Source organism: Magnolia sinica, chromosome 3 (assembly GCF_029962835.1).
Source record: "Magnolia sinica isolate HGM2019 chromosome 3, MsV1, whole genome shotgun sequence".
NCBI classification, from domain to species: domain Eukaryota; kingdom Viridiplantae; phylum Streptophyta; class Magnoliopsida; order Magnoliales; family Magnoliaceae; genus Magnolia; species Magnolia sinica.
Window position 1 is genome coordinate 2,662,878 of NC_080575.1, and position 57,893 is coordinate 2,720,770.

At 40.1% G+C, this 57,893-nt stretch overlaps 2 protein-coding genes across 6 annotated transcripts in view; both read right to left on the minus strand.

Moving 5' to 3' along the window:
• LOC131239281 (uncharacterized) overlaps positions 1-5,650 on the minus strand; it is an 18,005-nt gene extending 12,355 nt beyond the window's left edge. The window contains exons 1-12 of one of the 2 annotated variants that reach the window (XM_058236903.1): positions 5,300-5,647; positions 3,253-3,347; positions 2,672-2,785; positions 2,413-2,517; positions 2,213-2,284; positions 1,844-1,956; positions 1,247-1,381; positions 1,071-1,139; positions 671-758; positions 507-578; positions 318-418; positions 77-194 (exon numbers count right to left, since the gene is read on the minus strand). In XM_058236903.1, coding sequence (XP_058092886.1) covers positions 77-194; positions 318-418; positions 507-578; positions 671-758; positions 1,071-1,139; positions 1,247-1,381; positions 1,844-1,956; positions 2,213-2,284; positions 2,413-2,517; positions 2,672-2,785; positions 3,253-3,347; positions 5,300-5,399 — 1,182 coding nt within the window. In that variant the 5' untranslated portion in view covers positions 5,400-5,647. Of the gene's footprint in view, positions 1-76; positions 195-317; positions 419-506; positions 579-670; positions 759-1,070; positions 1,140-1,246; positions 1,382-1,843; positions 1,957-2,212; positions 2,285-2,412; positions 2,518-2,671; positions 2,786-3,252; positions 3,348-5,299 lie in introns of both variants that reach the window. The other variant, XM_058236904.1, reaches the window with a different exon arrangement.
• Positions 5,651-9,292: 3,642 nt separating this feature from the next.
• On the minus strand, positions 9,293-32,906 carry LOC131239282 (uncharacterized). 4 transcript variants are annotated; one of them, XM_058236906.1, is made up of 10 exons: positions 32,709-32,906; positions 25,994-26,382; positions 25,730-25,866; positions 21,300-21,413; positions 21,135-21,218; positions 16,727-16,900; positions 14,363-14,507; positions 13,881-14,041; positions 13,500-13,629; positions 9,293-10,990 (listed from the first exon to the last, which is right to left on the minus strand). In XM_058236906.1, exons 2-10 carry the CDS (start codon positions 26,312-26,314, stop codon positions 9,653-9,655), a joined length of 2,604 nt encoding a protein of 867 aa, XP_058092889.1. In that variant the 5' UTR covers positions 26,315-26,382; positions 32,709-32,906; the 3' UTR covers positions 9,293-9,652. The 4 variants fall into 4 exon arrangements, with proteins under 4 accessions (XP_058092889.1, XP_058092888.1, XP_058092890.1 ...); XM_058236905.1 differs by having other exon boundaries at positions 25,994-26,406; XM_058236908.1 differs by lacking the exon at positions 32,709-32,906 and having other exon boundaries at positions 9,832-9,984; positions 10,161-10,990; positions 25,994-26,969.
• Between the last annotated feature and the right edge of the window lie 24,987 nt (positions 32,907-57,893).

The window sequence follows — 57,893 nt, forward strand, 5'->3', positions numbered from 1 at the left end:
TGGCTACACTATGCCTATCATCAGGTACAGGATCATACGATTCCTCAGCAATGCATCTTTAAAGGTTGGTACCTACTTCTTGTTGAATCATGTCGTCGCACAAGTGAAGCAGGGTGCCTCTGCCACTATCCAACTGTTTGTCATACATTGACTGTGTGATTAAGTTCTGGTATGTTGACATATTTTGCTGAAACCTACATCGCAGTGAATGTAACTTGACACAAGTTAGAAATCGAACATCTCGATGTAAAATCTGGTGCGTTACATTGGATTAAGGATCATAAAATCCTCAGCATAAGATGTATTGTAAAACTTACGTGAAGTAGATTTTTGCACAATAACCAATCAGTCCAGAAAAGATGGCTATAAGAACCCAAACATCAGCTTTAGGCATTTCAAGTGAACCAACTAGGGCAACCTGAAAAGAAATGATGGTTGTGCTAGATTTGAATGGAAACAGATGGAGGGAAAATTCATCGAACTACAAAAATATCAAAAAGACTCACCAGCCCAAGCACAGCAGAAACAAGTAACTTAACCCAGTCCATCGGAGTTAAACTTGGATTTTTCTTTTCTGGCTATAAGAAAGTTAGTAAACAGTCCAACATCAGCCACTGAATCAAAAATAAAATACACTTTTAAACCAAAACCTATGGCTGAAATAACTCACCAGAACTAGTTCCATATCAGCCATAGGGATGTTTTTGAAATGCTTTACATATATCCCTCGCTCCATGTTGGTCTTGGTGCTGGCCCGCCTGAAAAGTTAACCAACCTTATCAGCCATCAATGACAAATATGCTACAAAGTCCTTACATGCTCGTCATTACAAGCAAGTGGATTGGCAGGGCAGCTCTCGAAAGAGAAAATAAGGAAACCACCTAGGATGCAACTACGCAACATGACAATTGTTAATTGACTCTGATTCAATATCAGAAATTGAAAGACCGATTTCTGAATCGAATTCTATTCGAGTCAAAGCTTTTGAATATTGATCCCAGTGGAAATGTTCTACCTCCATTCTAGAACCACAATGCCTTGTCAAAGATACCGAATGGAAGAGCAATTACCTGTAGACAACGAGAATCCGATCAAAAGTTGGCTCTTGTATTGTAATCCTGCCGAACAGATTCCGTGTGCTGGAGAGACAGAATGTGAATGTTATGGAAGGTCAATTATCATTGTGAATGCAAGTGTCAACACATCATCATATGTTCAGAAGTGAATTCTACACATCTGACAGTACCTTAGTACCATGTTTTCAATTCGAATTCGTTCGACAAATAGATCTTCTTGCTCTGTGTCATCGACTGTCTCATCAGTTTTCTTTGGATCTTTTGGGATCCTCGTGCTTCTCTTCCTCGACAGGATCCGCTGCAGTCTGAGAGTATCATAGATTCATAACCAACATGCATAGACCAATCTTTCAGAGAAGAAAGTGCATTGACAGCAAGAGGGAGAGATAGTTCTGACACATTAGGGAGGAATTATAGAGAATGACCATCAGCAAACATACAATTTCCTGACATGCAGATTTGATGTAAGACACCATGGTTCGATGATACAAACCTTTGAGTTGACGGGCCTTGTCTGGGATGGGGAATGCTTCGAGAATCATTCAGATTGGATCAATAGGTTAATGAAAAGACAATAATCATCTAATTCAACGGATTCAGTTGGGATCTTCCAACCTGGGAGTTTTACAAGGAGCCCTCTGCCCACAATTGTACCCATCAAATCAATGGCCTAGATCACTGACCATGGGGCCCACATATCCGGAATCATGAGTGTTTGCAGATAGCAGGACCAATAATTCCTCTTCAGTAGGAAAAGAGTATCTTACCTAGTTACTCCAAGAAACCATGACCAGATGCGTGCAATGATCATATCCAATTTTTCCATGAAAAAGAAATCAGTTGTACGGTCAATTCCGATCCCCCGACGGAAAATTATGTACTTCACATGCATAACATGTATCCAAATTAGTCTGAGGTTATTTAGAAGAGGAGAAAATAAAAAAAAAAAAAAATTTAATTAAAAAATTAAAATTAAATTTTTATTTTTTATTTAAAAAAAAAAAAAAAGAACATGAAAGAGTTATAGCTGAATACCCAAGTCACAAAATGATATAGTGGTATTAAAAAAATGCTGAAACATTATTCAACATATGCAAAAGCAAATCAAAACTATGCCACATGGTAGATAACAGTACCTTATCATGAAATTCTGGGAGATTATCCTGAGGATGCTGTTCAAAAAACCTTTTCAAAAGTTTCTTGTCAAGCTGCATTTCTCCACATTAAAGTGAGGTTTATAAATAGAAGAAGAGCATAAAAATAGAAACTAAAGAAGGAAATTCTAGAACTCAAATAAAAGCATGCAGCGATATGGAAATAGAATGTGATTTGGAACCTTTGATTCATCTACTTTGATGGGAAGATTTAGGAGGTATTGGCCAGACTGTGCAACGTCAATCTCTTCATCAGTCACTATCTTATAATTACTCTTTTCCATTACCTACACGAATGGAAAACGAAAAAAGAAAAAAAGATAGAAGCAAAACCAAAGCTCAATACAGGGAATCATTCTCCAATAAATAGTATGGCAAACATTTAAATAATAAAAATGAAAATAAAAAACATTGGCTGAGAGGATGCAACAGCCAAATGACCTGAAACAAGTACACCAGGAAATTCTGTTCAAGAACATCAATCTCTTCAGAAGATAACTTCTGTTGCTCCAATCTTTCCGCTCCATAAATGGGATCGAAGAGCGAGTAAAGTTGCTACAGAAACAAGGAAGATGTCAAATGTAAATCCAAGAAGAAAAAATCTAGATTCATACATGATAATTCTAAGAAAAACTATATAGTGATGATGCATCTGGATGGAGATTGTGTCCTGACATGCCAAACCGTACATATTGGGCCCATGTTTTGTTGCTTGAAACCGTTGATCTGGACAGGGGATTCATCAAAAATCTTCCAGACGGATTCCTATCCATCCAATCTCATTTCAAGGTCGTCGATGTACATTTTCCTCAACTGTCTGGCAGTAGGCTGCAAATCAAAGAGTTAAGATTTTCCAACTCAAGGGATTTGACATGCCCCCCAAATTCGCCTAACAAATCAACAATCTGGATCATTAATCATGGGCCCAACTTGCACGGGCAGTGTATCAGGAACAATTCATGTTCTGATCCATCAAGACCCAACCTTATCTCTAAGTGAAGGAAACCAGGACATTAACATACCATCAGATCCTCGAATTGTAGAAAATACCAAGCACGAACAGTATACTCAACTCTCTTGCAGAGCTTCAAAAACTCATTCCGGTCGGAACTATGTTCTACAAGAACATCAAAAACTTAATACAAAAGACAAAATAGAAAACATGAATGTTAAGAGAACCTGTGAATACTAGCCAATTCAAAACCAGGTGGAACTTTCAAATTTTGAAAAACTATTTCTAATGCAAGAAACTCGTGCCAAGAAACACCATTGTTATTGAAAGCAAAAATATGTAGTGTGAAATGTATGAACTTAGTCAACCTAAATGTGCTTGTGGAGAAGACAAATTCATAATCCAAATTCAAGTTGGATGTTGATGATTCAGTCCAATGCAATTTTGGGACTATGAACCACCCGCATGGATGCCAACCAGATCATTAGTCTGGTCACCCTAGATATGTACCAGGTGTATAGAGACATGCTATAGGGAGCCTATTCTACAACACGGCTAACCAGCTCTCATATCTTTTCCCCTACAAAAATCAAGCCAAACCCATATCTAGAAATCAATTTAATTGAAGGGAAGGAAGCAACGGTGGAATACATTATGCAGGCCATTCTTTTTTCTTTACAAGGAATGGGTGTTAATTCAGCCAGATTTTGCGGGGCAAACTTGTTTGGCAATTTCAAGGGATTGGTAATAAGTTGTTTTCGTGTGATTCTTTGTCTTTATCTTTCAAAATCAGTGGGGTGATGAGAGGATCATCTGTCCCAAGGTTTCCTGGGATGTATGTTTTTGGGTGCTTAATGAAATTTGTCATTTCAAAAAGAAGCGGAACAAAGAAAGAAATTCAATTTCTAAAAAAGCAAACTCAGGAATGGACATTATCCAAAAACATCAAAATATCTCTACACCAAAAAGACAGAAGACCCAAAAACAACCTGCAAAACCCTTACTACTTCAAAAGCTGAAAACCAAGACAACCCATTCAAATTCAACAAAATCATGAACACACCCATGCAAGAAGCATCAAAATGAGGAAGTGTATGATTCCCCTTCAACTGAAATGCATGGTAACCTCAGGTCTTGAGCGCCTACAACTGGGCCCATGGCAGTGATCCAGACCATTGATCTGATGGGCCCCACTCTGTATGGACCATACCCCAAAAATTTTCCAGATTGGAAGGTTCTAACACTGAGATCATTGGAAACTAAGAAAAGAATAGAGTAGCATCTACATTCATTGGAAAAGAGGCCAGATATGGGATGCCTAAGAATGATTTTTTATTTTATTTTTTGGTCTGGGAGCAGTCCATCCACTGCCCTCCTGATCAGATCAACGGACTGTATGACCAAAAAGTTAGCCCAATTTACAGGATGCCGGGGCCGTATGTGTATTCCTGGGACCAAGATCATATAATTCCTCGAAAGAGAAGTGCATTTGAGAATGTGATGAAATGAAGCTCCATATAAATATGACTCAATGAGGTATGCCAAAATCACACAGAAAACTGAATTAACCAGAATTCAAGAAAATCACGAACAACCACATTATAAAAAACAAAAAAAAAAAGGCAACGAAAAATTTTATTTCGAAAAGCATGCAAAACGCCAAATTGAAACACACCAATACAATCCTAAATCACTCCCAAAAGCATTCAAATTCAAAAAAGTCACAAAACACAAACATAGAAAACAACAAAAAAGGAATTCAAAAAGAAATGCAAAATACCAAAATCGAACACAACAACACAATGCGAAATCACTTATAGAAACGGAAAACTAAAAGGAAACAATTTCAAATACAACAAATCACAAACACCCTAACAAGAGATTGCAAAAGGAAATGCAAAATACCAAAATCAAACACAACACCACAATTCCAAATCACTTTGAGAGACGGAAAACCGAAGAGACCTAATTCAAATCCAGCAAAATAAAAAAAAACACCCACATAAGAAAACACATCAAGAACGACAAAACCAATAATAAAAAAAAAAAAAACTCATCTAGACCTACAAAAATAAAAATAAAAAAAATAAAAAAAATGAAGCTCTATAGACACATACCGATCAGATAAGCCAGTTTCATGATAAGCCTGGGTTTCAATATCGAAACAACGGATTCTCTCTCCAGACGTATGACATCCTTGCTCTTTGCACCAACCATCGCTGCGAAAGAAGAGAAGAACGAGCACTATCGTTCGAGACGTGAGCAGGCGAGAGAGAGATTTGAAGATGTCAAAAGCTCAATGTCCAGAAATGAGAAGGGAAGGGATTTTCCGTTACTTCGATTTCATGCTTACAAAGCAAGAAAATTCCCGAAAAATCAGCATCTCTCCATCTTCTCTTTTCCTTTTTCTTTTCTGTAACCGCCGCGCTCTCTTCTTCTTTTTTTAATTTGTACTCTCTCTTGAAATTTTGAAGAAATGCTGTTAATTGTTCTCGCCCGCACGTGCCAACCTGGCATACGTGTGCAATATCCGGTCTTCCGCCAGGTGGGCCCCTCAGACTAGAGTGATGGGCGGTCTACGCAGAGTTTCGAGGGAGATGCTGGCAAGCGTCCTCCTCTACTTAAACCGTGGCTTCAGAACCCAGCTAGAGACGGACGGTCTTGTCAGGGCCTTTATAGGCCTTCATGACGTGTGTTTCATCCACACCGTCCGTTCATTTTGATAGATCATTTTTCCGGAGGAATATATAAGGCTCAAGTGGACCGCGCCATAGGAAGCAGTGTGGGGATTGAAGTTCCACCATTTAACATGTCTTGAGGGCCACGGAATTTTTGGATTGACCTTGTATTTAATGTTTTCCCCTCACCTACGTCCGTGTGACTCGATGGACAGGCTGGATGGCTAAAAAACATCACGGTGCGGCGCAGGAAGATTTCAACGGTAGCCGTCAGACCCCTATCTGATTAACGGCAAAGACCTCACACGTGTGATCGTTGGCACACGTGCCAGGTCTTGTGGGTCCAAATGCACATATCCCACTTGATGTTTTCCCGTTGACCGTTGTAGAGAAAGGAAGTTGGATTGCAAGTATAATGATTAATCTGGTCCCTCCAATTGATGGGCCATCTCATGGATGGATCACTCCTTAAATATTCTAGTTATCGGGTGTGCGTGACTATTGAAACTTAGCCATTGATCTAAAGCTTCTTCGACCATCCAGAAACTGGCATTTGCTCTAACGGTAATCAGCATCCAATTGGTACGATTTCCGAATGTAAGAGGTGTCCCGCTATTGGACGGTCCAGATCCATCATTGTAAGAAAGCATCAAAGGAAATAATCTAGGAGCAGGCCATATCATAACTACATACTAATGAAATAATAACGTGCGATTTTATTAATTTATCGTACATGCGTTATCTATCACCAAATAAATATTTTGGTCCATTAATTTAGCGCCCGGCCTATTTTTTCGGATTCCTCGCTGTATGGATTAAGGAAAAGTCATTTTCCTTGAAACGTTTTTATATTTTCCTCTCAAATGCTTCTTTTATTTCCTTACTTGGATTAAAAAATACTATCTTACGAGAAACAGAAAGAATGTGTTTTTTTTTGAGGAAATTACTTCTCCATCTCATAAAGTGACCCCACACGGTTGTCTTATGTGCCAGTACTCAAGAGTCTGACATGGCTGGAACCTCGAAGCAGCATGTGGGTTGGGACCGTGACTATAGGGCCCCCCTCCATGTATGCATTGTATATCCACATTATCCATCTATTTTGATAGCTTATTTTATGGTATGATCTAAAAATGAAGCTAGTACAGATTTTGGGTGAACCACACTTAGAGGTTATTGGCTATTAAAAATCTTTTATAGGTCAAAAAAAAACTTTGGGTTAAGTTAATATTTTTATTTTTTAACTTTCATTCGTGTGTGTGTGTGTGTGTGTGTGTGTGACATTATCGATAGGTTGGATGGTTTTTGGGTCAATTCCGCTACACATGAGGCTATGCGTGTGGTTAAGGGCTTGCATTCGGATAATGATGTGCAGACATGCCCAAGTCTACTCGGCTCAAAAGTTGGATTGAATCCTAGCGTTTCCCATAAACGAGATGGAAGGATTAGAGACTGAACCGAGATATTGTTATCCCCTCAATCAATGGCTTGCGTTCTGTTCAAACGATTTGTGAAAGGGCATAGGTTAGCCCTTCTGAATAGATTCTTTTTATTTTGTGATAATATACATGGGTTTATGGACTTCATATTTGTCCTTTCAGTGGTATTCACTACAATAGTTCAACAGTAAATGAATGGAGAAAGAAGAGGCCTGACTTGGTTTTAAATTGGGCTAATTAAGTAGGGTTGGGCTCGTGCCAAATCAGGTCGGGTTGTGGGTTGGAGTTGGGCCAAGTCAGGTCAGGTAAAAAGTGTACCCCATTTAGATTAACAGGTTATACTTGGGTTTAGGCAACTTGACTCAACCCACCCATATATTGAATCAATGGGGGGCCTGAGACCCTTGCAATGCTTCATTAACCAATTCCTGAAAGCGTAGAGATTAAAGTTAATATATGCATCTGTTAGCGGGTTTGGGCACAAAGGGCCATTTGGATCATAAGTTGTTTAAGATAAGTTACTTGTTTCATAAATAACTTATCTTAATTTCTATTTATTAAAGAAATAAGTTTTTTTGATAAACAACCTATGCATCGGCTTTTCTCTCTTCTGTCTTTTATGATCTCTCTTCAGTAACTTAACAAAAGGAGAGAAGCTATAAAAAAAAAATAATAATAACTGAAATGGTTAAGTATTTTTGAGTGAAAAAGTTACTTATAACTAATCATAAATCAAACTTATCTAATGCTGTAAGTAGAAAAAGTAAATTATTTGGTGGTATCTAAACGGGCCCCAAACGACCGGGTCCGGGGACTAAGTAATGGGTAGTGGGGATGGCAAGATTTCCTGACCAGTTCATTAAATGGGTTGAGATGGGCAGACCCGACCCTAACCGAAATCGACTGACTGCCAGGCCCATCCAAGACATCCCAGCCATTTATCGGGTGGGATCCACCTTGTAGATGATCCACTATTTTAGCCATGTTCAGCTATAACATTGGCCACACGTGTGCAAACGGAACTGGCCAGCTTCGTTAGACCGACTGATTTCACATACGTGAGGCCCATCGGATAGCAAATATGAGTTTGGGCCTGTGATACACGCGTCACCCACCTGGTACATGGCCCGCACATGTGAAATCATGCTGCATTGGCACGTGTGGCTGCTTGTAGACGGGCGTATAGGTTTAATCAGGTCATTCATCTGGCAGAGATCACAAACCAACAATCTGATGCCGTTCATAAAAGTGGGCAAAACTAGATGAACGGTCTAGATCCCGTCGATGCTATGCACGCTGAAGCAACCGTATAATATGTGGTTCGAATGAGCAGATAAGAATGCCGACATTGCATGTTAGGCAAAACAAAAGCCATGCAATTATTTCCACGTATGTAATCAAATGCAATTATTTCCAATTATGTAATCAAATCATGAAATATCAAAAAGGTGGCTCAATGGAAGCTTCCTCCGTTGCCGACATTATCACGGAAGTGGATTGCATGGGACCCGGGCACAGATATTCCTGTGCTGGGGGCTGTGTGGGCCACAGATGTTAATCCCATCCGTCCATCTGTTTTGCATGACCACAGGAATCTAAAAATCAGGCAGATTCAAAACTCACGTGGGCCATACCACACGAAACAGTGGGATTGAACGCCTGGGGGTGATATTTGTGCCGACAGTTTATCTGAGTAGTAATAACCCTGTGAAAGGTTTGGATGTCATATAAACATCTTGGTCAGCTCCTGGAAGGCTTCAACGGTGGACGTTTCCGTTCCCACTATTTCATTTGGTGTGGCCCACCTGAGTTTTGGATCTGGCTGATTTTTAAACTCCTGGCCTATTGTGGTTTTTCAAAACAGATGTAGTGGCCTTGTCACGGACATCTGTAGGCCCCACAGGAATATGAGAGAGAGAGAGAGAGAGACAGAGAGAGGGATTCATGTCTGGAATGACGAAGCTTTTATTGAGTAATGAGAGAGAGAGATTCATGTCTGGAATGACGAAGCTTTTATTGAGTTAAAGGCATTGATGTCTTCTAGCCTCCAAAAATATTGGAAAAATCTACCCAGAGAGAGAGAGACTAAAGCAAAAATAACTTACCTACCTGCCGAAAAAGGGATGTATTGGAACCCTCCCGTACATGCCAAAAACCTTCCCCTTGGATATATATACATTTACCTCAGTACCTCAGATGGTTATATATAGATACATATGCACAACTAAAAAAACCATTGCTTTCATTGCTGGATATCACCATCCCCATCAGCTCTCTTCTCTCTCCCAAGATGGCTTATGAGATCTCACCCAAGATGATCAAACCTGCCTCAAATGTGAGACACTAATCAGGCTTACTGATTCCAAGACCTCAAAAATGGTGTCCCAATCGGATCATGTAGGCTGGAATTTGGGTGCGTTAAATTCATCATCCATGACGTGTTGTTCGCTTTCAGGGCCGCAGTAGCAGCAGCTGCAGCAGCTTCACGCACATTCAAATAGCCTAGTTGTTGAGAGGAGTATGCGAAAATATCACTGTTGCCTGAAATGCCCCCACCCACGAAGTTTGTAGCAGGAATCAATTGCCCTGAGCTCATGGAAGCATACAGAGAAGGGGACTGTAAGTTGTTACCCTGAGAGAGGACACTGAGAGCATCTGTATTTCTTCTATCTCCAACGCACTGACCTGCAGGGAGAGAAACGTCTAGGTCAGACCAGCCATTACAAGCATGGTTCCCCTGAGAAAACCAGCCGGGACCTGACACTCTGCCATTTGCAGAGGTTCGGAAAGGCACTTCACGGATGGAATCAGCATCCCAGTCCTGCACATCCATGGGCAAGAAGGGTTCTTGGGTCTGGTACCTTCCATTGGAATACATGTTCTTCTGCGTAGCCTGATGCATGTACAGCTCTTTCTCTCTGATCCGTTGCTGCTCAAACAGCCGCTGCTGTTGATCCTGGAACTGCCGGGGAAAATGGTTGTTATCAGGTGGGCCATCATCCATCATCAGGAAGTGTAATCCAGGTTGTTTCAGGCTGTTCATACTCCCGCACGTGTAAGACTGCAACAAACCTTGCCCACTGAAAGACTCTGGAATTAGCTCATTGCAGTCTCGGTCTGTGTAACTGGAGAACAAAGGCGCCCCTTTGTCGATATGCAGAGATGGACCAATCTCTGATGATGGTCTAGGTAATGAAGTTTCTCCAGCTTCTTGTTTAAGCATTTCAGTTTCCAAATCAACCAGGCAGGATGTGTATTCTTCAACTTTCTGCCGCTTCCCGAGTGGTGACTCCCCAGCAGATGTGTATTTGTGGCTCATTGTAGTAGCATGGTAAAAAGAATCCGGCAGACTGCCTGCCTGCCAGACTTCTTTAGCAGCGTCATCGGGAGCTTCTGGTTCGCCATCATCCTCTAGAGGATTCCGGTTTTCTTGGAACTGCGAAAGAATCAGAGCACCTTTCTGTTTCGGGATCTCTTGGTCACAATTTTCTGAATCCAGAAACATGGACCCAACTTCATGATGACCGTTGAGAGGACTTAGATGCTGAGGTGGACTATGATGGGTGGAGGGAGCAACAGAGTCGCCATTCTCTTCATGATTCTGCACATCAATGGCAGGACGGTTTTCCATCCCTCCATCATATCCATGCTCTTGAAATGAGGATGCTTCTGGCTTCTCTTTCTCCTTTCCCTGACCATGAATGCAATCAAATGTCCAAGTTAACACCTTATGGTAGGTCATGACAAACATTCAACTGTTTGATTGATAGAAGAATGCTAAGTGAACTCATGCAGGTACACTTTTTTTTTTGCACACGCCTGTCACGCTTAAAAAATCCGAGCCACTCATCATGGTCACACTGAGTAGATTCCTTGGCCAAAAAAATCAGGCTAGTCTGCTGATTAGGTGGCCCAGAATGTACAGAAGAAATGGGCAGTTGATAAACTATCCACATTCACTGTACACGTGGACTTCCTAACGAGTTGAAAAGCCTGATTTTTGGGCCTCTACATCTCCATGGTGGCCCAAACTTGATGTCCTGGATCTTGAACATGTGTGCCATGGTGACACTTGTGGTGTGAAGCCCTCAGTCCATTTTGTCAAATACACTAGGCATTCATCTTCACTGATAGCATACAACACCAAGACCACTACAAAACCAATATTGTTTGGGAAAAAGCGCGCAGATGATGACATGGTACCCTATTTTCTTATAGCATTCAGCAATTTATGGAAAAAGAAAAATCAAGAATCAGATGAGGAATTTAGCAGATGAGAGTAATGACTCTCAAAATTCTAATGATATGCTGCCTTGTTTGGGATTAAGGGGATGAAATTGTGAATATAGTAAATCTACCAACTTGTCAAATTCATGGTTGGATTTGGATTTGGCAAATTCCAAATTCAGATGTTTGGGAATCAAGCTACAAATCCATGGATTTGGGGAGCATTTATTTCAAAGAAATTACTTTTTTTGCTTTTATAAGAGTCTCTTATAGTCTTTACTTCTTCTTCTTCTTTTCGAATCCATGGATTGATGGAGGTGCAACAAAAAACAATGCTCTCCTGTTTGTGAATTTGGTAAATCTACCAATTTGTCAAATTCATGGTTGGATTTTGGATTTGGCAAATTCAAAATTCGGATGTTTGGGAATCGAGCTACAAATCCATGGATTTGGGGAGCATTTATTGCAAAGAAATTACTTTTTTTTGCTTTTATAAGAGTCTCGTTCTGAGGATCTGTCAAGTCTTTACTTTTTCTTCTTCTTCTTCTTCTTCTTTTCAAATCCATGGATTGATGGAGGAGCAACAAAAAACAAACAGGAGAGATTTGAAATATGTGGATTTCACAAATCCCTCACCACAAACAGCCCCCCCTTATAGGAAAGTTGTTGAAGAGAAGTTTTATAAAATCAGCCAAAATGGTGATTGATTCACTGATCTATTCGTAAGACTGGCCAGATTTTATGACAAGCAAAAAATCGAAGTTGCTTTTCCTCCCCAGATTTCTTTTTCAAACTTAGGGTGAACTGTCTGTGAGCTATTTCACTAATTTTGAGAATACACCTCCCTGCAATCACTCAAAACAAGGAAAAAGAAAGAAAGAAAGAAGGAAAAGAAAAGAAAACACCGTCCTTGTACTTCCCTCCACCCCTAGATCTTTCCTTCTCATGTTCAATTATTACTAGTACTAACCCACCTCGAGCATAGTGAAATTTCGTCACTCCTATGGCACATGCCTTTGTTTTATTCTAAACAAGAGCTTTTTATAGCGCTCGTACACTACATAGCATATGCAGGTAGCGTAAGCTACAAAGCATGTAGCGTGTAGCACAGGTAGGGTACGCTACCTAAAATCTCCTTTTTCTTTTTAGTTCATCACTTATTTTCAAATGGCAGTGACTCATCCCCATCACACGTGGCACTACATTATATCAATCCGGACCATCCAAATTGAAGTCCATATCATGGATACGGCATTTAGATCAATTCGGACCATCCAAATTATGGTCCATATCATGAATTTGTGATGTTTCAATAAATAAATAAAGAGGTCACACTAAGAGATGTCTAAAGGCAAAGAGACAGATTTTGCATGGAAACATGTGGTTGGCGATCCAAATTTGCAGTCAAGAACTCATAGGAATTATGCATTTTGTAAATTTTATCATATTTTTCTATTATTTTAATTAAAAAATATTTAGTATCGTGTAGCTTACACTGCACACTATGGAGGGCCAAACGGTACGCTATATGCTACATGCTATTTAAAACATTGTTCTAAACTTTTCTTTTGGTTAGTTTTTAATGGTTGTCTCCATAGCTTTGTCAAAGCTTTTTATCAGCACAATTGAATCAAACTCAGTACAAAGACCAGTACCTGAGTTGAATCCAAAGTTTTAAACACTCGATTGTGATTTCATGTAATGTCACAAGATCACATCTCATTTTGTAGAGCAAGAACTGTGGAGTTGCAAAAGAGCATAACAGGATGAAGCGTCAAAAACAGTACAAAGATCACTAGACTTTCCCTGAGTGGGTTTGATGCAAATTGCAAAATTGAGTAATTGATGGGATGGGGCTTCAGCCAAGCAGAGTCAATTTTTTTAAAAGGCTTGGCGAGATGGTTCAAAATCCACGGACAAATCTGTTGACAGACCTGAAAGGAATTTACATTCAAAAGGGAAAAGCAGCAAACCTCATCAATTGAGGTTTCTTTCATTTCCACAATTTCTTGTTCCAATGATTTCCTGCATCGCTGTCTATGCAACTGGCTTTCTCTCCAGTGTGAAAAAGCTGCTGGGATATTTCTTCTTGACACTTGTAACCTAGAAACAGTATAAAACTTTCAGAAAACCCAAGATCATTTATAGCTGCTAAATAAGGGCCCATTCGGAACGAATGAGAATCCAAACTTTACAGATCTTCATCCAAGAAGATATGAATCCAAAGAAAGAAAAAAAAAAAAAAAGAAGCAAGACATTTGATTTCTTCAGCACATTGCTTTCCTTTCATCACCCACTCAAGGGGTAGGCTAAAACATGCCCTAGATTAATTAAAAGGCTTGGGAAATAGTTACCAATGCTCATGCAACTTCTTCTTTTCTTCCTCCTCAAATACTTCGTACGAATGTATTTGTAAGCTCTTGACATCACCCAACACATGATTAAGAGATCTGGATTGAATGCCGTTGCCACCTTGCTCAATTTTCCTGACCAGTTGATGCTGCCTTTTGCTTATCTGAAATGGTTAAAGGTGGGTGATCAATTACTGAATCGAAAAAATAATCAGAAATACAATCTAAGCTGAGGATATCTAAAGATGAATGGGAAAATCATTTACTTCCTCGCCAAGTTTTTAGGAAGAACAGGACCCATATGGTTTATTTGGTTTTAGGATTCCATGCAAAGATATCATGTGATTGTGGGAAAAAAAAAGGGAAATAATGTAGCATTTTAATTTCCCAACCGAGCTGATATATCATCATCATCACCCTAAAGAGAGAGGGAGGGAGGGAGAGGGAGAGAGATAGAGGGAGGGAAGGAGAGCGTGTCTTGGGACCTTGAGATAAGATAAATATTTGTCAGCATTGCCTGAGCAACCATTACTCTTGTCTGACATTTCTTCTTTTCTAGCATTAGGAACTGCTTTGGCCCTTCCTGAATCAGCCAAAGAACTTTTTTGCCTGTGTTTCTTAAATCCTTTCCTGCACAAAGGAAGGGATTACTTTGAATCCATTTTGCTTCAAATATGCAATACAATACAAATAATTGAATGCCTTGAATACATCAATTCAATCCTTACATGCAGAGGTGTATGACATTGTATTAGAAACAAAAACTTTACACAGTTCAACAATGAACAAATTTAACGCCAACCCCATTAAATGTTCAAAAAAAAAAGCACCACGGTCCCATTATTTACATTGAGAATATATTGGACACTCCCAAAACTCAAATGCTGATTTCAAATGTCAATTGGGCTAAAACAAAAGACAGAAGATTCTTTCACAATAAAGCCGATTCATCGGTGCATATTTCTGCCTAGACGCAATGCAGCAGTTGCAAGCTATGCATATCTTGACCCAGAAAAATATGCCACTCACTCATAAATTGTATCGGTTCCCCATACTTCCACTTTTAACTATTAGGGAAAAAAAGTGAGACTGTTGCAAGCTCACACTACGATCATCGTGTACCCAAATGAAACATTTGATTCATGTAAGAGGAGAAAGATTTCCCATTCCTTAGCAGGAAAGATATGTGGCCATGAAAGAGGGATTAAGTTGAACAGAATTGACCAGGTGGCAGAGTCGTGGAAACAATTGTTAATTCCACATATTTTGGACCTTAGCTCCATGGGCCGATATGCTACTGCTGAAACATGGAAGAATTGAAATCTTAGATCAAAACATTGTATGGATGGTATGAACTGCCTAAACAAGAATTCTTGAACAACAAACAACCAGAGCCTCTTACTCACTAAATCAAACAATTTACCATGCATAAACATAAGGATGACCTTTCAGGGCATGTTGCTCAGACCTTTCATGGTGCATGTGGCTGACATCACTAAAATAAATAATGAAAACATAAGCATAAACACTGGACAGATATAGAGGCACATCAGAGCCTGAAAACAGACTTCTTTTCAACTGCTACACCATTGTGAAATTTGCATAAAGATGATGTCATTTATCACGATGTAGAAAACCAAAAACATCCACCACACAGGTTTCGCTTGTGTTATACAAATGGAGATTGGTTTTAGACATCTAATTGTAGATCTTATAAGATTTCCAATTATGGCCACGTTTGAGGAAATGATGTACAATCCATATATAGGGGAGCTACTATATATTCATTTATTCATCCAAAAGGCCTATGTCCATCGACCAATGGCTATATTTGGAGATTTAATAGCAGCATGAATTCCATTTCTCACAGATTTCCTTTTATCTCATAAGTATGAAATATTATATACAACTGTATGGTTGTACAAGGCCATACGAAATATTTTATACAACCATATGGTTGTACAAGGCCATACATTTGAAACACTAAATAGGACAACTGTATGATATATAAGAGCCGAAATCCCAACCAGGTTGGACATATGATCCCACTTGTCATTCGACACGCAATCCAAATGGATCTGTCGACCCCCACAGTCCAACTGTAGCAGTGAACATAAGGTGGCCCGAATCAGCATTTTGACAGTTAAATGGTTCATACCTTTAATCTGAACTAATGGATCTGTCTGTTCTTTGGTTAGGACCATCAGCTGGTCCAGATCTTGTTTCAATAGCACATCTACTGGCCGGATCTTCCATTGGCCATCTTCTGGAATTATGCACAGCCCATCTGATGGTGATGATCGGCCTCGATACGTAACTTTCACATTTAATGATGTCTTCTCCGTCTCAGAAATTTTCTACTAAATATACAAAACTTTGCATGCTGAAATGGTGGAACAAAATTCACGTAGCCAACCCCAATTAATTGGAATAAGGCTTAGATGACGATGATGAATTATTTTTGCTTGCACGCAATGCAAGCCATGGACTCTCTGTGTCCTTTACAATTATGACTGTAAAGTAAGACTCATGTTCCTTCTTCACTGAGTGGATTGACTACTGTTACAACGATTTCAAAATCTTTGGAGTCAAACTCATTCCTATCAAATTATTACAATTTGGACAACATAATAAAATTTTAGAGGTAACCACAATGCCAAGTGACTGAAATCATGAAGACATGAATGGCAATAGTTGACATTTCCTAACTTATAGAGTTTCAGTAACATGAGCAAAACCCGGATGTGCTAAATAAGAGATTTAAGGCAACTCAGGTAATCAATTCAGTGTAGATTGTCTTATTAAGCTCTCAATAGATCTAAAACCTCAGAAAGAAGAGGCTCAAGTACCTTTGCTGAGGTTCTCCACCCTTCTTGCCGACAATTCTTTTATTACTGATAGGCGGTTTAGGCCCTGCAAGCTGAAAGCAGGAATCAGCAGCACCTGCAATATTCTCTTGCAGATCACACTCTTTGGATTCATTTCCACGTGGCGGACTGTTTTCTGAATGCTTTCTCAAATGTCTGGTATACACAAACAGTATTTAAGTGGCAGTCAGGATGGCAGGAGTGCAACTGAAAACTGTAGTGAAATATTAACCAGAATTTTATAGATAAAAATATTAATCAGAATTTGTAGGCAACAGTGTTTGTTTTAAAAAAATGTAGAATACTACGAAGATCACAAGACATCATCATCTTAGCCTTTCTCACAGCAATTTGGCATTGGCTTTTAAATGGAAGATTGGCAGAAGTGTTACAACCAGCTGTTCATTGAAGATCAACCTTCCTCTTTTGACTGGGATCTAGAGCTGGCCAAGGCAGAGGTTCTCATTTACAACTCTCGCATGCCAACATGATCCCACGACTCCCACCTAGACAGCATTTTTCATTGTCTTGAGCAATATAAGATGCAAACCAGCATTTTGTTGTCACAAGCAACATGACACAGACCAGCATTTTTGTTACGCATTAATAATATTAATTATGAAGGTGATGATGATAACTAGGACAGTAATATTATGACAAGAATGTTTCCATGTATGTAAAGATTCAAAGAAGCTTGTCAGTGGCCCCTAGAAGCTATTCCTGAGGCAAGTCCGAGGGATGCAAGTGCATTCATATCGTAACCTGCTGCTTATGGTGTTCCAACCATGCACCAAGAACTACATATGCTATATATGTGCATGTACTAACATCCACTTAGTTTCAGTGTTCCAACCATGCACCAAGAACTATATATGCTATGTATGTGCATGTACTAACTGATGTAGGACCAATGCATAAACTCGAATAATGTAAGAGATCAATCAGCAAATTTAAATTAATTAATGAAAACTACAAATCTTGCTACCATCCTCACAAATATCATGATTCTAAGAGGAAATCATGCATAGTTTAAGCCTAAATTCCCAAGCATCATCCTACAAGACCATTAAACATGAGAAACTAGGATCTAATGGATGTAGAAACATCCAAATAGCATAAGGTTAGGCCTATTGTAAAAGGAAAGTATAATACTACCTAGGGTTTACTAGATTTGGGTGTATGTGAAGCTAAGGTTAGGAAAGTTTGGGAGGAAATGTGAAATTAAGGTTAAAGTGAAGGATTGAGCAAGGGGATTAAATGATTTAGGTATTAGGAGGTGGGAATTAGGGTTTTGGATGTAGGGAAATTAGGGATTTTTGGTTAATTAAAGGATTTGACGATCTAGGATTTCGGAATTTGGGGAAATTGAGAGATTTGGGATTTTAGTGTTAGGGTTAGGATTTTGGACAAGGGAATTTAGAGTTTTGGAGGAAAGGTTCAAAGAGGCAAGGAGGACTAGAGGTATGGCCGTACGGACCAGCCCATGGGCTCTCACGAGTGGCTGTACGGTCACACATGTGGGGTCCGGTCGGCTAGGGTTTGGTCTGTGACCTTGGGGTTTTGAGGGAAAGGATGATGGAGAAGAAAGGAAAGTGTTGGGATGGGATAGGTTTTAGATGAAGAACTAAGGAGATTTCAACAAAATACCTTGCATGAAGAAGAAAAACTCAAATAAAGATAATTGGAAGCCTCACACTCAAGTGATTGAAGATAGGCATCCTACCGATCTTCGTTTCAAATTGCATGGAACAAATCTTCACATTGCATGAAGAAGAAGAAAGAACTTATCAAAATTACAAAATAGACCACATTTAATGACTTTTGACCAAAATAACCCTAGTCTAATAAAAAACAAATAAAACCACTCATATGGTGTCTAAAGCATAAATGAAACATAAACTAAATCCTAAAACATAAATATGTCCTATGATAACAAGAATGGTCCAAGATCAATGGCCCGATCATGTAATCCATGTGATCTAACGGCCTGATCGTCATGTCCCTCAAATCCAATGGTCCAAATCGTTCCCTAAGGCAACCCATGTGCATCTTCCCAGTGTGTGATCTTCCAAATGCTCGCACATGCATATGGGGTCTTCAACATGGATACTTGCCTAGCCATAGAGAAACCAAGGCCCGCCTCCTACTCTGATACGTGCGCAAAGGTGTATGTGATATGATGTCCCAATCACTAACATTGACTTAGTTTCGGGGTCCAGTGATGAAGGCATGTTTAATGGTGTTACTATGTTGCATGGATGGCTTAGTTGGACCAAAAATTCCTTTTTTTTTCAATCTAAAATAGTGAAATTTTAAGTACACAATAAAAAGAATCCCCATCTACGATAAAATGGCCACAACCCATTCACAAAAGTTTCCACTCCAATCTTTACAGCCAAGAATTCCGTGTTATTGTGAGACAACTCCCATTCCCCTCATCACAAAAGCAACCATAAGGGAATGCCGGTGATGGAATACTCATGCCACTGGATGTCAGTGCTTTCAAATTTGCTGAGGAAGCCACCCTGCTTCAAAGCCTAAGGTTGGAAGTTCTTCGTACATTCAACCTGAAATGCAGCACAGGTTGGCACTTCTTCGTACATTCAACCTGAAATGCAGCACAGGTTGGCACTTCTGCGTACATTCTAGGCCTCTTTCTAGCACTGCTGTTGTGTCCCTCTTTTCTGTTTCTTATCGAATAAATCTTTTGCTATTCACATAAAGTAAAAAAAGACAACAATTCTGCACTATTTGAATACCAAAACCCTACAGGGCCATAATTGCAACTTGATGGACTCCGTGGTTATCTCTTAAAAACCTACCAAGGCCAGAGATCCCAAGATTTGCCTGTAGAGCACCCATCTATGATGAGTTTCTATAAGCCTGAGGGACGGGCAATCCAACAGAACACCGCAAGGGGCCTCAGGGGTTTGATGAGATACATGCGTCCCATACATATTCTCTTGTGGCCGGCTGGTTACTTCAATTGCAAAAGGGTCCCCTACATATTCTCTTGTAGCTGGCTGGTGACTTCAATTGCAAAAGGACTGATACTCTTGGCAAGTTCTCTGGCAGTATTGAGAAAATAAGTTTTATGAGGTAAACATTTGAAAGAAACAAAAAGGACTGATAATCTTGGCAAGTTCTCTGGCAGTATTGAGAAAATAAGTTTTATGTGGTAAACATTTGAAAGAAACAAAACCCCCTTTGCACTCCCAACTGCACAAAGCAGGAGCATAAGAAAAAGAAAAAAAAAAAAAAAGGTGAAACAGTAATTTCTCAATATTTGGGAAGATGTGGCACCTAAAGAATTGGTTTAGAACTATAAAAAAGATTTGAAATATGCATATATTCAGAATACATAAACTTGCTTAATGGTTGTATATATAGAAACTTATAATAACTAGATCTGGAAAAAAAAAACAACATAAAAACAGTGAAAAAAGGTGGTTGTTAACCTTCAAAAAAAGGGTCAGTTGTTGTCATTTAACTTTTAACTGGAACAACGAACAAGATACAAAGCGACAGTGAACCACATCCGCAGCCATCAACCACAAGAAAAAAGATAACAATCCACTAGTGGGATTGGATAAAATAAAGGCTCTATGGCAATTATACAATCTTGCAGCCGCTACAGGGTTAAAGAAAAACTAACCTGCAGTAACTGTGAGGTTAAACAAAGAAATGCCCCATTTGCTGGATTAAAGACATCTTTGCACGTATAAATCACATAGTTTTAGAGTATCTAATTGAAAAATCTACAGGATATCATGGGTCCACAATAAGCTATAAGATCCACAAACTCAAAAAACAAAGTACACAAAGCGTTGGTAGAGGCAAACTCTGGATTCAAACATGCTTTCAGCTATTGTTTCAGGCAGTAAGAACTCACCCAACAGCATTTCCAAATTAAACCTACCATGGTGTCAATCAATGAAATATGAACTATCTAATCAGCAATCTGAACAGTTGGTCAATGAACAGAAGAAGAGCCACTCTAACATGTCAAGTTATCAATATTTTGGTCTCGGCAAATATGCTCAGAAGTACAGAAGTACAGATACAAGGAAGTTGAGAATTAGCAAGGTCATTCTAGCAAAACTGCAAGTTCCAACACCAGTAGTACCTAAATATATTGATGCAGCCATATTCACTAAGGGTTCTCTTGTTTCTTTTTCTCTTTTTCCAAAATTTATCAGATGTCTCCTTGCCATTTGTGACAATACTGAACTACAGGCACCCCACTTTCCTTACCAAGAGATTTTTTTTTTTTCCTTTTTCAATCAACAGGGGTAAATTCAAGGATCACCACAAAAGAGCCTGAGCAGTTTTCTAAGGAAAATTCAAGCACACATTATTGAAACATTCGCATAAGGTGAAGAATGGCAACCTCCACATCTCATCAACAAAATCTTTTTCTGGATCCTTACTGTGCATCCATATGTCTTTCAACTTCTGCAGATTTTTAATCATACTGCCACAAGAAACAAACAACATTACCACCATGAGTACTGCTAAGAAAGCAATGTCTAGCATGATATAGAACTTCACATACTCAGTATGATACTTCTGTAGCTCTGAGTAATAAGCTTTCTTATTGGCCATAAAACCCTGATCCCTCGAAAGAACAGCATCTGGCTGCACGTTACCCGAACAAAGTGAAGTGCCCCTGCAAATTAGATGTCAAGTCATTTCTTTTATAAGCATGATGGGTTTGGAGTCATCAAAAGCAAAATATTTGTAGATAACAAGAATTCTTCTTTCAATATGGGCATGAGCATGGTGGTATTTGGAAATTATAAAGCTAAACTAAAGGACTTGTATAAATATCCACAATCACAAAGCAATGTAATGGAGATGGAGATCAGCTGTGTATGTGCACAGTTTGAAGCTGATGAGGTTGCACGAGTAAAGAGATCAGGCCAGTGGAAAGTGAGAGAAAGGACAGAGCAGCTATTTCCAAAAAGTAAGGTACAGGAGGAGGAGGTCCTGCTAGAAAAGGAGGAGATATTGTGGATGTAGAAACATGTGGTTTCTACTACTTGTCAAAGAGAGCAGAAGACGTAAACATTGATGTTCATCTGGATTGTACTTTGTACGTATACAAAATCCTTATGCATTGGATTATCTTGTGTATTTGGGCTGACATCATGCAAGGGGAGCAATATGTGTGGATGAAGGTTATTAGCAGAGAGAATCTAATGGTAGTACCAGCATAGGAGAATTGGGAGAAGAGATGTATCTGGAAACGAGTATAGAGAATAGCCAATAACGTATTAATAAAAAAGCCAATAATATCCTCTACTTTAGGAAGAATTAACTATGATGATATTGAGGGATCTATTTTCTAGGGAGAGAGAATCGAATCAGTGAATTTGGAGGCATTTTGTAAACTTTCACGGGTTAATAGTGTGGATCCCATTGGTAATGAGTAAATATTGTCAAGGTGGAGCGTACATGTTTTCTTTGTTTGTTTCTTTCCTTCTTTCTTTCTTTCTGTCTCCATTAGTTTAGGGAATAACCTATATTGCTGAAAATTAGGCTTGGAAGGGGAGAAAGACTATTTTCTTTGAGAAGTGGTGTGTTAGAGGTGACATTATTTTCTTTGAGAAGTGGTGTGAGAAGTGGTGCGTTAGAGGTGACATTATTTTCCTTGAGAAATGGTGTGTTAGAGGTTCTCCTGACATATTAAAAAGTGGTATGTGAGAAGTTCTCTACTTCATTGTTGATACAATTGGTACACCAACTACATTAAGTTCGGATTTTTTTTTTGCTTGATTTCTCGCTCAAATACCTCTCACATTTTATATGCTTCTTTTGGATCTCGTTAAAGCAAGTGGTATGAGAGCAACTCCCTCTCGAGATCCTAGGGCACAATTACCTCTAGTTGACCCAAATGTGCCCGTACGAAGATCCAATGGTTGGAATTGATCCAAATCAATTCAGTTAAATTTCTAAGGTGATCACGTGGCTGGTCAAGGTGGAAACAGAGGTGGTAAAGTGAATAATCCCCGAGACAGTGATCATGGGAATATTCAGAAGTAATATGTGACAAGAACAGAATTTCAGCAGCTTCAAAGGTCTACCAACAATATTTAGAACTTGTTGGAGCGGGCATGATTGGTTTGCATGGTCTAGGTGAGAAAATCACAAACCATGGCCAACGTCATCAGCCTCTGCATCAGGGAACTCCATTTGGTGAATCAAATGACAAGCAGGAAGTTGAAAGTCATGCATCAGGGAACTCCACTTTGAATCAAATGACAAGGAGGAGTTGAAAGCCTTTAGCACAGTCATCCACAAGAAGGTGATGATGTTCATGGAATGGTCCACAATCAAGAATTCCAAGTCAAAGTGGAATTACCCAAGCTAAATGAGTGAGTTTACATCAAGGAATTCATTGATTGGATGATAGCAATTGAAACGTTCTTCGATCATATGGAAATTCCTGATGATGGTAGGGCAAAATTGGTGGCATTGAATTTAAAGCACCAGCCTAGTGGGAGCAACTCCAAATGCAACGAGTGTGGCAAGGAAGACAGAAGATCAGAACCTGGTATTGAATGAAGAAACTCCAATTAAAAATTCTTCTCATAAATTATGAGCAGATTCTATTTTCACCAATATTAGTCATGCTAGCAAGGTGATTGAAGCATCAAAGAGTATAGAAAAGAACTCTTTTGGTTATCGTCCCCATAAGATACCCAAGAGACCAAATCTTAGTTGTTCATTAGATTCATAGGTGGGTTGAGATTACCAATCCGAGAAGCCAAATTTGGATGGTTACAGACACAGTAAAATTAGCAACAAATTGAAACTCAACTGCATAACCGGGATGGCGGTGAGTTTAAATAAGGCAACCCCAAACCCATTAATCAGTGAAGTCCCATAACTCAAGGCTGTGCATTTCGAAAAAGGGGAGAAAAGAAAATCCAAGCGGGTGACATGCAACCACTAGTTAGACTAGTGGTGGCCAGTAGAGGCCTCGTTATCATCAAATGCACTAATTGAAACACACAAAATATGGGCAGCAACTTCAATTGCTTCGAGTATAGGCAACCAGGCCACAGATATGTCAAATGCAAATGTAGGAGATTCACCAAAATGGAGACAGGCATGAAAATTCCTCCCGATGTGCCTGAATAAAAAGTCATTGAGGAGGATCTTCTAGATGATGCATGGTCCAAGCACAAAACGAACACGGACATCACGTTTGATGATAAGTGAGCATTTAATGGTTTGACATCTCACATTCATACCACACATTATAAAATGTGAGCACCACATGCTGCAATGTAGAAAGTGAAGGTAATATGGATATGCAGGTCCAAGACATGCCGAAGAAGCCTATGGATAATATTGATGCAATTTTGGTTTGATGTGAGAGGAATGGTGAAAGTGATGGGGTTTCTTAACCTCGAAGTCAAGGGTTCCAGGAGGTGGTGCCATCTCGTCAAAAAGTGTGAACGTGATGCGACAATCCAATATATGATGCAGTAGGAAGGAAAGACCAAAGATGAAGCTACATAGGTTGTTGTGCATGAATTTAAGGAGACTAAAGGACATGCAATCGAAGTCTATGACAACTTGAACTAGAGGCTGATTTCCTTTTACCCGGAAGGGGGTTGGTGTAGGACCACATGGTACCCACTCCTTGTCAAAGATCCCCAAGAGGGGGTTGAAAATGTAAACATTGCTATCAAGTAGGTCCAACTTGTACAAATCCCATTGTTAGGGTATGTTTATGCATAGGGTTGGTCTGAAGTCATGTAAGGGGGCCATATGTGTGGATGAAGATTATTAGGAGAAAGAATTGAATGGGATTAATATGAGGATTTGAAAAAAAAAAAAAAAAACAGATCATTTTTGAAAGGAATCTAAAGAATAGCCAATAATATCCTTTATTTCGAGAAGGAATGACTCTCATGATATTGAGGGATCTATTTTGTTAAGAGAGATAATCAAACAAGTGAATTTGGAGGCATTTTCTAGACTTTCATAGGTTTATAGTGTGGGTCCCATTAGTAGCGAGCAAATATAGTCAAGATGAGGATGCGGCAGACGCAAGGATTTCTTTTCTTTCTTTCTCCATACCTAAGTCTAGGGATAATATATGTGGTTGCAATTAATGATTGCATGCACATGTGTGGCGTGTACCCGAGCTTTAGTGCACAAGCGAGTATGCTTAGCTAAGCTCTTAGTTTCTTTTCAACACAGTTCTCCCGGTTTCCATCTCATTTCTCAAAATAAAGGTAGATAGATCATTTGACCCTCATTAGAAGGTTCGGATGCACATTTCAGTAAATATGAAAGCTGAAAGCATTTTTTCAGAAAACCGACAATTGTGAGGAATTTTCGGGTAAAAATCCCTTGATTTTAGTGTTGTAGTGATAAATAACTTGTAGCGTGAGTTACGTGGTGTGTAGCGTAGTCTATGTAGCGTGTAGCGTACACAAATTATCATGTAGCGTAGGTTACATGCAACTTAAGCTATTTTCATGGCTACATAGCATTAAGGTTAAGCTAAGACACGTAGCGTAAGCAACATGCTACATAGCGTAGCTATTTAAAACACTGCTTGTACCAACTCACTCCTAACCGGTGCGGTTCTTTGTCTCCATTGCACATAACAAAACCATCTGAGTCTACTTTACCTCATCAGACTACCTATTTGTGCTACTCCTAAGTTCTCTCAAACACATTCATTTATAATTTTTTCCTTAGAAATATCTATCCTTAGCTTGAAACTAAGGGTCAGATTCAGTTAAATTATCCCCTGGTTCTCACAAAACTTGTAATGGTCATAAAGATGTTATGCACTTATCATGAATCAATAATAGCCAATTCTGACTCTGGAAGTGATTTGCTGAAATGAATGATGAGAAACTTCAAAATTACGTAAGCAAATAAGCGATGCTTGCCATATGAGGAAAGGATTTTCAAAGTAATTGAAGAAATAAAGAACGTATAAACTATAAAACTTGCCATATGATGAAAGAATTTCCAAAGTGAAGGTTATCCCCGAGAAGCAATGCTTGCACCACTTGATCAACATCAGTCCCTCTTGGAAGAAACTGAGCGAGAAGCTTCCTCTCTGATTCTGAGAGAAGTGTCTCCCAAACCTGGCAATAAGTTCGAAAAAGAAATGTATAAACACCATGCAGAAAATGTTGAAAACATCAAACTCCAAAACAATCTGCATGAACAGAATTGCTATGATTCTAAAAGGCTAGGCATAACTATGGTTACCTCCAGAGAGAGCACCCCAGTCAGATCCTCCAACCCAAAGATTTCCCGTGGAATAGGAAAGACATCAGCTAAGCCCCTGTTTGACCCACAACCAGAGTTAATGAAAGGAGCTATGTCCCTCCAGGTAATCCCAATCTGCTCCCTCTTGGCCACGGCTTTCTTTTGGGTCACATCCCAGTCCAGAGAAATACGAGGCCTCATGTTCAACACATTTTGTGATGATTCCACATTCTTTTTCTTTTTTGCTCTGTACTGCTCCTTCAAATTGTAACTAACAAGGTTGGCAGCATTCAACCGCTTTTTTTCTTGACCAGCTGCCATTCAGCAGATTATGTAATAAATCCCACCAGAAGTTTATATCATCCTAAAGGCTGCTTTCCTGATCTCTCCTGCAGAACATATGCACTAGATACCTTAATTGACAAGGCATATATCATTAGCCAACAAAATCATAGTTTATAACAATCTTCCATAATTGATATAAGATGACACAAAAAATACACAGGGATCCCAGTGACCTAGTCATCCAAGACATTCTAGAGTGTATCTATTGGCATCAGAAGCTTCACACCCACCAAATATCTGCAGTGAGATACCCAGACCAACTTGCTATAACAATTAATCATTACACAAAACAGCCAAAACCATGCTACAAACTGGATTGTGGCTTTCCCTTTTATTTTCTTATTTACTCGATGGAAACTGTAAATTCTGTTATACCATTATTATAAATTGAGCATAATAGGTCTAATTTGAAGCACTGGAATAAAGAATGAGCAACATAAGACAAAGCAAACTATATTTTTGAATGGCAAACCACACATATTTTGATAGTATTTTAGGGTGAAGTGGGATTGCAACAAAATTCCGCTGAAATGGTCTGCAAACACCGTGACAAGGAGATCTTTGTCTTATTACACGACATGGTTCACATTGGAAAGATCTCCTTCCACATGTAGATGACAAGATCAAATTTGAAAATGGCACAATGAATCGGTATCTACTTGAACAACTTTGCCAAATTCTGCTCACTGAAAACTAACCAAGAACCCCACATCAAGGTCCACATTCCCGCCTCGCTGGTCCTCCAAATCCCCTTGAGTATTCAAAGAAAAATGGTTTGATCATTCGATGGATCAAGCAAGGTGTTGATTTCTCTTTGAAAATCGACGGTGTTCTTCGAAAGAACCAGAGTTAGCCGAGTCGCTTGAGCAGGAGTTTATGAAAAGCTGAGTCAAAGGCGCTAGCACTCGTACGTCGGCCCCTCCCTCCGATATTCAGTCTTTCTGCCCCGCTCACGATTTGGCATAGGGCCAGCCAACCGACGCCCTCTCCCTTTTCTTTTCCCCCAATAAATTGATGAATTTGGAATGGAATAAGTAAAGTAGGGCACGAATAGGCCTTATGCCGTAGGCCCTGCCCAGTGGATAAGAAAAGATGTTCCTTTCGGAGAATCGGTTGTTACAAGAAAGAAATCCCTTCATAAAACAACCGATCAACAAATTGGAGAATCAGTTGTTGATAGCATTGAGAAACACCCCGGTCGGAATAGGTGGGTCAATTCCTTCCCTTAGAACCGTACTTGAGAGTTTCCTACCTCATACGGCTCAGTAATCAATTCTTTTGGTGTCCCCACTCAAAGGCCCCTGCAACCAAATGAAGTAGGGAAAAGCAAAGGAATGCTTTCAAAGAAAAAACAATTGTGATACTTGTGAGATGATCATAAAGAAGAGAACTCCCACCCCCCAATAATGCCCTCACTTCACCTACCCATGATGCAACCACTAATCATAGGACACCTTGTAATGAAGTCCTGACCTCATATCTCTCAGAAGTCTAACTAGTCCAACAAAAAATTTCATTATGTGGAAGTTGATTGACATCAGGAACCTTGCTAGATAAGCTTTATAGTGAATTCTCCACATGGTTTTTTACTTGCTATGCACATTTATTCTCTACATGGACAGCTCAGAGGAATGTTAACCATCCTCTCTACAAGAGAATGATGTCAGGATCCCTGACAAAGTAAGAACTGCTCCTCACAAACTGCCAGCCAGAGCTAGAGATTTTCTTTCTAGGAATTTGACGTCTCAAAGGGTAGATCCGGAATCTACAGATCACTTGAATAAATCTTGCTTGGAATGCACATACGTTCCTAATTGGAAATTAAAATACTTCTATGTTTGCTAGAACTCATAATGAAAACCCAAAGGTCATGCATCTATCATAAGTGGATTTAAAAATTAAAATAAAAAATAAAAAATAATAATAATAATAAAAATAATTTATTTATTTTTTTTTAAAAAAAAAAAGGAAACTAGTGTGCACTTAAGAAAAAGAACAGCTATTTTCCATGATTCATTCATTGGTCCAGTAATAGAGGACAGGCACACCAATAGAGATATTCTGTGGCTATTCATGTCAATTTGGAACCATGGAGGTTATATTGGCTTTTAAGCCATGCACCATGAGTCCACACACACAAAGGATCAGGTACAATCAATTCAAATAAGGCGTGCGCCATCTAGCTTGCATAATTTACATTCTAGAAACAAAAGCAAGTACTAGATAGGAGCATGCCTCTAGGAAGAAGGAGAAGGAAGAAGCTGAATTTCAAGCCACAACCCGTTTTAGAGCTCTGGCATCCAAGAGCGTATTACTCAAAGATCCTAGATCCCCACACCTCTAGAAGATGAACTCCTCGTCCCCAAAAGACTATAGAGAGAGGGAAGGGCAACTAGGTGGGAGGGTGGGTGTATGCATGCACGCACAGAGATACTTGAAACTCTCAAGTCCAACCAGTTAGACGTCCATCCAGTTTAGATGGTGATAATTAATTAATTGTGATAAATACACAAGGAGAGGAGAGCTATTTCAGAAAATGGGGTTGTGGCTCAAGTGGACCCCACTGTGGTGTTTATGTGAAATCCAACCTGATCATTATGTGTATCACCCCATATGTTAGGCCTGGAGCCCAAAAATCAACCCCATCTGTGATTCAAGTGGACCACGCAATTGGAAATATTGTACAAAACAACGCTCACCCTCCAAATTGTTTCCCTTGGTGTGGCCCACCATAAGCATGGATGGCCCTGAGTTTTGGGCCCTAGTCCTAAGTTTGGGTGTCGCATCTAATGGTTGGAGTGGATTTCTTATAATCATCAGGGTGGGCCTTATAAAAATCAAGAGTGAACGTCTTTCTTCCAACTATTTCCTTTGGTGTGGCCCATTTAAATCACAAATCAGCTTGATGTATTGTCCCTTGACCTAAGGTGCAATTACATGTTGAATAGTCAGAGTGGATTTCACAAACACATCATAGTGGGCCCCCTAAAAAAATAAGAGCTGCCTTCTGTTAAAATAGACTTGCTGTTGATATATTTTTTATATTAAAAAAAAAAATTAGGATGCCCACCCTTGATTTTTTAAGGGGCTCGCCTTGATGTGTTTGTGAAATCCAATCCAACCATTTGACGTGTAATCGCTTGGTGTGGCCTTGTTATTGTACACAACAAAGCTCACCCTCCAAATTGTTTCCCTTGGTGTGACCCACCATAAGCATGGATGGGCCTGACCCTAGTCCTAAGTTTGGGTGTGGCATCTAATGGTTGGAGTGGATTTCTTATAATCATCATGGTGGGCCTTATAAAAATCAAGAGTGGACGTCTTTCTTCCAACTATTTCCTTTGGTGTGGCCCATTTAAATCACGGATCAGCTTGATGTATTGTCCCTTGACCTAAGGTGCAATTACACGTTGACTAGTCGGAGTGGATTTCACAAACACATCATAGTGGGCCCCCTAAAAAAATAAGAGCTGCCTTCTGTTAAAAATTATTTGCTGCTAATATATATATATATATACACATTATAAAAAAAAAAAAGAAGAAGGATGCCCACCCTTGATTTTTTAAGGGGCTCGCCTTGATGTGTTTGTGAAATCCACTCCAACCATTTGACGTGTAATCGCACGTTAGGCCCATGGCCAAAACATCAGGATGATTTGTGATTCAAGTGGGCCACTCCAAAAGGAAACAATTTGGAAGAAAGATGTCCACCCTTGAAGGTACCCAACTAGTCATTTAGGTTACACTGAATTGGAGCTGGAAAAAAGGTAGGTTAAATCTTCAAAGTACTCTGTCAAGGTCACTCTGTTAAGTTAATGGTGTATCGTACAATTTTAAAAATTAAAAAAAAAAAAAAAAAACCCACCGTGATGATTATATGAAATACACTCCAGCCATTAGATGCTACACCAAAACTTAGGCCTAGGGCCCAAAACTCATGCCCATCCGTGATTCTGGTGGGCCACAACAAGGGAGACAATTTGGAGGGTGGGGGTTGCCTTGTACACTATTTTTAATCGTGTGGTTCACATGAATCATGGATGGGACTGATTTTTGGGCTCTAGGCCTAACATGGGGTGATGCTCCTAGTGGTTAGAGTAGATTTCACATAAACACCACGGTGAGGTCTACCCAAGCCACCAACCCCTTTTCCGGAAACAACTCATCTTCCTGCGTATTTCTTAACATTAATTAGTCACCGCTATCTAAACCGGGTAGACATCTAACCAATTGCACTTGATATATAGTTGGTGGGCTTGGGCCCATGGGACTCCTCACTTGAATTCATGTGAGCCATCACCAACCACTTTCCATATGAAGAGGCCTTCACGCACATGAATTCAAACCCTTGGCACATAAACTATCCCACATCTTTCCACATCATTATCAATCGGCCATCATGTGGCCCAAGCCCAAGACATGGACCTCACTAGATGATCTTGAAGATCCACCATGACAATGAATTTCTTATCCAATGCACTATCACCCCAAAAGGAGGTGCTTCAACTCTTAAAGTATTATTAATTCTCTCAGCCAAATGTCCCATGACAAAGCAAAAGGAATGCCATCCAAAATCTTATCCAACGTTCTCATCTCCGCACGGGGAAAGAGAACCTTCTAGTTGTGTCCTTTGATAGAACCTTAAAATTGAGGAGAATTTACATCTTCTAAAATTCATCAATCTATAGCACCCCAAGAATATACTTCATCAAGTTTGCCTAGAGGTTCAGCTAAAATGTAGTTTACTCTCCTCAAATTTCACCTAAAAGTTACTTCCAAACTACAATTCATCTAATCCAGTCATAACGGCTGATGCCAACAACCAGTTTCTCCCACAAGTGGATATATACTTGAGGAGACTGTATTAGAAAATGGACATCAAGTTCCATATGGTGAAACAATATGCCCGCCCTTGATATTTCCAATATGACAGGGATAGTTTTGGTCGTAACACGTTTCTCCATGGATTTGTTAACCATTTTTGCATCAATCAACTTGCCATGGTAAGGGTAGAAGTAAAACTAATATCCAGAGAGTGGAAATATCACTTACATCCCTTCTATAATAGAGTAATGACCTACTAGGCTGAGTACTCCCCCATTCACATTATTAGCGAGATTTCGGATTTTTGTGCCAGGGCATGCCATCATAGGACCACCAAAATTAATGGCCACGACATTGTCCATGCATGTGCTACATTGGCATGGGTGCCATGAATTGCTTCTTCATGAGGACTTATCGACCCCAAAGAATGCATCTTGGACGAGGATTGGATTGTCGGATAGAATGACTGTGGAAAAAAAGGGGGGGTAGCAGCGTTAGTTGACAAATCGAATTCAATGACATTGTTGGCTGTTAATGAGGAATCAACTAGTGATGCCAGCTTATGAAAGATTCTGATTGGCATATCTATTTCCTTCCAAGGCCGCTGTCGATGAGATGGTATTGGGTATGATAGTCCATCCTCATGTGTGCGGCCCACTTTTTTGGCTAGAGTGGTGTATTTTCCAAATATGGAGCAAATAGGCTGTTGAGTCCATGTCTTTAGTAATGCTCACACGTCCGTGTCTCTACATGTTTGTGGGGGTGAGTGTATGTCACATATATACCTTGCATTCCTCTATTTTCCCTTTTATGATAGTATGAGATGTGTGTAGAGAAAGGTTGAGAGAATGAGAGGGAGAAAGAGAGAGAGTCCCAGAACCTAAAACCTGAGTGATGGACCCCACTGTTTATCTACCATGTCCTAATCTCCATGATTGGATCCTAGCCAATGAAATCTTTGGTCTTTTCAGTTGAATGTGCATCCACTATGAATCTTATATGCATAACAATTCATCATAGTTAAATTCACGTCGTATAGAAGGTTTTTACATATCATGTCGGCATGTATACTTCCAGCATAATCTAACCATTAATCATGTTCCATTCAAGTAGAACCTCCATTATACATCACAAGCTTCCCTGACTAGGTAGGTTGTTACAATTTGAAATTGAATAAAAATAAAATCAGTAACAAACCTAAATTCGAGCAATTCCGCAAGAAAATACTCGATTTCCACCACAAAACTGACCGAATCGACTTGGAATCCACAGAATCCAAATCGAAATAACAACACTAAGCCAAATCAAAATTCGCTTAACAAGCATGCAAATGCTTCGAGGAAAAGGAACCCTAATTCCAACCGATTCAGCACTTCTAATCTCCAAAAGAAATAATAATAATAATAAATATTCAGATGTGCAATTCCAGCATCAAATCAGAAAATTGCAGCATCAGAAAAACGAAGACAGAGAGAGAACCCTAGAAATCGGAAACGAGAAGAGAATGGAAATCGAAGGTAAGGGAATCGATGGAAGATTTCAGTACCTGCAGTATCTTTGATGCTTATTGCGAGAATGAGAGAAAGGAATCGAAGAGATGGAAAAAAGGGTTTTCTTTTTCTATTTTACAACTCCTTGTAGAAGAAGGAATTGAGAAGACGAAGTTTCAGAGACAGAGATAGAGAGCTCCGTTCCGTTTTATCCGCAGAGAGAGAGAGGGAAGCGGGGCGAGGATGTACTTCCTCGGAACCGTTAGAGCTTCCCTTTTACTACGCGGGTATGAATATTGGGACCCGATCCAGTGCCTCCGGAGGTATGGAATGTACCGTGCATCCACATCACTACTGCATACGTGGCCTATATAAACTAGATCTAAACCGATAATTCGACAGATCGAATAGATAATTGACCAAATATAGAAAATTTCAATTGATTAAATCCATTAACCAGGAAAAAATGACCAACGGTTAAATTTCATTAAAAAAGGCCCACCTCCTTATATGCTGTAATACTCCGATCATTTCATATTTTTGCTGATCTCCAATCGATAGTGGGTCCCGAATTTTTTACGGTTCTGATCTTATGATAAATCTGCCATGTATATGGTACGTGATCTGGAGGCACGAAATGTATTGGCTCCTGTTATCATCGGAGGAATTATGACACGTGTTCCGCATCTTTGAACAGTGATACTGGTTTTAAATTTTTGAAGTGGGACCCATGGTTCGATAATCCAGACCGTTGGTCTGTTGAGACCCAGCGTGGAAGATCCACCTTGCCAATATCAGGACCTTTCCATTTGAATGTGGAAGATTTTTTTTAGCTCGCTTGCTAGCCGTTTATTTGTAGGCCACAAATTAAAAGGTTTAGGCCACAAATTAAAAAGTTAGGATTGTCATATCAAGGAATTTTTTTGAGGCATGGCCATGCACGACGGGGAACAACAGATCAATGGTCTTGATTACTGAACCACGGCCATAATCGCTAGAACTGAAAACCCGCGTATACTGTGCAAAGATGCGGGCACGTATCATTTGTTTCCTCGTAGAAGGAAAAACCATAGGACAATCGGAGTATACGGACAGGATACTCTGGCTTTTTTGAGCAGAGTGGGGCTATTGATCAGTGATCCAGACCATTGGTGCGGTGGGCCGCACCTTAGATGGACTATTAGCATAGTTTCTCTAAGATTAGACGACCTGTTGGTAAATTATCCCTTTTTAGTTGAACGTGGACCGTATATTTATTGGCCACTAACTGAAGGTTGGGTTGTTCTACGGTCGAGATTTTTAGTGAGTGGATCGAGGATGGGGCCAAACCGTGCTGAGGACGCGGATTTTCGCAGGAACTTCCTGCGACGGCAAGCTAGGTGGGGCCTACGGTGATGTGTGTGAGATAGCCACTCCGTCCATCCGTTTTGATAGATTCATATAAGAAATAGGCCAAAAACCACAACGTCGACTATTGAAGCGAAGGTTCCATTTGCAGAAAATGGAAACGCGAGTATACTCGTATACCCTCCAGTTGAGGATCATTCATTTCCAATGCTCGGCCTGTGAGCTCTGTAGCTGTGGTTTTCGCTTTGGACTAACTGGACCCATGGTCCAGAGATCCAGACCGTTGAAATGATGGTGCAAAAGAACGTAGATGGACTAAAAAACTAAGTATTTGAAATATCTCATCTATCCACCGAATACTTAGTCTTTTGGGTGTAAAACAGTGCTTTCTTAACCGTCTATTTAATAGAAACCAGTTGAAAAGGTAAGATTATTCCATGCAAGATTTGCAGTTGCATGGCCCTTCAAAAATCGTGTCGGCTATATTAGTGGCTGGGATTGCTAAACACAACCTACGAACTTAAAAGCCGAACTCGTAGAGATTGTCAGACCGAGCAACATACCACATTTCCTACTTATACAGAGGCTACTCTCGCACCAGTTTGTAGCGGAAGCTAGAGGAGCACGGACGGACATGGAAACGGATTGGCTACTCCCCCTGCCGGCTGGTGGTCGGTGCTCTGTGGGCTCCACCATGATGTATGTGTTTCATCCATGCCGTCCATCTATTTTTACAGATCATCTTATTATTTAAGAACAAAAATGAAGTATATTCCAATCTCAATTGGATCACATTACAGGAAACAGTGTTGAATGAGCATAGATCATTAAAAACCTTTTGGGGGCCGTAAAAGTTTTGAAGCAAGCTGATATTTATTTTTTCCCATCATCTATGCCTGTATGACCTAATCAACAGATTGGATGTCAAATAAACAGTACAGTAGGCCTTAGGAGGATTTTAACAGTGGATATCCAATCACCATTTTTTCCAATGGTGTGGTCCACCTGAGATTTATATACCTCTAATTTTTTTAAGCCTTAAAATGATCTTTAAAAATGTATGAACGGAATGGATGAAACAGATACATCATGGTGGGTCCCACAGAGCACCGACCACCACCAACCGGGCTGGTGGCAGGGGAGTAGACAATCCGTTCCCGACGGACATGGATTGGGTGAGACCCTGACCTCACCCAAGACAGTGCCGCCCTTACGGTGGGGCCCACCTTGATGTATGTATTATGTATCCACGCCTTTTATCTGTTTTTCCAGATAATTTTAGATATTATCTAAAAACTTGAAGTAGATCCAATGTTCAGGTGGACCATAGTATATGAAACAGTGGTGATTGACCATTTATGGGCTACGAAAGTTTTGGATCAAGCTGATATTTGTTTTTTTTTTTTTTTTACTTCATCCAAGCTTATGTAACCTTACCACGGATTGGATGGTAAATAAGCACTACAGAAACATTAAGGTGCGTCGAAAGAATTTTTTAATGGTAGGATGGTCAATCAAAACTGTTTCTTATGGTATGGTCCAGCTGATAATTAGATCCACTTCATTTTTTGGATCGTACCCTAAAATGATTTTAAAAAACGAATGGACGGCGTGGATACATGATACATGTATCAAGGTGGGGCCCCACGGTAAGTGCCGCACCGTATTGGGTGAGGCTGGGGTCTCACCTCGTCAGCTCTCGATGGGGTACTGCCCCTGTACCGATCTCGGCTCTGAGTGGCCCACCGTGATGTGTGGATATATCCACACAGTCCATTCATGTTTTTTATATCGTCGGGGATATAAATAAGAAAATGAGATAGATCCAAGGCTTAAGTAGACTACAGTGGGAATTGAACACCCACCATTAAAAACTTCTTAATAAGCCAAATAATTTTTGAATCAAACTGATATTTTTTTTTCCAGTTGAGCTTATGTGACCTTATGAATAGGTTGGATGGCAAATAAACATCATGTTGGGCCTTCAGAAGGTTTCAATGGTGTACGTAGTTATCACCAAGGATTCTTGCAGTGTAGTCCACTTTAGCTTAGGATCTACCTAAGTTTGGGGCTTATATACGAAATGATATTTTAAAATAGATGGACAGTGTGGATAAACTCATATATCATAGTGGCCCGCTGGTCCCTGGGAGTCCCAAGCAGCTCCGGACCAGCAGGGATAGTACCCAATCTGCATCCAACACTGACCTTGTGGTCACCTGACTAGATTTGACTGAGCCGGCTCTTATAAACTAGAACATGTTACGAAATTAAGCCATGCGTGACATGTTTGAAAGTTGTTGGGTGAAATTCAGCAGTTAGATATGGTAGGCGTCGTGAGGCCCCATCATAACGTATATGTTTTATCCCACCATCCATCCTCAAGCCCACTATACTGTATATGGATTATCCACATCATCCATCCCACCATAATGTATGTGTTTTATCCACGCCATTCATCCATTAATCATCCCACCGTGATTGAACACCCACCATTAAAAGCTTCTCTGGGCGTGAAAGTTTTGGTTCAAGCTGATGTTTGATGTGCGACCTTATCAACAGGTTGGGTGGCAAATAATGATTACCGCGGGTCATGGGAAGGTTTCAACTGCAGTGTCATCATTTTCACTGTTTTGTGTGGTGTGGTCCACTTAAGCTTCTAATATAATTCATTTTTGGGTTGATGCCCAATAATGAGCTGCAAAATGATGAAGGGAGTAGATATAAAATACTTTGATGCCTGTATGGAGCTTGGCATGGGCACCTCGTAACGGGATTTGGCAAGAAGTTCAGGAAGCTAGGTGGGCCCACCATAATGTTTGCAGAAATATGCCATGTAAATCCGTTTTGTGAGCTCATTTGAGTATGTTAGACCAAAAATAAAGTGGATACACAACTTAGGTGGCCACGCAAGAGAAAAGCCTGGGGATTCAATGACTATTGTTGAAACATTTGTATGACCACATAAGTTTCATGTTAGGGCAAATATTTTTTATTTCAATTCATCCCCGTGGGAGTGACCTTATAAACATTTTGGATGGACGTGGATTTCCAAGGAAAGCCTTTCTCAAGAAGTTTTTGTGCCAAGGATGTTGGGTGGAGCCCATGCAAATGTACGTGAAAAATCCATTTCGTCCATCCATTTTGAGATCTCATTTTGAGACCGATATAAAACTTAAGTGGGTCACATGATAGGAAAATTTGGGGAATGAAGTTTCTACCTTTAAAACCTTGTTTGCCTTGATGTTTATATGTTATGTAAACAGTTTATAAGGTCATTCCCAATGGGATGAAGTGAAAAAACAAAAAAATATACCGGATACAATACTTTTATGGCCATAAAAATGCTTTAACGGTGCTCATTGAATGCTCATTGTTTCCTCTCGTGTGGCCCACTTGAGTGTTAGATACACCTAAGTTTTGGTCACACGTCCTTAAATGAGCTTGAAAAATGGATGGATGGAGTGGATTTCTCACAAACATCTTGGTGGGCCCCACCCAGCATCCTTGCACAGGAACTTCTTCGTGTATATTTTGGATGGCATATAAACATCAGATCCTACGGTATATAGTGGTCCCGGATTACGATCTATGGATCAGATCGTCCCAAGGACAAGCTAAGATGGACAGACTCTCGTGCACAATGTTTCTCTCTCCGTATACTCTCAGTATTTTGTATATCTTATATTTATGCGAGAGAGAGCGCGTGCCTTTTATAAGAAAGGAAGGGAGATTGGATGAGACCATATCATCCGGTCTTATCCCTATCTCCTATCATAAATCAAATTCAATTTTGAATTTGAAATATAACCGAAAAGGAGAAAGGCCGGAAGATGCCTAAACATGTGGGACCCACCCACTAGTGATTGCTCACCAGTGGGCCCCACCGGCCTACGTCCAACATCTCCCACTCAATCACATTGTGAGATAGGCATATAAATTTGTCCATTTAGCTCGCCTAATAACAATCAAAGATCAAACATCGCGATCAAAAGAATCAGAGGCGTGGGACCAGCTGGATCACCAAATCTTCTCACAGGTGCTTAAGTACTAAGTGACCACCTGACTAGTACTCAATAACCCAAGCTTTGCAATGCCTGTCCTAGTCCGCATGACCACACCGGATGGAGTTAACTCCCGACCTGGAGTACTCGGCCAACATACGCACTTATCCAACTTATCGAGTTATTATGAAAACTTGATTTTTCACAAACTTCGAATAAAATCAATTCCAAGCAATACTTATATATTTATATGCTTTTTAAGAAAAATACTGTTTGCAAAAGTCTAATAAAAACAACTCGATACTGCCGGCGGATAAGTCTTCAAGTGCGTATTTATAGTTCTAGAAACTTGGTGTAGCTGTCACGGGATCTTCCCCACGCAGATGTGTAATTTGGAATTAATCAAGTTGCTTGAGTCTAGCCAATCAAGGACCTTTCGTCATCGTACACTAAAGTAGCAACACTCAATCTCATCCTCATATACACAAGAGGAGGGTAGCTAAGGACACAAAGAGTCACCTACGGGACTGGCTACTCGCACGTTGCAATGATTAGATCGAATCAAAGCAATCTGTAGGTAATAGGTCCCAAGCACGTGGCTACAATCCACGTCGTAAAGTAGACAATACTAGGTGAATGTCGGGTCTACAATACGCAGGTCATTCTACATAAGGTATGACTCATCTCATAACCTCATAACCTGGCTTTAATTTCAGGCCATAACATTGATCGCATGTAACGGAATGGTGCGATTTATGTTATTCGACTTTATCAGTCTCATCTTCAATCTTTATAAGATTGTAGGCGGATACGACTCACTCATATCCTCATCCTTTATTATTCACAATAAAGAGAAGTTCATACCTCAATGTATAAACATAGCCCTAAATGTACCTCTCTTGTACATTCAAGGTTGGTCAACCCGTGCGAGTGGGTGACCGGCCTGCCGACAAAAATAGAAATCCTTCATGATTTCAAGGTAAATGTTGATGATCTTCATACCTAGTTATATTAGTGTTCAATACTGAATAAAAAAGGAATATAATATTCATTAATGAAAGATCAAAGGTACTACAAAACAAGTACATCAGTCAAGCTTTCCTCAATCCCATCTGCTTGACGTGAAATAGATCTCTAGCTATAGGTTTTGTCATAGGATCAGCCATCATCTCCTTAGTAGGAATGTAGCTGAGGGCGACCTTCTTATCTCTCACTTGATCACGGACGTAATGATACTTGATCTCAATGTGCTTAGATTTCTGGTGGTGTTTTGGGTCCTTAGCCAAGTCAATGGCAGAAGTATTGTCTATCTTCAGCGATATAGGCTGACGAACACTCGGTACAATACCCAGACTCATTAGAAATCTGCGAACCCATACACACTCCTGAACTGCGGCACAACATGCAATGTACTCGGCCTCCATAGATGAAAGAGCTGTAGATATCTGTTTCTTACTCGACCATGAGATAGCTCCTCCTCCGAGTAAGAATACATACCCTGAAGTAGACTTTTCCTTGTCAGCGTCATTACCCCAAGCAGCATCAGAATATCCTTTGAGCTCGAAGCTTGTTCCTTCATAACACAACATTAGGTCTTTTGTTCCTTTGAGATAGCGGAATATACGTTTGATGGCTTACTAATGAGACTGTCCTCTGATAACGGCTGACTATGCCAACTGCATAGCTAATATCTGGTCTGGTGCAAAGCATAGCATACATTAAGTTCCCTACTGCACTTGCATAAGGTACTGAGGACATAACCAATTTCTCGGCTTCAGTCTGAGGACACGATTTCCTGTCTAGCTTGGTAGCTTTATTCATAGGGGTTTCAACAGCTTTTGAATTTTCCATTCTGAACCGCTCTAAGATCTTTTGTATATAGGTTGCTTGAGACAAGCCTAAAAATTTCTTAGAGCGATCCTTGATGATTTTACCCCAAGAATAAAGTTGGCTTCACCGAGGTCTTTCATCTCAAAGTTCGAGAATAGCCAATCTTTAGTCAATATTAACAATTGCATGTCATTACCAGCTAACAGGATATCGTCTACATATAGAGATAATATCAGAAAAGATCTTCCAGACCGTTTTATATATACACAATGATCTTCTTCACTCATCGTGAATCCAAAAGTGGTGATGGCCAAGTGGAACCTCATGTACCACTGTCTTGAAGATTGCTTCAGCCCATAGATAGATTTTAGCAACTTGCAGACTTTCTTCGGATGCTTTTTGTCCACATAACCCATGGGTTGTTGCATGTATATCTCTTCTTCCAAGTCACCATTTAAGAATGCGGTCTTTACATCCATCTGATATAACTCTAAGTCTAAACTTGCGACAATGGACAAGATCATGCGGATTGAGGAGAACTTTGCAACAGGTGAAAAGGTCTCCTCGTAATCAATGCCTTCTTGTTGTGTAAAACCTTTAGCAACTAATCGTGCTTTATACTTGTCCACTGTACCATCTGCCTTTCTTTTGATCTTAAGTACCCATTTATTACCTATCGCTTTGCGATTGGAAGGCAGATCAACAAGTTCCCAGACTTTATTCTTCTCCATGGAGGCGATCTCTTCGTCCATAGCATTTACCCAATCGGCCGAGTTAGAAGATAATAATGCATCTTGATATGAATCAGGTTCATCATCATCAACTGCAACGCAAGAGAATGTTTGCCCCTCAATATCGAAGTATCTTCGGGGAATCAATCCTCTTTCGCTTCGACGTAACTCAGGAGCCTGCTGAGATGTCCTCCCACTGTCCTGGTGAACTATAGGAGCATCTTCATCTTGAGGAGCAGAACTCCCACTCTCCTGAGATACATCGGGTATTTCAAAAAGTTCTATTGGAACCTTTTGCTTCATTCGGCTTGGGTATCTATCTTCAACGAAGGTCACGTCTCGGGACTCTATCTCAATCCATCGTCCATGGTCCTCATAAACTAGAACGTATCCCTTTGAATGCATAGGGTACCTAATGAACACGCATTCAATGGTTTTACTATCAAGTTTACCTCTATGATGAGTAGGTAGCAAAACATATGCTAATGATCCCCAAGGGCGTAGGTGGGCTAAAGAAGGAGGCCTCCTAGACCACATCTCATATGGAGTCTTAGGAATGGTTTTGGATGGGACTCTATTAAGGACGTAGACGGTTACATTTTCCCAAAATGTGGTAGAGAGATTAGCTTGTGCCATCATCGATCTAACCATGTCCAATAGTGTCCTATTCCTTCTTTCTGCAACACCGTTCTGTTGTGGAGTGTATGCCATTGTGTACTGCCGAACAATTCCAACATTTTCACAATATGATTTAAACGTTTCAGATGTATACTCGCCACCTCTATCTGATCGAAGGGTTTTAATCTTTTTCTCAAGCTGATTTTCCACCTCAGCTTTATATTTAAGAAAACAATCAAAAGCCTCAGATTTGTGTGAGATGAGATACACATATCCATAGCGCGAGTAATCGTCAATAAAAGTGACAAAGTATTGACATCCATTTCTGGCATGTACATTAAATGGTCCACAGATATCTGAATGGATTATCTCAAGTGTGCCCGTAGACCTAGCCGCTTTGGGAAATGGTTTCTTCGATGTCTTCCCGGACACACAATGTTCACAAAATGGCAAATCAACTTTGGATAAGGAATCTAACAGACCAGAACGTACTAGTCTTGTCATACGATCCTTTCCAATGTGACCTAACCTCGCGTGCCATTTTTGAGATTCAGATACTACATTTTTATTCGACATAGTAGATAAAGCAATATAGGCATTATCACAATCTACGTCTAGAATAAATAAATCTGAAATTAAATTTTTCCATGCAAAGATGAGGTTATTCAGTCTCAAAGAAACTCTAGTCCTGAAAAATCGAATATTAAAACCATCAATTAATAACCTAGAAACAGAAATTAAATTCCAACGCATTCTCGGTGCAAAAAGAGTATCACGAAGGATTATTGTTTGTCCTATGCGCGTACGGAGATGGAGAATGCCAATCCCTAGTACGTCTTCAACAGCATTATTGTCCATGTACAGCTTGTAACTTCCTTTGGCTACAGGCTGGAATTCCTCGAGTCCTCGACGACTCTGTGTCACGTGCTTTGTTGCGCCTGAATCCAAAATCCACTCGTTAGATATAGTATCAACGGAAAGGATTTCAGAACAAACGCCTACATACAAAGTATCTTGTGACTGAGAAATTACCGTCTTTTTGTGGGTATACTGCAGAGCATAATGGCTGAAATTTCTACAGACAAAACAGACTACATTTATCTTTTTCTACTTCTTCTTTCCATTCCCCTTCTTGAGATTTGGAGCAGGTGTTGTGGTCTTCTGTTCTTGATTATTCTTCTTCGCCTTCTTGCGAGCTTTGGACCGTTTATTGTTAGCTTTTCGCTTATGGGTCTCTGTTACAAAGGCCTTGGCCGAACCTGGCTGAATAGCATTCATTTCAACCTCACGTACCAAGTGGCCACAAAAGTCTCTGAACGTTGTGATAGAATCAGTATGGTTCAGAATTCTTTTGATTTGGGCCCAAGATTCAGGCAAGGAACGGTGCATGGCTATAATCTTCTGATTTTCAGTCAATTTGCACCCAACATTCCTAAGGGCACCTATCATTTGCTCCATCTTACGAATATGATCTTTGATGGGACAGCCGACAGGCATCCTATACTCCTGGAATTCCAATTCCATTGCCCTAACTCTCGCATCTGACTTCTGCGCATAGGCATCTGTCAGTGCTTCCCAGATTCCCTTAGCGGTTTCATGCACTTCATACGTAGGTATGAGTTCTTTGTGCATAGTGCTAAGAAGGACATTACGGGCTGAACGATTTTGTTTTCGCCACTTATTATAGCGAGTCATCGCAACCCTATGTTCTTGTAAATTCCCGTTTTCAGCCAGGATGGGTTCCTCTTGAACTACATCGAGTGTGTGAGATATGTCGTCCTCGTCAAGAAGGCATCGCACTGCTCGGGACCAGTCTTCGTAGTTGTTGCCGTCGAAATGTTGTCCTTTTAGTTGTTCAGCGATTAACGCTTTGGTGGCCATCTCTACATTGCATAAGTATCACTACTTAGCTATGATCTAAGGTATTGACACTAATCATCAGCATTTCTACGTGTTATATAAAATTTCAAAGTATAAAAGCAGTTAACACATCTTAATGAGATCTGAAAGTCCACATACCCGAATGGGCGGTGTAGAACAATCAAGTTCTCTAATTAAGATGAGATTTAATGCTTTTATAAAAATAAATTTATATAACGAGCAACCTTCCATTACATGGTTGCATGCATCATTTGGTGTAGGAGAATAAACTCCCACTCAGGTTATGCACAACCTTTATTTAAATATAGGGAGTACCTAAGTACTAAGTTTTTCTATATCCAATGAAAACAAAATAAATAAATATGGGGCTTAGATCTAAACACATCAAGCCAAATATTTTCTCATATATAAACATCATCATCAGAAAGAAAAATGAAGTGCTAAGATATCAAAAGAGTACTTTCTTCACCTGTGATCATGATCCTTAGTGATGGATTTGATCTTCACCGTTAATGATCAATGTTGATGATGGATCCTTTCATCAACATTGATCATCATGGTTGATGATCATTTCGTTCACTAATGAGCAATAGATCAACAGTGTATGGTACCAACACGTGTATGGTACAAACACATGTACACATGTACTGCATGTATAACACATGTATGTATAACACATGTATGTATGGCTAATACATGTATGTATAGCTAACACAAGTATGTATAACACAGATGGAACTATTCACACCTCTGATCCTACGGTATATAGTGGTCCCGGATTACGATCTATGGATCAGATCGTCCCAAGGACAAGCTAAGATGAACAATCTCTCATGCACAATGTTTCTCTCTCCGTATACTCTCAGTATTTTGTATATCTTATATTTATGCGAGAGAGAGCGCGTGCCTTTTATAGGAAAGGAAGGGAGATTGGATGAGACCATATCATCCGGTCTTATCCCTATCTCCTATCATAAATCAAATTCAATTTTGAATTTGAAATATAACCGAAAAGGAGAAAGGCCGGAAGATGCCTAAACATGTGGGACCCACCCACTAGTGATTGCTCACCGGTGGGCCCCACTGGCCTACGTCACACGTCCTTAAATGAGCTTGAAAAATGGATGGATGGAGTGGATTTCTCACAAACATCTTGGTGGGCCCCACCCAGCATCCTTGCACAGGAACTTCTTCGTGTATATTTTGGATGGCATATAAACATCAAGGTGGAGCTTAAGAAGGTTTCGATGGTGGAAAAGTCTTTCCTTAGTTTTTCCTCTCGGGTGACCCATTCGAGTTCTAGATCACCCTAACTTATGGTCACAGGTCCTAAAATGAACTTCAAAATGGATGGACGGGGTAGATTTCTCATAAATATTATGGTGAGCCCCACCTAGCATCCCAAGGCAGGAACTTCATGAAAAATGGCTTTAGCATGATATCTATCTATTTTTATGTATGGCCTGATGTTTTTAGGGCCTCTTGGACAATGGTTTTAAGTTGTATTAAATGTGATTGCATTACTAATCCCACTTTGAAATCTGGGATGGCATGTTTGGAAGGAGTAGGGGTGTACATCGAGTTGAAACCAAGTCGAGCTGGGCTTAACTCGACTCGGCTCGGCCACTGGCTGACCTCAGCTCGAACTTGGCTTGGCTCTGTCTGACTAGCCAGCTTGGCTCAGTTCGGTCACCAACTCGGGCCGAGTTCGAGCCAAGATTGAGTCGAGTTCGCCATTGAGGCATTTCCACAAATACCTACACTGCACCTTAAAAAACAATGCAAAAAAATAGAGTTGCTACAACGGAGCTCTTGAACACAACAAAAAACAACAATACTCAACTTCTCCACTATCATTTCATTGTAGAAAATGAAATTACAACAGGTATATATAGAGATTTCAGTTATATATGAGATTACAATAGGTATATATAGAGATTTCAGAGTTTGAAGAATCTGAATAGCCTGATTGATCCACACCCACAATCATCATAGGTGGGTTACCATCATAAAAACCATTCTCAGATGATATGCATCACAACCCAGGTAATCGACTTGAACACAACATTCCATCAGATGTAGCCTAACCCAGGTACACACCAACAAGCAGTGAAAAGATCAATGGCAACATCAATGGCAAAGTAACCGAATTACCGAACTGGTTCGATCCAAGTTCGATTCGAGCTGGATTTGATCCGAGTTGAATCGAGCTGGGGCCTACTCGAACTCATTCTCAAGCTAAAAAAATCAGCTCGAACTCAGTTTTGAACCAAGTTAAATCGAGCTTTTTCGAGTCAAGTCGAGCGCGCTAACCGAGCTAGCTCAGTTTGTCTAGGAAGGAGTGTGAGATGGGATTAAAATTAATTTTGCACGCTTTGGAAAATGAGCCTTGTGTTGGAAAGTGTGAGGTGGGATTACTAATCCCACGGATGATTGATTTTTGTTACAACTACGTTCAATCCAAATGCAATTTGAAAGTAAATCTTATGATTTATTTGTAAATACACACATTCCAAACATAGTATTAGAAAACATGGGATAAACCCAATCCAGGGGCAACACCTTACACATGCATTTATTGTAACTTTTGCAATTCCATCCACCTTAATCCCACATAATGCAACTGGCCAAACAGGCCAATCCATTTCATCCAATCAATTTCAACCATAGATACTTATGTCGAGCTCAATACAAACAAGGCGGTTCCTAATCTGACTCCGTCGAGTACATGCTGCACCAACCAATCTTACAGCATGTGCTTCAATCAAAATGGCCACAACATGCAAGTGTTGAGCTTGGCATTGGCATTGGCTTTAACACGAGCAGGGACAATACCTTCCATCAGTACTGTTGTTGCTGGATTTTTGCTGATAGATATGATCAATGTGGAAGTGCACCCTCCGATGGACCTGCAAAGGACAAGGGAGATGTGGACAACGAGGGGTGTCATCGGTCAGTTATAGACCCTTCGATGCCTAAGTTAGACTAGTAAATTCTTATAAAGGGTGAAGGTTAAACCCTAGTAATGTTTTGTAAAATTCCACTAAACCCTAGTACATCCACGAGTGATACTGTTAGAAGACCGTATATGCCTAACAAAATGTCATAATTACCCCATGATTAGTGCATTTATGAAGATTAAGAATACCCGTTTTTGCTAATCGTGAATAGGTAGCATTATGAAGGTAGTTAATCCAAGCACTAATCATCATGCACGAGAAATCCCGTGACTCAACGTATTTTAGAGATGTCCTGATTACCCAAATAAGCTCAAGACCATTTGTTCGTGGTCCGTTAAATTCAAAACTATAGAAAGACGTTTGTCTTGTCAAGCTTGATGTCCATCGCAGACATTAAGCAAACATCACATCTATGATTATTTAACTTAGTCTCATCAGCCGAGCACATGGAATGGGTGAATCCCCATAAGAAATATCATGAACTTAAGCTAAATGTCTCATTCCACACTTTGCCAAGTTGATGCTTTCAGACCGTTACATTCCAATCAAACTAAAGACACTAAGTTAGGATAATGCCCTCCACATATTCGCATTGTTGCAACCTCAGTCAACGATCGGTAGTAGTTGAATTGAATTACGACCTTATCCATTGATGGGTGCATCCAAATGTCAAAGCAATTGCACCTGTACATAGATCCCCACTAGGGTCACCTATCCCATGGTGTATATCGACCTGCACACTTTCCTGTGGGTCCCAATAGTGAAAAATGGCCTCTCGTAAGGTTAATATACCTAACATCCGGCCTTTATGGCCATTTACACCACTTCTTGTGCTATAAAAGGTCTAAAACAGGCAACCTCATCCCATACAAATATTTTCCTAGGAGAAGAAAATGATAAATAGATTAATAGCTGTGAGGGGTTTATGCACCATTTGTCATTTCTTTCCTTCTATCGAAGTTTTATACACTTCCAAATATTTCGACGAATCCCTTACGTTGGCGATTGGAGGTAAGAGATGGATCATATTTCTTAATTTAGTTCTTTATAGGTTTAATTACATAAATCTCACAATAGCTTGTATGTTTGTATAAATATATATATGGTTTTCCCTAAAATCCTAACCCTATAAGTGCTTTAAGTTGTGTGAAACCCTCTTAACGTGTGGACTATTCTCATGAGTTTCATTTTATCAACCCTTGAGGGTGATAGACCATAAATCTTAGTTGATTAAGTAGAAATTTATATAATAATCATTCTTAAAATGCTTTATTCTAGTAACTCTAATATTGATAATATTGGTAATTAACATGTATGAGGAAATACATGCTCAATATTATGCTTCATTTGTTGGAACCTTGTTACAGATAATGATGAAAATTGTTTACGCCAAAGGGTGTTTAGTGATATACATTGATTAACATGTTTCATACACATTCGTTATTGACATGACTATGGATACTTGCAAATTCGAGTTAATGTGCCCTATATCATATTGTTTCGTATTGCATTGGAATTAATATCTTTTTATGTTAATACATTTTTACATTATTATTATGTTTATTTTATAAATTAAATAGCCATTGTGTGAGATTGAGCCTTACTAATCATTGGAGTAGAGGATGGCCGCCGTGGTTGGCCATTCTTAACTTATATGGTCAACCTAGGTGGAGCACGGACGATCATCAATAGTCGGAACTACATGGGATGCTTTGCACCCAATGACAGTTTATTCAGGGCTTCCCTCGTTCAATAAGATTAGTTTAATGCTTGGCTCGATCGTTCATATATTTTGTGATTTTATAAAATACTAAATAATCTATGATACTCTGCTACTAGTGATTGAGGTCCATTCATAATCGTTAGCATATTACGATCTGACGAGACTTAAGGGTTGAGCATGGCGGTATAGGACAACGTGTCCGAGTTGTCGACCTATGCCGGGGTGACGTGTCTGCTGTATTGGAAAAACATTAGGTGACAAGCATGCCATGTTGGTAAAACATTGAGTGATGAGCCTCCCCATAGTGACCATTAAGAGCTAATGGAGGTCGTGATCCTGCTATGTTGTTGATAGATTTGGGTGGTGAGCCTTCTCCATGTTGTGGTCATGTGTGATGACCCTTACCCTAGTTGTGATTGTCCTTGGGTGACGAATCTCACTTTCATCTGATTGACTTATGTGAACTATTACGTTATGAACCTTAATTTGGATTGATGGACATTGGTAAAGAGCCACCTAGTGCCACAATGAGACATGTAATTCGGGTAGAGACCATACGACAGTGATATCATGGCTAAGCTAACATGCTTTTTGAATTGGGAATAATAATTACTTCGTTAATCATGCATATCATACATTAGTGGGTTGTACTACGAGCCAACCATTGCATACATGATCGATTGTTTTGCAGGTAACAATGCTTATGCAGAAAGTTTACAATTGTTGTTGTTCCCGACCCATGCATGTGCATATCATGTCATTCATGCATATAAAGAACTAACTTAAGAATTATTTGTTTTGAAATGCTATCTTTGCATATTCCTTGATGTGTTGATGACATGTGCAACTTTAAATAATAATATATAGCACTAAGTTGATCACTCGCTCCCACCTAGGGTGATGTTTTAAAACACCAACTAGATGATTTCAAGAATAATGACCATCGACATGGGACAAGAAATTTCTTTGTCTCAGAGATGAGTTGCTGAGTTGAGGTAAGTCGTCAGAGGACAAAGCTCGGTATAAGAGGACTCGCCCCACCAGAAATGTCTATAACATGGGTAAGGGATCCATGGGGAATGAGCTGGAGCACCGAACTCCCCACCATCCTAAGCTGACTAAGTTGACCATTGCTAGAGAAATGGTACGAGAAATCTAAAGAGAATCTCACCTTGGATCTGGAAGAGAAGGGCCTGGCCTGATATCGGTCAAAGATCACTTCGATAAATATGGGCTCAGTGATGTTTTTGGAGGCATATCCGGGATAAGATTCCTATTAGAATGGGACTCTCCGGCGTATCATATTAAGAGACGGAGGTACGAACCTCCATTAAGACCCTATATATACAACTACTTTAAACCAGAAAAAAGGGGGAGAGGAAATGTGACTTTTAAACCCTAATTTATACCTCGAGACTATTATCTATAAGCTTGACTTAGGCATCAGAGAGTCTACATTCGGCCACAGGCACCCCCTCCCCTGCCCGCTGCTCATATCTTCCCAAGCTTTTCGCAGATTCATCGGAGGGCGCAATTTTGTTACAAACCTAATATTCTCAAATTACAGATTTGTAATTTATGTAAAATAACAAAAGAAATCGAAAAATTATTAAGGACATGCTAAAGCACGTGTAATCATGTTGTCCTTAAAAGCATTATTCGACCCTTTTCAAAGTAACAGAGACAATTGACAGGTTGTAGGCAAATAGCTTATAGGATACAACGAGCTTGTATGTGGTTCTACGTTCAACGAGCATGAAGAAACCACTAATGCAACTCCGTGTACACAATTTGCTGGTAGATTAAAAAAAACTTAAAGAAAAAATCTCAAATCAAATAGGAAATTAGAAAAAAAATTGTTAGCGTAGACCACTACGTTGGTCTGTTTCTTGAGGACTTGTTGGCTAATGGCTAAGGTTCATATTAAACCTCATCGGTTAATTAGAGAACACTAAGTTGTTATTGGTTAGTTCGTATGAAAGAGTGGTTCAAGTGGTTGGTGATTGTCCAATGAACCACCCGAGCTCCGTTTATATATGCTAGGGTTGCTGAACGTTTTAGTTCATGGTCATAACTCCAGAGACTGTTTTTAACTGTTGGTGAGAAACTAGCCGTCATCTAGCAGTTTTTGACCATTTTTCATGTGAGAAGACCAGTTGCATGCTAGCCGTTTAAACTAAGTGGCTAACTGTTTTTAACTATTGGGCTAGCCACATGTAGAAGTTTTTGCATGGTATAGTTTATTACTGCATGAGCAGTTACACCACTTCTTAAATCGTTAGATCCAACTCCTATATAAGGCAGACATGTCTCTCTTAAACCCTTGACCCACAGCACTCTAGCCACCTAACCCATAGCAAATGTCACACTGCGAATCGCACTTGTTTCACACTGGTTCACGTAAGGTCGTGAGGGAGTGACCTATCTACGAGAAGATGCGCACGCGCGAAGCGCGCTACTAGCACTTCTATAGTCACATAGCCTTATATGCCCACGCCCTCGCACCAAGCCCAAAACTGTGGCCATGGTTGTGAGTGTGTGTGTGCGCGTACTGGAACACGCAAGTCTTAGTACTCCATGGGTTCAGCAAACAAATAATAAAGTATCTAACACCTTACTTATAAACTCAAAATTTTCTTCTCTTCCTTTCAACGGGGACTATTCCCAAAACAACATAAAACTAAGTTTAATAAACATTATATATATATATATATATATATATATATAATATTTTAATTTTAAAAAATTGTTTAATCAAACATTTTCCACGACAAATTCTACATGAACCGCATATTGGACAACAACAACATGCATTAAATACAAAAAGGTAATACAATCCATCCTCTGCGCTGGGCTCTAACTGAATTACGATACTCTAACAGAGCAGGGCACTTGATCAGCGAGTACTCAGAAACTGTATATGGGGTATAAGTCAACTCAAATTTAACCGACTAAACGGTGGATCCCGCTGTCCATAAAGTCACAGTCCAAAATCAGATTGGTTGAACAATCCTAACCTCTAATTCCTGGACACGTATTATTTTTCTTTTTATGAAATAGAACCATCGAATAATTTCCATTTGAACCGTCCAATAAACCTCCACAAATCCTATGTTCGGGTAACCAAATAAGCTAGATTTTTGGTACGTGAGACATTTAAACCCGGACCATAATTTTGTACAGTTTAAATTGAAATATTTGATGCCTCTGTTTCGCGTATTTTTTAAGTGCCCGCATATCATCCATCACACTCTGCCAGAGTATCAATGTTTTACTATCGTGTGCCTGTTCAACGCCCCATCCATCTTTCTAAATGGACGACCGACCTTCAATTGCTACAATCCCAGATCCTGCCCGATTTGTGCCATGTTAGGCCGTTGATCCCGGGCTATGATCTCTTCAAGTGCTGGCCCACCAATTCAAATGTCCGGTTCCTGCTAGCTTCATGCTACTGGCGTTCAGTGGACAGCTGGAGCTGTCTTGTTTTTTCTTGTATCCTTTTGTGCACGTGGAGGATCACGTGAGCATGCAAGGACAAAGGAAGGCAACAGGACTGAAGTGAGTCTCATGCACTTTTAAGATGACCATTTTGCCCCTTTATTATAAAAGATATATACTTCCCTTTCCGCGGGCAGTCCTCTTTGGGGGCATCAGAACCGTGCAAACCATCTCTGTTTGGACCGAATTGCCCTTCCAATGTATTTGTGGTTGAAATTTCAGGGACGAAAAATAAAATAAAACAACAGATCTGACACATGTACCCTACATGGGGCACGGCTTTGGTGGATCCCTGACCGCGGGACCCACCGTGATGCATGTAACTTACATCCACACCGTCCATCAGTTTTGTCAGTCATTTTAAGTCATGATCCAAAAAACGAAGCAGATGCAAATCTCAGGTGGACCATACCACATGAAACAATAGTATTTGACCATTAAAAACTTCTCGTGAGCTATAAAAATTTTGGATCAAGCATATATTTATGTGGTCCCTCCGTCCAGATATCTACAACCTTATTAACAGGTTGGATGGCAAATAAATATGCTGGTGGCCCAATATGTTTTTAACGGTGCATGTTCAATCACCACTTTTCATGTGGTGTGGTACAACTGATGTTGGATCTGCTTCTTTTTCCCAACAAGCTCTAAAATGAGCTGTCAAAATGGATTGACCGCATGAATGGAAGGCACATACGTTACGGTGGGCGCCACAGGGATTCACCGAAGTGGCGACTCGTACCATGAAGACCCAGTGGCACAAAAAATATAGTCGGTCCACTCATCGGTTTGGCCGAATTCTCTATAATATATATCAAATGACTAATATTTTGGACATTTTTTTTGTGTTGTAATTTGTGGGGATCTATTAAACTTCAGTTTGTTCCGAAGGAAGCCGATTGCGTCCGGCCCCACCTGTCCCTAACGAAATCGGATTGCGTACTGAGTTACTCAGTGAGCTCTTGTCGTACTGAGTAAACTCTGTCAAGCCCACCATGAATGTAGCTGGTCTATCCACGCCGTCCATCCTTTTTCCATTTTATTTTAAGGGTTGATACCAAAATTTAAGCATACCCAAAGATCAAGTGGACCATACCATTGGAAACAGGTGGAATAATGAGTTCCACCTATGAAACATTTCTAAGGACCACAGTGATGTTTATTTCTTAACCAACCTATTCATGAGATCACACAGACATGGATGAAAGGAAAAAATAAATACAAACTTGATCCAAAACTTCCGTGGCCCCCAAGAAAATTTCAACAGTAAATGTTTAATTCACACTGTTTCCTATGGTGTGGTCCACTTGAGGTCTAGATATACTTCATTTTTAGGCTCAAGCACTAAAATTATCTTTTAAAATGGACGTAAGGAGTGGATAAAATACATAAATCACGGTCGACCCCACTGAGTTTACTCAGTACTTAATCTGCGGACTGTCCTAACAAGGAACTGGCATATCTATGTGGGGCCCGCCGTGATGTATCTGTTTATCATGCCGTCTATCCATTCTCTTATATTATTTTAAGATATAAGCCCAAAAAAGACGCATATCCCTCGCTCAAGTGGACCACATCAAATAATAAGCTTTAGTTGCATTAAATGCACTAGTCATCGTTGGTACGGTCCACTTGAGTGTTTGATCTACCTTACTTTTAAAGCTCATACTTTAAAATGACGTGAGAAAAGTAAGCAGACGGCGTGGACTATTCAACTTCTCGTATTCGTTGCATGTGGCATATAAGAGGCCTATCATTACAGAGTCCAGGCAACAAGGATTTTGCTGCCCGCACTCAGCTGACTAAAAGTTCCTTAGCATAGGTCTGTTGAGTTAGTTTTCCTGGAAAGGGTCTACTGATTAAACTCTCTGTAAGCCTGCTATGATTTATGTATTTCATGGACTCCGTCCATCAAGTGTAGTACGGCGTGATTGGGTGGTGGGATTAGGAGGTATTAAGTGGGATGGGATTCAAAAAACATAATTATTATCTACAGGAATTGTCCACTATTGCCGTGGGATAAGATTAATGCCATGCTTTGTTGGTAATATGATGGTACATTGAATGGATATACCCACAGTCATTTGAAATTATTGAGAATAATACATGTGTTATATTTAAACTGTTCATTTGTTTTGTAACCTCATTTTATAGCATAAGCCTAAAAATGAGGTAGATCCAAAACTTACGTGGCCCCAAGGAAGTTTTGGGTGGTAAGTATTCAATCCCTGTTGCTTTCTATGATGGGATCTACTTGAGCTTAGATTTACTTGATTTTTTGGCCCATGCTCTAAAATAATCTCGAAAAATGGGTGGACGGTGTGGTTATAGCTCACACATCATGGTGAGACCTACACAACTTGCTAACATTAAATGAAATTGGCACGGTACCCTTGCAATTCCATCCAATCTAATTCCAAGCTTTTCCATTCTTCCCAATTATGGAGTGGAATTGGCACGGGACCAGATGAATCCCATCCCACCTAATCCCTTCTAATCCCACTGCTCAAACACGCCCCTGGATAATTTTAAGGCTTAAGTACGAAAATGAAGTATGTGTAAAGCTCAAGTAGGCCACACCATAGGAAACATTATGAACTGAATATCTACCGTTAAAAGTTTTTAGCTCATGCCATAAAATAATCTGGCGGAATGACAAGTCAATGTAGCGGAAAAAACATACATCATGGTGGCCCCACAGCGCCACCCAATCCGCATCCTGTCTCCTTACGTGCGTGGGAAATGGTATGCCCCCAAAGCCCAAGCTGGAATTAATGTACAACTGATGATTTGATTCAGCATACAAGCGTGGCCCACCTCACGAGTGGATCAGATAAATGGTGATCTTCATGTCCTCGTGGCACCATTGCCTACAGGTGATCAATTCTCCGATCGATGATCCTACCTTTAAAAGGTTTAGATCTTGGACCGATAAATAGTAAAGGCCCACTAATACGAACGGTTTAGGTTCATTTCCATTTACATGATAGTTAACCTCTCAGGGCCCGTTTGGCCGGTTGGATTGAAAGGGATTGAATGGTATTAAGGTGGATGACGTGGATTTCTAGGTAATGATGGTGTTGTCGGTGGATCGTATTTCCAGTCTGCTTGGCACGCCCGGCTAATCCCAGGATTAAACCTGTCTAGCCCTTCCAATCCCTCGAGCCAAACATGTCTCAGACAAATTTGAATGGATAAAGGTGGATTGGATGGGATTTAAAGGTAATGATGGTGTTGTCATTGGATTGTCTTAAGACCACGGGATTGGGATCAGATCACCGACTCTGTTTGGCACGCCCGGCCAATCTCGGGATTCAACTTCCAACCCCTTCCAATACCATCCAATCCCTTCCAATCCGACCGGCCAAGGGCCCTTAGGGGTATTTTCGTCATAAAAAAATACAGGTGGATCCAACTCATTCCTCTCTAATCAGGGATATTACCGTAAATCTCTCACTTCTAGTTGCGTTTTACCAGTTTTAGGGAGGGTATTAGGTAAGACCCCAGCCTCACCCAATACGGTGCGGCCCTTACCCTGGGGCCCACCTTGATGTATCTATTTTGTATCCACTCCATCCGTCCTTTTTCCAGATCATTTTAGCCAATGATCCCAAAAATGAAGCAGATCCAATTACCAGGTGGACTATATCATATAAAACAATGGTGATTTATCATTAATTGGCCACAAGATTTTTGGATCAAGCTGATTTTTTTTTCTCCCTTCATCCTGGCTTACGTGAGCTTATCGACTGATTGGATGCAAAATAAACACTGAAGGAAGCATTAATGTCCCCCCCAATAAGTTTTTAATGGTAGCGCATTCAGTTACCATTGTTTCCTAGAGTATGATCCACCTTAGTTTTGGATCTTCTTCATTTTTCTCATCATAATCTAAAATGATCTGTAAAAACGGATGGACGGCATGGATACATAATAGATACATCAAGATGAACCCCATGGTAAGGGCCACACCATCTTCCATGGGGCGGGACTCATCTAATCCCCTCGCCTAGTTTCAAGCGGAAGCGGATTAGCTGGTGAAGCACACACCACCGACCTAGTTGGTGCGTGCACGTGGCACTCGATGAGATGCGCGTCAACTTATCTTACCCCTATCCAGATATCAAGGTCACGTGGCCATGTATTTATTATATCCACACATCCTTCCTTCTAGAGAGATTATTTTATTGGGTGATCCAAAAATGAGTCTTGTTTAGTGACCACATCACAATAGCAGTGGGATAGCGATTACTGCTGTTAAAACATTCGTAGGACCCACCATCATGTTTATTTTACATCCAGTCTGTTCGTAAGGCCATACAGACATGGATGAAGAGGAAAAACCAATATAACATTGATCCAAAACTACTGTAACTGCTAAGAAAGTTTCAATGGCAGAAATTTAATCTCTCACTGCTTTCTGCAGTGTAGTCCACTTAATGTTTGGATCTGTCTTTTATATTAGCTCAAACCTTATAAAAATCTTTCCAAATGGACGGACAGTTTTGATATAAAACATACCTCGTGGTGGGCCCCACAGAACTTGGTGATGTCAATACACCACCGGGGTAAGTAAGTGGCGTGTGGTACACCAGCTCATCCGCTTTCCGTGTACGGCCCCCCGGACTCTTTTGCTATTATAAAAGGTTTGCTAAACCTACAATAGAGCCCATCTACACGCCATTATACGTGCAAATGTCGCAAATTTTAGTTAAATCCAAGCCATTCATCAGATGAGTCCCATTGTGTGAGTGCCACTGTACAGAAACTAGGCCAATCGGCTTATGAAACAGTCCATACTTCTAGAAACATCTGACAACGGATTGTCCTATTTCTTTTTCCAGCTCATCTGTATCTGGGGGCCCATCTGATGGACGGATTGGATCTCGCGGATGCGTCCCATATTGGTGCATCGGTGGGGGTGTACATTCCTTGCCTTGTACACGCGCGTGCTGAGCAGAGCTATAAGTCAAACGGTGTTTAAAGTAATGTCACAATACTCACGTCCACGGATTATCGGGTTCGTTCTGGTTTCAACTGGTATATGTGGGTCCCACCATTCAGTGATCCAAAAAATAAATATTATGGGAAAATCGTGCGGTGGGTGCATAAAAACCCACCGGACTGGAAGATCGTGGCCGTGGAATATTTTGGTCTTTTCTTTCTTAGTCGCTAATCTGTTGGCTACCTAGTTGAAGGCTCAGGATCTTTCTTCTGATAGTTTGACCATACAAGAAGGGCCCACAATATTAACGGTTTGGATCCCTGAATATGTGCCTCGACTCCACAACTGAATACCCGAATGGTCCTGTTAAGTTTCATGGCACGAGTATCGACAGAGAGTTGCCTCTGGATCATATATACCTGCTGGCTTAGCACACTTGTGTGGGATCTGGCCACTCGTGTCATTCTGGCCACTGTTGATGACAAAATCTAGATCACTCTCTACTTTGTTGTTGATAATAAAATTTGGATCACCCCCCATTTCGTGCTCCTCGAATGAGCCTAGGTCCTACACAAATGGTGAGTAAAGAAGACCCTGACTAAGTCTGGGGATCTTTCGATGCTTGAGTCAGGTCAAGGGAATCGGGGTCTAAGTTTCTAAGTAGAGGGAGAATGACTGTCCTTCCCATAACAATGAGATCTTATTGTATTTATACCTGACTGTTGAACGATTTAGGTCCGTTAATCTCGGCACGATTCACTTAATCAGTAGGGATTTTCGAATCACGGGGATATCGTACGTAATTCAAGGATTGTGTAGGATCTTATGCGCATCATGCATATCTGCGAAAGAAGTAACCGGTCACGTCCACTTATGGTAGTTTCTAAACTTAGCTCATGGAACGCCCACCTTGGGATTCGGCCTCGGCTCAGACCTTCTGATAGATAAAGTCTCAATCAGAGTGGTTATAAGACTTCGTCGAACAGTGTCCGCACTTATAATCCGAGTCGAGCTGGTAGTCATTCGCTTGATCGGGTCATCATGACATTAGCTCTCGGAATTATAAGGGGCTCGGATCTTCCCATAACAGCCACTATGGTGTTGCATAATGATATATCAATGGCAGTCAAATTCCTAAGTTGCTAATTTATGTGTTAGACATATATAATTTGAAAAAGGTACTATGAGGTGAGCCTCATGGAAGCTTTGCATGAAGTCAGGCTCCATAGGCCCATCTTGATGTGCGTTGGACGTCCACCCCATCAATCAGATGCTTCCTTCTATGGTGGGCGGGCCTAAAATTAAAGCCAGTCAATTACTTAAATGAACCACACCACAAGTAACTATTGATAGTAGATATCTAATCATCGAAATCTCTGTAATCGCTTGTAGGGCCCATTGAGATGTGGTTCAAACATTCAGATTATCCATTGTGTGTGTGTTCCACTTGAATGAGAGACTTAGTGTACTGCAAAATGATTTTAGATGTTTTAAGAAGAATTTCATATAATTAGAATCGCAAATTTGAGTTCCAGATAAACTTGACATTCCATACATTTTAGATGTATTGGTAGTGATGGGTAGCGTTTGGACAAAAATGAATGTATTTGATTTGAGTATTATCTTATTAATGATAACAAATAAAGATAAAGAGAACAACTATCAAAATATATTTCATTTATTATGAATTTATTTATATCTCCA

Coding starts and splice junctions, on each gene's coding strand:
- LOC131239282 (XM_058236906.1), bottom strand. CDS start 26,314: ATGGCAGCTGGTCAAGAAAAAAAGCGGTTGAATGCTGCCAACCTTGTT. Junction 16,901..21,134: donor TTTGTTGATGAGATGTGGAG/GTTGCCATTCTT, acceptor TGTGTATACCAG/ACATTTGAGAAAGCATTCAG. Junction 13,630..13,880: donor AAGAAGTTGCATGAGCATTG/GTAACTATTTCC, acceptor TACTGTTTCTAG/GTTACAAGTGTCAAGAAGAA.